Source organism: Macrosteles quadrilineatus, unplaced genomic scaffold (assembly GCF_028750875.1).
Source record: "Macrosteles quadrilineatus isolate MER2022 unplaced genomic scaffold, UCM_ALF_1.0 Scaffold_1__1_contigs__length_201487025, whole genome shotgun sequence".
Taxonomy (NCBI): domain Eukaryota; kingdom Metazoa; phylum Arthropoda; class Insecta; order Hemiptera; family Cicadellidae; genus Macrosteles; species Macrosteles quadrilineatus.
In genome coordinates, this window is record NW_026542594.1 from 184,439,526 (window position 1) to 184,495,779 (window position 56,254).

Below are 56,254 nucleotides of genomic sequence, written 5' to 3' on the forward strand. Positions count from 1 at the left end.
AAACACAGCCAATGTCCGAGCTCAAACAAACCCAATAACTCCGAGTGAACAGCTTCCACCAAGCGACATGGAAATGGAAGACGATATGGAAGGAAGTGCATCGGAGATCCAACCGCAAAGAGTTCGAGCTCCGGGAGCATTTGCTCCACCACAGAGAGTTGAACGAGGCTTCAGACCAATGGCTGGTCCAGGGGTATTAAACGTCGTCGGACCCGTTCCTGCCGGCTTTCGAGACAGAGCAAGAGGGTTTTCCAACCAAGAATTAGGATTTGAACTGCCGAGAAGTAATGTCCAACCACAATTCAGCGAAGATGAACAATTTCAGTTTGAATCTGAAGAACCTACAGAGGGCCCACTAAGACTTCTTCCGCCTGTTTTTCCAGTTTCTCAGCCACCAATTGACGTCAGTTCTACTCCTCCGCCCGCCTTGATAGAGAGCTACTCAGACGAGGACTTGTTACCACCCTTAGAAACACCAAAGCCACTTTCAGTAACTGTCATCAAGCCAAAAGCTACAGAAAATTTAATACTTGATCAGCATAAAGATATATCCAAACTCAATCTGGAATTTAACACTCTAAAAACTAGATACGACATGCTTCTCAACAGGTATGCGGAAACTCTTAAAATATATAACGAAAAGTATAGAGATTTGATAGGTACCCCTGTCGAAAAGAAAAAGTGATTTTATTATTTGTTAGTGTTGTAGATATGTACATATAGATGATTTTAGTTGTTTTTTAATGTTTCATAAGACACTTTAAAAATGAGTTTCTTAGTTCCATTATGTATTTCAAAAACTGATTCTAATATTGAGTTATTGGAGTTAACATTTTGTGATTCCATTTTTCTGCATCAAGTTTATCATTAAAGTTCCTTCAATAAGTGGATTGATTGTACGGAGACTTCGACAATCTTCTTGAATGCAAATTAAGGCAACTTATGACTTATGTACCTTGTAAAAAAGTTAATAGCATGTCTTGAGTTTATAAAATCATGTATCATTAAGGTCTGCTTCTCCTACTCTGCACAAATCACAATTTTTGGTCTGCATAAATGAGATGATTTTAAAAATTGTATTGAGTTGCAGAGTTGTTTCACCATTATCGTTAATATATTTAACATGCTTAGTCTTAAAATTAAAGACCATTATTTTATACACTTTTCTTTGTACTTGTCCTTTCTACTTTCATATTATACACTAAGAGTACTTTTTAAGAATTTACTCATTGCATTTTGGCTCATATATCTCTTCTTTACTACAGATACAATGGTGCAAAATCCTTAATTGAGTACATAATTGAAACAAAAAAAGCTAGTTTTACATAGCTCAGAGAGATTTTATAAACCGCTAAAATAAAACTGAGAGTAAAATTGGATAAAAATTCATTTGGTAGTATAATGAGCGGTTTTACCATAAACATCAGAAAAGGAAGAAAACATTTTTTACTATATGTTTTGTCATACCACAAAAAAGGTTAGGCCAAATAATTTTCCAAAATTATTTTAACTTTACTGAAGTTTTTTAAATAATGATATTTTCATTGTCTATTTTCTATGAAAAATTAAGGATGAAATAAAGGAAACGGAATATTAGTCCATAAACATATTTATATTTCTTATATAAATAAATACTAAATAAGACCTTTGAGAATAAAATCACTCTTGGGGCAAATATTGTTCAACATTTAGATGTGAATTACAAGTTAGGGTTTATAAATGCCAATATACAAAACGTCTTATAACTGGTTAGTGGTTACAGTAGAGTCTCGTAGATCCAGATCTAAACACTCGAAAATCTTGGTTTCAAAATCTGAATGAATTTGTAAAATTCATTGTATAACAAGCGTATGAAAAAAATCTAGATCAGTCAAGTGTTAGTCCGGATTTAGGAGAGTCTAATGATCTCGAAAAAGCAGTATTATTCTGAAAACATTCAGAAAAATTCTTCAAACACATATATGAATAGTTGCTTTGAAACCATTGAGTAGAGGTTTGTAGATTTTTTTTCATTATCTGACATTTTAAGTACGCAGGAGACGAAGTCATTTCGACGATTGCGCCGTGATCGCGAGTCATACCGACGATCACGCCGTGACCGAGAGTCATACAAACGATCGCGCCGTGACCGCGGAGTCCTACCGACGATCGCGCCGTGACCACGAGTCATACCTACGATCGCGCCATGACCGCGGAGTCATGCTGGCGATCGTGTCGTGATCGCGAGTCATACCGACGATCAAGCCGTGACCGCGGAGTCATACCAACGATCGCGCCGTGACCGCGGAGTCCTACCGTTGATCGCGCCGTGACAACGAGTCATACCGACGATCGCGCCATGACCGCGGAGTCATACCGACGATCACGCCGTGACCACGGAGTTATTCCGATAATCACGCCGTGACCGCGGAGTCATACCGACGATCGCGCCGTGACCGTGAGTCATACCGACGATCATACCGTGACCACGAGTCATACCGACGATCACCCCGTGACTGCGAGTCATTTCGACCACGAGTCACAAGTTTCTATAGGTACCTGTAAATTGTTACCCATTTTTTGGTTTTTATAGATCAGTGCCACAAACGGTAACAATAGATTTCGTATGTATTTTTTGGTAACTGCAATACTTAAGACTTTCTTTTTATGCATAGAAAAAAATCCCGTCCCGTCCCGTCCCGAAAATCGGGAAGGAAATAAATATCCCGTCCCGTCCCGTCCCGAACCAAAAATTCAATCCCGTCCATCCCTAATTTTAAGACTATTAAACACTGATATTTTGATTAAAATTATTAGATATTTTGCTTTATTGGAAGAAATACTAATACTAACATGATCCTGTTGTAAAACTGCACGATTTGCATAAACGTTAAGATTTAGACACTTATATCAGGAAAACATGTACGAAAAAGGTTAGACCTTATCCACAGATTTAGAATGATAAGTTGAATTTGAATGATTTAGAATTACAGTCGAATTTTTAAATTTGTAAATCAAAAGTCTTCGCAGAAACTTGAACCCATAAAATTTCAGGTAACAGGGTTTTTAGTAACAGGTGAAAATTAAGTTGAGGATTGAAAATGTTTCCACTTTTGAACTAAACCAATATTTGATCTACTGTATCTAAAATGGTCCCAGTACTACTGTCATCTTTTTTTTATTATAATGTCATTGGGAAACAACGTGGATCTCCTGACTATAGTGTAATAAAATAAGAGCACAAAGGACGCTAGACAACTGTAGATGGCCGCACATATTTCCAGAGCGGCAATAACTGTGCTCGTAATATACACGTAAAATCCTACCACCATAATTAACTTATCATAACGCACAAATAAACTTTTTAGTGGTATATAAAATGGCATTAAGGTTATATTTGTTTGTTTTAGGTTATGTTATTTGCTTACCGAACGTTAAGAGTTTTATAGAAATGCCAACAATGAAATCAGCTGATTTAGTGATTTAGCGAGCGGGAATAACATAGAGCAGAAATGAGCTGATTTGCGTACTGCTTACAAGTGTAGCAATGTGATCATTTCCATGCATTGGTAGGAAATAGTTAATTGTGTAGGATATCTATTGTGCACTTTGCTGCACATGAGAAAACTGTTTACGCAAGAGCCGCAGGTAAGTGTGGAAAGTTTCTCGAGTGCAGCAAAGCACTTTGCATTTGCGTTACACATTATATTTTTCATACAGTTACTAAATCATAAATCATATCAATAATTAGTCTTTGATTGGTTAGGCCAAGCGTTGAACAAAATAGGAAACGCTGCACCAGCTGATCATAGTTGTAGTATCTCTAAGTGTTTCCAACATATCTTCAAGTGTACACATTACATGCCTAGTAAAAGAAAGCACACATTTTTTGTGCGGAGTGCAGAAAAAAATGAGTGCGACAAAAGTAAGTAAATGCAGCAATTAGCAACTTTCTTTACTATAATCAGTGCAAGGAAGCCCACTTTGTCAGGTGACTGTAGGAGAAAAAAATATTTGTTTTGTCTATAGAACAATTTTTAATTTCAAGTGTAATGATTAGTAAGGGATACAAAAGAACAGTTAAATGTTTTCCTTGGAAATAGTCCCAAATTATAGGCTATAGAAATTTTGAAGATTCTATACAGCAAACAAATTTTAAGAAAACACAGCTAAATTTACCGTTTCAAAAAGAATCACATCATCAATCATATTTAACTATGTTTGCAAGGCTTTTTCAAAAGAAAACACAATGAACATTTCAAAGAAGAGAATTTTGATGTTAACTTTTAAGGAAGCCTTGGAAATGAGCAGGCGATTCTTTCACGTTATATTAACTTTGGTCTTGTTACAGGTGATTTAGATGTGTACCCTTTTCTTCTTTCTAAATGAATGACAGACAGATCAAAAGTTTCCAGCATAGTGGAGAAGAATCACATGTAGCCTACATAATTAAGAATCCATTTCAGTACAACCTCTACTTAAACCGTTATGACAGAAAGAATACGACTCTAAAATTCTTGTTGTTTCAAAACAAAAATACACAATAATAATTTTTGTTAGCAAATTTCCCATATAAGTAATAAGCTATTTTATATTGGTCACAACCTTCTAGTATAGCAAAATAATTAGAATCAAAAAAATCCGACCCTAAAGATTTGTAGTTAAAAAGACGTGTAATTGGTTATCCTGATTCAATGAGAAAATAATTGTTTTTGGAATAGTATTCACATTGTTGTAGTATAAAGATTAAAACAAAGGGCAATCTCAGTTTAAAAACTTAATTTAATGCTGTTTAACTGGTAATTGTATAATGATATAATTGATCAGTAACAGTAACTAATTATACGTTCTTATTTTAAAACAGTTTGACTAATTAAGAAGATAATATTTTCTACATACTTTAAAATCTACACAATAGCCTTGTTTTTCAACAAAAAAATTGAATGCTTCCAACTTGGTTAAGATATAAAAATATTACCTTAAAATATTCCAAAAATTGCAACCTATATGAGATAATGTAATAGGCCTACATTCAGTTAAGAAAGATTTTTTGAATCAATATAATGAGAAGACAATTAATTAATCGTACAATGTTACATTAAATTTAAGTAACAATAGTTTTAACTTGGACCAAAATCGACTAGCTTCGATTAGACAAACCCAAATAATCATGTTTCACTATAAAGTAACTGACACCTTAAAACCCAAAATAATAAAACACAAAATACTCTTTAAAATAAACAGTTAAAATCTTTAAAAACAGTTCCAAAAATAAAGTTTTTTATCTATGTGCTGGTGGATTGAAGTTAAGAATGTTCACCTTTTTTTAAGTCCGAGATTCACTGAACTTCAATGTTTTTGTTTGTAAATAATCTAACATAAAGGCTATCTATAGAAATATAAAATTTGTCTCTAAGAAATTTTAATTTTGGCGACAATGGTGCATTCACTGAACATTAACAATAATCGTTGGTTTGTTTATACATTTAAAATATTTAATATATAAGTGTTTGGTAGCTAGGATAAAGTTCTACATAAATTAAAATGAAGTAGAAATAAAAGTGTATCTGTACAAGTTAACTCAGAAAAAATGTCTTAATTAACTAAATAACATCGTTAATGCAACTTGTTTCTTCTTCTTTAACTCAAAACCACCAGTCCACGGTTATTTAAAATTAATTTGGTCATAACTTACTGACAATCTCAGACATTTGTTATGACACCCAAACTAAAAAAAAAACAAGCAACAAAAATCCTAATTTAACTAAGAGTTGATTTAGCACTAACGCAAATAGTTAAAAATTACCTACAAACATAACTTTCAGTAACCAAATCTGGCAATACAGGAACTTTAGAAAAGAAGGATTTGCGATTATGTTTAACATATGAAATTCTTTTTGACACATTTCTTACAACAGAAACATCGAGAGGATTAACAATCAGACCCGGGTACGGACAGACTAGCTCACTTAGCAAAATGCATAGCATTGTAGCAAGCTTGATAACGATACTTGGATAGAACCTTTTGAGGTTTACGACCCTAGATATAACCTGTGATAGTCGTTTGCTCCAAAAGCGGCATTACACTTCGGACATTTCCTCTGTCTAGTTTCATACCTCGTACGTAAACAATCGTAACAAAACACGTGGAAACACTTGCTCAGCACTGCGTCCTTTCGCTTCACTTTGCACGATGGACACGTTAGAGTCTCTTTGTATTCTCTTATTTCTTCCATCATCACTTCGTCCAAAGTCCCTGCCAGTTCTATCTTCTTCATCCGCTCCGTTTTCCTTCGTAACTGTACAATCTCCTCCTGAAGTCTCTTCGTCTTGTAAGCTTCCGCTTCCAAAGCACTCGTTTTCTCTGCCACTACCTGCTGTGCTTCTTTCATCTGGGCATGGTATTTTTCTGTAAAATATGACATATTGATGTAACCTTCGAAATGTTGAGTCAATCTGTCTTATCTCTTCTCTATCTTATCTAATTCTAAGCACTCTGCTATGCTACAACTTTAAATATAGAAAACTTAATTTTTTATAAACAACACACAAAAATAAATTAAACTCTTATTAAATTTATGATACCAGTTGCAGTTCAGAATGTAAATTAGCTTGAGTGTAAATGGTATCAGGTAATAATAATGACATCAAAAACCAAAACTTGCAAAATCTCCCATTCCGAAACTTTTGAATAACAAAACTAAAAATTTTTAAAAGTTCTTTTTGTTTTGAGATTTGAGATTCGGCTTTGGCACATAGCTTATGTGAACTACTTAATCAATCTACTTTCTGAAGATGTCCTACAATAAAGAAACGAAAAACCTTGTTAATCAGCCACACAGATTTTTCTTAACGACACTGGAAACTTGTTGATAGACCTATCACAAATAGAAAAGCTTCACAGAATTTCCCATCTCAACAACTGATGTACTACTCACCCAGATGCAGTTTGAGATCAGCCGCAGACTGCGCAGACTCTATAGCCTTGCGTTTATGCATCTCCATGGCCTGCTGTCTCAATGCCAGCTCCTTCTCCACGGTCGCCAGGGAGTTCTGCAATATCCTCTCCTTCTCCTCTAGCTTGCGTACAACTATGTTGGTCGCCTCCACTTGCATCGTCAATGTCGAAACCTGGCAATTCCAACCAAATTAATATTTATAGTGAACAAATTCAAGCCAGTGTTAGTAATCGATTAGTTTTTAAGATGTTGAACAGTTAAGTTAAGTTAAACAAGTGATAAGGTTGTAGACATTTAAGCGGTCTATTTTGAAAATAGAATAACTGTTACCTTAAGATTTGAGAACAAACAAATTAATTCAGTTAAAGCTGTTGAAATGAATGTATTGTATTGCAATAGACATTCTAATTTAGAATACTGAGGATAATTTTTTTTACAAATTTTTTTCCTTCAGGCTACATACTTCAACTATATATTTCAATTATTTCAGTGTCTTTTGTTGGGTAGAATCATTTTAATTTATTTAATATCCAACAATAAGCATAATAATTTTATCAACACTAATAGGGATGGACGGGATTGAATTTTTAGTTCGGGACGGGACGGGACGGGACGGGATTTTTATTTCCTTCCCGATTTTCGGGACGGGACAGGACGGGATTTTTTCTGTGCATAAAAAGAAAGTCTTGAGTATTGCAGTTACCAAAAAAGACATAAAAAATCAATTTTTACCGTTTGTGGTACTGATCTATAAAAACCAAAAAAATGGGTAACAATATACAGGTACCTATAGAAACTTGTGACTCACGGTGCGATCTTCAAAATGAACCGCGGTTACGGGGTGATCGTCGGTATGACTCGCGGTCATGGCATGATCGACGGTATGACTCGTCACGGTCAGGGCGCGATCGTCGGCATGACTCCGCGGTCACGGCGAGATTGTCGGTAGGACTCCACGGTCACGTCATGATCGTCGGTATGACTCCGCGGTCACGGGTTGATCGCCGGTATGCCTCACGGTCACGGAATGATCGTCGGCATGACTCCGCGGTCACGGCGCGATCGTCGGCATGACTCCGCGGTCACGGCGCGATCGTCGGCATGACTCCGCGGTCACGGCGCGATCGTCGGTAGGACTCCGCGGTTACGGGTGATCGCCGGTATGACTCGCGGTCACGTAGCGATCGTCGGTAGGACTCCGTGGTCACGGCGCGATGACTCCGCGGTCACGGCGCGATCGTCGGTAGGACTCCGTGGTCACGGCGCGATCGTCAGTAGGACTCCGCGGTCACGGCGCGATCGTTGGTAGGACTCCGCGGTCACGGCACGATCGTTGGTATGACTCGCGGTCACGGCGCGATCGTCGGTAGGACTCCGTGGTCACGGCGCGATCGTCAGTAGGACTCCGCGGTCACGGCGCGATCGTCGGCATGACTCCGCGGTCACGGCGAGATTGTCGGTAGGACTCCACGGTCACGTCATGATCGTCGGTATGACTCCGCGGTCACGGGTTGATCGCCGGTATGCCTCACGGTCACGGAATGATCGTCGGCATGACTCCGCGGTCACGGCGCGATCGTCGGCATGACTCCGCGGTCACGGCGCGATCGTCGGCATGACTCCGCGGTCACGGCGCGATCGTCGGTAGGACTCCGCGGTTACGGGTGATCGCCGGTATGACTCGCGGTCACGTAGCGATCGTCGGTAGGACTCCGTGGTCACGGCGCGATGACTCCGCGGTCACGGCGCGATCGTCGGTAGGACTCCGTGGTCACGGCGCGATCGTCAGTAGGACTCCGCGGTCACGGCGCGATCGTTGGTAGGACTCCGCGGTCACGGCACGATCGTTGGTATGACTCGCGGTCACGGCGCGATCGTCGGTAGGACTCCGTGGTCACGGCGCGATGACTCCGCGGTCACGGCGCGATCGTCGGTAGGACTCCGTGGTCACGGCGCGATCGTCAGTAGGACTCCGCGGTCACGGCGCGATCGTTGGTAGGACTCCGCGGTCACGGCACGATCGTTGGTATGACTCGCGGTCACGGCGCGATCGTCGGTAGGACTCCGCGGTTACGGCGCGATCGTTGGTAGGACTCCGCGGTCACGGCGCGATCGTCGGTATGACTCGTGGTCACGGCGCGATCGTCGGTATGACTCGTGGTCACGGCGCGATCGTCGGTAGGACTCCGCGGTCACGGCGCGATCGTCGAAATGACTTTGTCTCCTGCGTTCGCGGACCTATCGCTCGCAATAGCGGCGTCATCAGCACTCGCGAAGCGGCAAAGTCGCCGAAGATCGGACCAAATCCCGTCCCGAAAAATTCCCGAATCAAATGTGATCCCGTCCCGATAATCGGGAATATTTTTTTCTCGAAAAATTCCCGAAATTTTGGGACCCGTCCATCCCTAAACACTAACCATATAAGGTTATTCAAGAAGACTATCAATTGGGTATTAGGTATTATGTAGTACAATCAAAACATTAACAATACCAACTTGAGTATGTAGACTTAAACATAAGGATATTCCTACCTGCTCCTTGAGGACGTCCTTCTCCTCTCTCGCCAGTTTGTGCAGCTGGTTACTTTTGATCCTCTCAGTCATGAGTTTGAAGTTGGCATCGTCTTTCTCCCTCAACTGTTGTATTAGTCGACTGTTCTGCTCCTGCATGTCCTCGAATGCTTGTCCCGTCACTTCCATCTCATTCAGCAGCGCCTGTTCCTCCTGCCAGCACACTCCCTGTAGAGATTAACATTGGTAACATTCCCATCCTACCGCTAACTACTTCCCTCCCCTTAGAGATATTCTTGGCAACATTCCCGTCTTGCGACTAACTACTTCCATCCCCTTAGATATATTCTAGGCAACATTCCCGTCCTGTGACTAAATACTTTCCTCCCCTTGTATATATTCTTGGAAACATTCCTGTCCTGCAAATAACTACTTTCCTCCCCTTAGATATATTCTAGGCAACATTCCCGTCCTGCGGCTAACTACTTCTCTCCCCTTAGATATATTGTTGGCAAGTTTCTAATCCTATTGTTCGCTACTTCTCTTGGTACGAGATATTGCTGGCAATAGTGGCAATGTTTCCAACCTACCGCTAATCAACCTCTCCTTTAGAGATTATAATAGGTCATGTTCTCGTCCAACCGCCGACCAATCCCTCCCCTAGAGATTATCATTGGTCATATTTCCTTCCTTCTGCTAACTACCACCCTCCCTGTAACATTCCCTCCCACAACTCATTGTAATGATCAATTCCCAGGGATACCCAAGCAGGAAGGGGAAAGATACTATATGAAATATAATGTTACAAAAAAAGCAATTGAATTTCTTTCATCATCAAGGAATTACTAACATTCACCATTGAAACCTAATTAAGAACATTCTTTAGTATCTTTCCCATCCTCCCGGTAAACAGACAGTTGCTTCTCAGATGACATACAGGTCAAAAAGTATTATTAAAAAAAGTATGAGGTACGATCAAGTAGTTTTAGAATATATTGAAGACGTGTGTTTAGGACACCTAAAACATGTTTGAGAAAAAATAAGCAGCCTAGATACCTAATACACCAAACACAATTTATAACAAAAAAGACGAATAGCTCTTTTACAAAGTATGCAATCCATAAGGACACTCACATTTTTTATGTAACAACAAATCGACATGACGTGATTAACACCATTGGATAATTTACTTTAGGTCTAAAAAGTATTTGCACCAAATATATACATTTTTCACTGGATCAAATAGACAATAATGCCACATCTTTCACAAAATCTTATGTTTCAACAACATTGTACATAATTTTAATTTTTTTACAAACAATAAATCATTAACTTAGATTTAAGTACTCATTCTCACCTGTTTGTGAGTAGCAACTTGCTTTTGAAGCTGGTACGCTTGCTCCTCTAAATGCTTTATTTTTCTCAAGGCGTCCTCATCAGCGAGTTTCTTCCTTTCTTCTCTCTTACTTTCCTAATAATTAATAAATTAAATTATTCTCAAGTCATAATTAGACGTAGGATAACCAGAAGAAAAAAAACTAACATAATAAATAATCAGTTTTTTTATGATTAGATCTTAAAACATTACCGAATTAGCTACAAAAAAATAAACTTAACTAGCAAAGGCTTTTTTTGCATCAGCCCAGGATTGTTTAGCACATTACTTCAGGCTAGACCTTGGGGGTCAGCAAGTACTATCAATTAGATAAAATCCATTGGTGATTTGGCAGGATTTGAACCCAGGACCTCAGGGAACGCACTGTAACCACTACATCAGCTCGCTCCCGCCTTTATGGACATTGAACATAGCCAGACAGAGTGAATAAATGAATAACAAGATTAAATGCAGATATGTTGATAGTCATTTGACCACTTTGGTGATGGGAGGGCAGAGCACCAGGATCAAGTTTAACAGGAAGAGGCAGGGGGTGGGCAATGGGCCTCCCTCCTCTCCCAAGACCCAAAAGGGTCGTGTGAACAAACTTTTGAAAAGACAAGTGCATATTATTTATGGTCTTGCAGAAGGCGTTTACAAAGATATGCTATAGAAAATTTACAATTTTGATATGTGAAGTTAAAGGTTTCACGGTGACTAATGAAGAAGTAAAAAGATTATTCAGCATACAATGTGGTTAGTTTTGCCATGACAGCAGACAATGTTTACAATTTTGCTGTGACCACTAACGATGATTTAACAATTGGATTTTTCGTGCGCTAACAGAGTTTCATGAGTGTTTAGGCAAGCAAATACAGTACATCACTGGGTGTCTACCCCGTATACAATTTAATTAAATTCTGGTTTTCCCGGCAACATTTTAAAACTCACACATAATTTCAATTTTTTTCCCAGTACAAAGAATGTAATCACAATTCCCATGATCTCCGGTCTGTGGCCATCCTGAATTTTACACGATTGTGAGTTTAAAATGACTAAAACTGCTAAGTTTACCAGACTAATTCCATGCGTAAAAGTCCATCTAAACAGAGTAGTGGCAAAAAATATTATTGATGGGATATTAGCCTTTGCAGGGTTGGTACTGATTTTGGAAAATGAAATTCCCTGACTTTTCCAGGTTTTCCAGACTGATATTATACTTTTTCCAGGTATACCGTAAGGCAATATCGAATAGTCAGAATTAAGAATTATTAGAAAAAATGTAGACCTAAATAGTTTACTCATAAAACCAATAAGAAAAGAATTAAACATCTGGAATCTGGAAAAGTAAGAGTACCAACTAACTTAACCTCACACTTTATGTTCTACTTGGCCTTGACTTGAGACTGGCAGATAGACGATACGGTGCTTCTGATACTGATATATATCGATATTTTGCTTGCGATATCATCGGTTTATATCGGAAGAAACATGTGATATTGGAAAAATAACTACCATGCTTGTACCGGAGACAAAAAGTAGTATCAAACTAAACTATTAAATGTTTCAACTAACAGGATAAATTTTTTTTTATAAACTCCTACAAGTGCAGTTTTTTTTAGTTTATTAAAGGTTGAATCAGTATTGAACCATCGGTGGTCGGTGTTTATGTATGTATGTAAATAAATGGAGCAATTGAGTCGGAGATTCAAATTTAATACGATTATGATATTAAAATATATATCATAGATTATGTTAGATTATAGATTGTAGAATATGGATGACTGATTAACTCGTTTCCCCACGCAGGCTTTGCCTATGTGGGGAGGATCCATTTTTGTTAGAATTACTGTTGTATATTTTGATTCATGGAATAAATGATGTTTGATTTGATTTGATTTGATAAATTCAATGAGGAATTGTATTTCAGTATCGTATTGAAATTGAAACGATGAATGTAGGCCTATCCTTCCGCGCATCACGGTACTAACTAGCTGAGCTCGTTGCGTTAAATTAAAGCCGGTAATCAGAGGGTGATGATAGAATGTCTGTCTATGTTCAATGGTTTTTATATCGATGGTAGGTTCACCATGTTTTTGTCAAACTTTGATGTTTTTGACCCAAGTATTGAGATATAGATGCAAAATGTAGCGTATCTGTAAAAAAATGTAGTCTTTCAAGAGAAATTCCAGATTTTTTCCAAAATTCCCTGACTTTTCCAGACCAACAAAATTCCCTGACTTTTCCAGGTTTTCCCTGACCGTACCAACCCCGCAACCCTGCTTTGCCTTTGCTCGAATAACCAAGTCCCCTACTCTAACCTAACTATTAGAACGTCCTTGACCACTCACCTGAAGTTTCTTGAGCTGCTGACGAGTTTCCTCGAGTTCCGCTCTCATCTTCTTCTCCGACGCCATGAGCTGCACTTTGTCCCTCTGCTCCTTGCTGGCTCCTTTGTACATGTCCAACAACAGTTTCATCTCCTTCTGGTCATTCAGAGCTTTCCTAGAAAACACAAACGCTTGATTATCACTTGCACTAACTTCAATTATATCCTGAAGTACAATTTAAATCCCGCTCTAAAACTGAAAAAGGAAAAGAAACCTTCAGTACTGGTAGTGTAGTTTGGCAGCAAAGCAGGACACTGAACATACCTATTGATACTTCAAAAAGTTGACACCCTTAGACAGATGCAGGAGTTAGTAATACCACTTGTAAATGGTGGAAGTAAATATCAGATTTAATTCTGGAATACATTGATATGTTCAGTTTGAATTTATAATTGATAGGAATTAAATTTCAGGTACATTTTTTTATTCCACATACCTCAGATCCTTTTTTTATCATGCAATTACCCAACTGCAAAATTTTTAAGCAGTACATTGGTAATTTTCAGATTTGCGCAGTGTTTGTCATCATAGGTATTGGAACTTGTTTCCTCTCATTTAGTTCATTCAGAGCTTTCCGACCCAGCAAAACCCCAATCGTTGCTGACATCAAAATTAGTAATAGCCTACATACTGAAGATACATTGCACTGAGTTTAAAAACCCAAAATACCTTTTTTAAATTCCACATACCTCAGAACCTTTTTTTATCATACAACTACTCCACTGCAAAAGTTAAAAGCAGTACATTGGTAATTTTCAGATTTGCGCAGTGTTTGTCATCATAGGTATTGGAACTTGTTTCCTCTCCTTAAGTTCATTCAGAGCTTTCCGACCCAGCAAAAACCCGCTATTGTTACAGACATCAAAATTAGTAATAGCCTACATACTGAAGATACATTTCATTGAGCTTAAAAATCTAAGATACCTACAGCAGCTAGTTTTTTTTTAATTCCACATACCTCAGAACCTTTTTTTATCATGCAATTACCCAACTGCAAAAGTTAAAAGCAGTACATTGGTAATTTTCAGATTTGCGCAGTGTTTGTCATCATAGGTATTGGAACTTGTTTCCTCTCATTTAGTTAATTTGGTTTCTTGTTCATTCAGGATGTCCAACCTGACAAAAACCCGTAATCGTTGCTGACATAAAAATTTCAGCTTTTGCTGAGTTTAAAAACCCAGGATACAACCTTTGGACTCATTCCTGTTTAGGTAAGCCTACTATCCTTATAAAACTAAAGTTGTCTTTCAGTTTGAGTTGGTTAAAAAGTTGGCATATTCAACAAAAATCTGTAATTTTACTATACTCAGCGCTTTTTTAAGGTTATTTAGTCCATTTTAAAGTTAAATAAACAATGTTCATTTCCATTTTAAATGTTTAAAGGCACTTAACATTAAAAAAATTATATGTTTGAAAGTAAAGTATACAAAATTCTCACTTCAACTGAGCCTTAAGGTCCCGCACCATCTCAGAATCGGGCATTTTTCCACGATGTTGTTCCCTGTGTTGTTCCTTCTTCACCTCACGCTTGGTCCCCGGAGTAGCTGCACCCCCCGGCGCACCTGGTGTAGCCCCGGCAGCCCCGTCCTTCTCCTTCTTGATGGTAGGAGACGTCAGTTGGCTGTCCTTGTCTACCTCCGAGGTAGAAGTACCATCGACCTAAAAAACAGGATTTTGATAAGCAACTACTATTCCCAGAATATATCTGAACAAGGATTTAAACACAAGAATCGTTTGAATGTTTTTCTACTCCTACAAGACCTCATTATTTTTCTTATATTGTATTTACAATTTAGTATTTTAAAAAACATTCCATACAGGGGTTTTTTTGTGCTAAGCAAGGGTCAGGGTACCTAAACAAAAAATAAAAATATTGTTTTATAGTACGTCACAACCACTGAAGTGTGTATGGAATGGCCCAAGAGAAATATGAATCAACATAGATTTGGAACATGACTTTTTAAGTTACAATCTTAAAATAGCCTACAGAAGTCCCTTCAATACCTAATCTTACTCTGTTAAAAACCAAGATACCTCAGAATCTTTTTTTATCACAGTATTACCAGCTCTGCTCAACTGTCTTAAGGTGAACAATGGTAATTTTCAGCTTCACAATAATAGGCATCATAGGTATTGGCTTAGTATTAATCCGGTTGCTTATAGAGTTTACTTGAAAACGGCTAAATCCCATTTATGTTAGATTAGAAAGGCATGTTGACTGAGAATTAATGAGACAAAGGACAGGATAAGCAGATAGTTGAGAGTCACATTCCTCTCAAATCTCAATGTTAAGAATGGGGCCAGTGGTCTCAAAATATTCAGCGTTTCCTTTCTGTTACTACTTTATTAAGTTAAGTGTGATGCCTTCAATTTTTAAGGTAAGTCTGCTTATCCTGTCCTTTGTCAGCACTGAACAATCAATCTCACCATTTATAATCATTTTAAACTTTAGTTGGTTAAACCAAAACATTTTTAGAAGGTGTGTCTTTTTATTAATGCATTGAGAGACCAAATTGTGTGTCTTTTTATTAATGCATTGAGAGACCAAATTAGTGAATTTGAGACAGCAAAAAGTTTCAGGATTTGGCACCAATCGTTCATAGTGACAATAATATACTTGATTAGTAGCTAGAGAAGGTAATTTAAAGTCTGTAATTTAATTATTAGGTAGCCTAAAATTAAGATTTTTATAAATTTTTATTCTAAAGGGAATTGAGATGAATTAGACTACTGAAGTGTCTGAAATGTTGAGGGGTAAATGATGATAGAAAAGAGAGTCAAATTTTTGAATAACCACTGAATATTAATTGTGGAAACTTTATAACTAACAAGATTGACTGGCAAGGGTTCGAAACACCAGGTCTCTTTGGGACGGGTGGCATCGTCCTGTAATCCAGCTACTAGGAGGTTGCGAATTGTGGATATTTATAGGAATGCACTGTGGATGCGATACTCCCCGCTGTGGATTAACGTCCGCACGGGTGAGTAGTACGACTATCTGCAGTACTATCCTGATAATTAGACCAATTCGTATATATCAAAGGCAAAAATGTGGTTCGATTTCCACTATAAACTGTAGGTCCCTTAGTTGCCATTAGCTGTTTGGGCTATTAATTAACAGCTGTGTCTAAGGAATATGTCGGCCTTAGTCACTAACAAGACTACAAGATCGTGCCACTCATCCTACACTCATCTCCATTCATACTTGGCTGAAAATACCTACTTTGTATGGTCGCCATTTCATTGCAAAGTATCAAAAGTAACTGTTGCAAGATTGATTCAAACAATTTGGAGCACTAATGTCAGGAAAATCTACGATATTAACTATCTTCAGGCTAACTGTGTGTCAATTATTGACACAAGTTTGCTTGCCAGATAAAATGTTCTTCTGTTTGCTAGATGGAAATAAGGACTTAAAGCTGAAGTTTCTAGCCTATCAGAAGGGGGATCAAGGCATCATATAGCAAATTTAGTGTTCAACAGGATTTGAACTCAAGACTTTAAGAAACAAGTCCACTTAAAGAGTCCTTGGAGGCTAGCGGCCATCTTGGATGATTTCAAACCGCTTCTGAAGAGTTATTTACCATCCCAAAATATTTTTTCAAATACAAAGTCATTGTAATTTAAATATCTAGGGCACTGTGAGATCAGACATTTTCTTTGTAATTTTTTAATTATTTTTCAAAGGAGTCCAAGTAAGCTAATGACCATCTTGAATTTACCCGTCATTGTAATTTATATAATATCTAGGGTAATGTGAGATTAGAAATTTTCCTTGTAGTTTTATCTTATTGTTTTTCAAATGAGTCCATGGAGGCTGACGGCCATCTTGGATTTGCCCACCATAAGGGCAATGCTAATTAAAAAAAAACGCTCAAAAGTTATTTACCATCTCAAAATATTTCTTTCAAATGAAACCAAAGGGATTGTAATTAAAATCCAGGGCACTGTGAGAGCAGAAATTTTCTTTGTAGTTTAGTAATTTTTGTATGAGTTAAAACGTCTCCAAAGGCCCAAACACTTTGTGAGGCTCCAAGGACTCTTGACCAGCCAAGCCTCTTACAAAAGTATCATCCGTTGTAGTCTGGGCGTCGACCCATTGTAATTAACGATGACCTGGAAATTTGGGTGGACAAAGGTTTTTTGACTGATTCTGACTCAGTTTTTTGCGCTGATTACGAATATGCCGGGTGCCACCTTGGCACCCTTGGGCAAACGCCGCCATATTGGAAAAATGGCGGCCAAAACTGGTTTTTCGTTAAATACTCGAAAACGGTTAGTTTTAGAGATATTTATGTGGAGACATAAAATGTAGAGCGTAAAAAACTACACAGAAATGATATCAACACTTTTTTTGGTAAACCTCACGGTTTTATTACAATTTTGTGAAATTGAAGTTATTATTAACATAAAGTTGTAATTTAGTGCCAATACCTATGACATATTACATTCATTCTTCAAACAACATAATTATATTATGCATTACACATTTGTACAAGAAACCTTTGATTAAAATAATTGTTAGTTTCATCTAACATCCCTCAGTTACCCACCCCGTGGCCATTATGCTATTTCTGTATGCGAGTCTTTGGCGGGCTCGGTGGCGCGCTCAGCCTTCAATAAAGTTTCAAATACAGTTGTGATAGTTGCTTGTAAGTGGTGTACAAGTGATATGTAGTTGGATACTTTGGTTGGAAATTACTAAGGTAAATTATCTTAAAATTCGATTTTTATGTTATTGCATTATGTCATTGATTTAACCTGCTTATAAATACCTGCCAACTACATATGCTATTCTAGCTATAGGACTAGATAAATACGATGATACTACTACATAATTTTTACTCTGTTGGGTATTTAATTGACAAGCTGTAATACTAGTTAGTACAAGGTTCTATTATAATATATTATGTATCAATATCGGCCTATACATTAAATTGGCAAATAAAAATTTATCGAATATTAGAACGAATGATTTTCTATTTAAAAGTTTACATAAAAAAAAATATATATATATATACATGGTGTGGCAAAACTTTACCTTGCTCTTCCCCCCAAATACCACCACCCTGACGAAAAAAACCCAGATCCGGCACAGTATATGTTTGTGGAACGTCTTTATAAAGTTAATGAAGATTCCAATTGATGTGTTTTGTTCTAGATTGGAACAATGAATTGAATACGATAATGACGGAAAATAGAAGTGTATTAGGGGATTAAAACTTACCTCAAAGGGAAAGGAATATTCTTGCTTTTTAACTGCGGAAAAAATGGACAGTTAATAAGTGGAGGCCCTGTAAGAGTCGGATCAGTTAAATCAGCAAGTATTGAACTACAAGATGAGTTGTTCATATACCTGGATGAAAATTTACTCAATTATTTTCATAAATCTTGTGTGTCCTCTTCCTCATAGAAATCAAAGACCCACATTCAGCGTGCATTTAAAACATTAGCCCGTCCGTAGTTCCTCCCCACCCAAGCGTTTGAAAAGATCAGATATTCATAGCTTTGAGTTTAGACTAAATTGCCTGTACTGTGGTGAAAAATGTTAGAAAATTGATCTAAAACATCCCGACCGATGGCAACCATATTCCCAAATCCGAACTGTTGATAGACCGAACAAGCCCACTCTACAACAATTAATTTTAGAAAAATTTGAGTTAAGGCAAGATGAGTTTTCTAATAAATTCAAGTTAGAATCAATGGCGTAATTGGAGATCTACATGCAGCCGATGCACGTTATCATAGGGATAGTCATAATGTTCTTTTGCACCAAAAACAAAGACCTATAAATTACACAAACACAAATCTTGGTAGTGAAGATACTATTTTGAAATCAATTATTAGTATAATGAATGAAAGAAGACCCATCACGCGTTTCGAACTCAATAGAGCTGTTTGAGTTTTATAAATCCCAGGGTGGGTCAAACATAATACGTAAAACTCTGGTAAAAAAAATAACAGACATAGTAGGACCTAGCTTGATTGTGTTATCTTCTTCTGGAAATACTAAAATAGTTGCGTTTAGAAATCAAATGCCATTTGCGATGAAACTGGCATTATCTGATGAAGATGAAGAATGTAGTTTTGGAAAAGTAAAAAAGAAAATTGAATCAGAAACTACATCACGCACAGTTAACAGAGACAACTATGAAACCAAATTGAATCATGAAAGCCTTGAATCTAATATCAGCAAGATATTGTTGCTATTTTTAAAAGAGCTTGTACTGGTCTACCTTCCTTGATATAGGTAACATTGTTACTTCGATAATGACTAAACAAAACACCACAATTAAAATAGCATTATCATTACTGCTAAATAAGAAGAAACCGATCAATGAACTACCTACACAAATTTGGTGTAACCTGTATATACAGTAATGCTCGGCGGTTTAAAGCATCAGCAGCTGTTGCAGCTACTAAAAATCCAATGTTAAGCGGTATAAGAGACAGCAAAGATGGATTTATACAAGCTGTAAGTGACAAATTCGATACATTCTTATCTACATAGAATTGCTTAATGCTTACGTCAAACCCACAGCATGCCTTTACTTATGACTCAAGCTAAAACCTCGAGCGACTTCTCAGTTATATGCAATAACTCCATTATTTACATTACTTAAATATAAATCTGTAACTTTACCAGTATTTTTATTTTTTCATCACACCAACAAGTGCTATTGTTGCTTAAAATAAACCGGGAGATTCTCACTGCACCTACAGATTGGGGAATACGAGAATGTTCAGTGTAAAGGGGCGAGTGTGATGTGTGGGGAGGGGGGGGGGGTTGAAGGCACTAATAACAATTATTTTTTACAAAGGTTACTTGTACAAATGTGGAATGCATAATATAATTATGTTTTTTGAACAATGAATGTAATATGTCCATAGGTATTGGCACTAAATTACAACTTTATGTTAATAATAACTTCAATTTCACAAAATTGTGCTAAAACCGTGAGGTTTACAAAAAAAAGTGTTGATATCATTTCTGTGTAGTTTTTTACGCTCTACATTTTATGTCTCCACATAAATATCTCTAAAACTAACCGTTTTCGAGTATTAATCGAAAAACCAGTTTTGGCCGCCATTTTTCCAATATGGCGGCGTTTGCCCAAGGGTGCCAAGGTGGCACCCGGCATATTCGTAATCAGCGCAAAAAACTGAGTCAGAATCAGTCAAAAAACCTTTGTCCACCCAAATTTCCAGGTCCCCCTAGCTGACGCCCAGACTATTGCTCATCCCCACTCGACAGTGGCCGTTGGTTACTAACCTCCAGTTCTTCGTCCTGAGGTTCCTTCTTGATGCTTGTTCCGGGTTCCTCCTTCACCTTGTCCAGTGGCATGGTCCCGGATTGGTTGGACTCCTCCTCCTTGCATTCCAGGTTAGAACACTCCTTCACTTCCTGCACTCCTTGCTGACTCAGCCTTCCCTGCAGCTCTTCAATCTCCTTCTTCATCTGTAAGACACACATCAGTTAGGTATCTAGTATATTGTACTTAAAAACACCTCAAGTATTTACAGAGTAATAAGTGGAATTAACGGGTGAGATTAATCAAACCATTTAAAAAAGTTAGAATACTTTGGTATTATACCGATCACACCTAAATTTGTCACCCTTAGGTTAGGTTTGGTTAGCATCTTCCGGTTATCTTATCTTATCCTAACCTAACCTAGGTGTGGTAACCTAACCCAATTTAGGTGAGGTCAGTATAATACCACAGTTCCAAAGTTAACATGATACAATGTGAATAAAATACTCCCGCCACATTAAACCGTATCATGTGTGACCTACATAGTAGTAGCTTATTCCCTATACGTGGAATATTTTGCTTAAAGAGCAAAATTATAACACCTCAGAACCATTTTTTATCACAAGATTACTTCACTGCTTGATTGTATTAAGCAATATACGAGTAATTTTCAGATTTGCGCAGTGTTTGTCATCACAGGTGTTAAGTTTGGATTAAAAACCATGAAAGATAAAAGTAGTTGAGAGTGATTATTTCAATTTTGCAGAAGAGTAGAAGAATTGTATGACAGAAATTTTCTTTTACCTTTTGCTGTAAAATAATTCCATGTTTTCACAGTAGGTCTACAAAAAACTAAATAAGATTTTATTTTACAATTCACCAAAGAATATGTTTTGATCACAGAGTATTTTAAGACTTAGGATTAGAAAATCGTTGTAGAGAAATATTCTACAAATTTTAACTAATTCCAGTCAAACTCTCAGACTTTGCGCAGTGTTGGTCATCATTGGTAAATTTTACTTAGAAAGGATAGGATAAGCAGGCTTACCTTAAGAAATATAGGCATCCCACTTCATTCACTACAGAACACAGGAGAAAACACAAAACCAAATAAACACTGGATATTTCGAGGCCACTGGCCCCTTTCTCAACATGGAGTGTGCTATGTCACATTGTATCATGTTAATATAATGTTAATGTTAATGTTAATTGTATCATGTCAATGTGACTCTCCATGTTGAGAAAGGGGCCAGTGGCCTCGAAATATCCAGTGTTTATTTTGTTTTGTGTTTTCTCCTGTGTTCTGTAGTGAATGAATTCGGATGCCTACATTTCTTAACCCTTTGAGGTCGAATTTTTTCCACATTTTCCGGCGAATTTAGCTTGCCATTCAAGCAGGAAAATGGCGCCCAGTGACCTATACTCGCCATTCGACCAAAAAAATTAACTTTTTTGATTTTTGAATTTTTTTTTTGTCCTTGTAGGTCGCCATTTTTGAGCAGTCGGCAAAATGGCGGGCGGCGACCTATACTCACCATTCGACCGCAAAGGGTTTTAAGGTAAGCCTGCTTATCCTATCCTTTCTCACACCTATTCTCAGGCAACAAGCCCTTTCTCTCCAAACCTAACTATAATATTAATGAGTCTTGGATGTTTGAAAATTATATTTTTAAATGTTTAGTCCATCAAACTTGTTTAAAAACAGTATGAAAACATTTTATTCCGATCTATTTATGTAATTACTAATTAGTATAGCCTTCTACTCATGTATAAAAAATAGTTAAACTGATATATTTTTTTATTTTCAGCAGAATTTGGTTTTTTTATGTCACATTCCTTTTGTTTAAAGTGTTCAAATACCTTAGAAAAATATAAATAAACCATAAATACTATCAAGTACAAAAGAACTACAGTAGAGTCAAATCCCTACTAATTTTACAGAAAAAAATTATTAGAATCTTAACCAAATCAAGAAGGAGAAAATCATGTAAAAACCTGTTTAAAAATCTTAGAATTCACACCATTATTGGATTATACATAAATGAAATTCTAAATTGGATACATAACACTAAGGAAAATTTGTCAGATGTAGTCAAATTTACACATAATTATAATACAAGGAATAAATATAATTTCAGATTACCACATCACAAATTGACGACTTTTAGGAACAGCCCTCAATATATGGGACTTAGATTGTACAATGAATTACCCCTGTATCTTAAAAATTTAAATGCTACTCAATTCAAAGATAAAATAAAAGATAAAATAATTGAGAAAGCCTACTATTCACTTGACAAATTTTTGGAGAACCCTATAATGTAGATAAAAATTCTCTGATATCCTACATGAGTTTATTTTAATTATTTTAACTATTAATTTTACTATAAAATACATCACTATGACGAAACACCTGTTCTTATGTATGAAATGTACTTTATAAAGAACGTATTGTGTAAATAAAATATGTCTTATGTCTATGTCTTAGTCCCGCAAACTCGGCACTCGATAACCCGGCAGTCTGGATAACTCGGCTATCACCTGTCTCAGAAATTTAGTGATATTTTGAGTCCGAGTTAAACATGGACTCAAGCCAGCTCAAGTAAAATCATTCACAACTCATACCAAGGATTTTTTGTACTATATCTGATGACTTAATACTGACTTGTAATATAAAAAAAGGAGGTTAAAACGCTTAAAAATTTTACTGTCCTTATTTTTAACCCTAGTTCCTGATAACCTGGCATTTCACAAACTCGGCACCCTTCCAGTCCACATTACGCCGAGTTTGCGGGACTCTACTGTACCTCAGAATCATACTTCAAAACCTTCATTAAATTTCAGATCTTTGTTTCATCATTGGCAGTTTTCAATAATTACTGTGAATAGTGTACTTATATTTTTCTTCTGCCAGGACGTTCTTTTCCCCATTTATAGAAGCCTGCTATCCCATCCCAACAACATCTGTAAAACTCAGGCCCTAGTGCCCTATGTTGCATCATTGACAAATTCTTAGTAACTGTAAAGTTTTTAAGATCTGATGTTTTATTGGGTTGTTTAATTTCTACATTTCTAGCATATTGGAATATGGCTTAGTGCCAATTAAAATTAGGCCTATCCTAAATGTTAAAGAAATACTTAAACCCTACCTTGGGTATCTCCGAGTTGGCATCCTTGTATTTCCTCTTATACCGATGCACCTCCCCCTTGAGTTGTTGGTTGTGGTTCTGCAGCGAAGTGATCAGATGCCTCATCTCTCTGTTGATAGGTCCAGTCTGCTCGTTGGCCGCGAGATTCTGCTCAAACTCTATCCGCAGCATCTCGTACTCCTTGCGCAGTTGGGCCAACAGATCTTCCAGTTGGATCACCTCCGTACGCAGCTTCTTCTGCGCCATCAGCTCCTCGCTCTGAACAGATGTTACACTTATGTTACTCTTATGTTACACTGTTACGCTGTTATTCTTATGTTACACTGACTTCATGAAGACCGGTACCCAGAATGCATTGGAACAAAATAAATGCCTGCAAAAGCTTGGTGTGGTTATGGAAATAGGAGAAGACTGATAAATGTGAGGGCAATGTTTTGTTTTAATCAAGTACAATATAGGATCTTCACTTCAGAGTCGGCAGGAGCGCCGGCCATCTTGGATTTTCTGCCCAAAATGGCAATGTTAATGGTTGAAACATATTACAACATTGTTTATTAAAATAAAAAGATGCAAAGCATATCATTTTAAAGCTATTGAAACCGCAGATGTGATTAGTTATCTACTTTTTAATTTTAATTGTTATTATTTTCACAAACTACATAAATATATTTGACTTAAACTGTGATTTTTTCAACCTCTAAAACAACAGGTTTAAAAATCCAAAAAGCAATTCACAGAGAAAATGAATTGGATTGGCGGGGCTACCGCGACCATCTTGGTGTTAGTTCGTTAAGCAGCTCAGTCGGCATCTAGCCGTGCTAGTAAGAGGTTTCTGCTGTACTCCGTCGAGTTACTGTGACAGTTTAAAATGTCTGTGTTAATTGAAAATGCCGCGAACTGTGAAGTGCGTGCAGTTATAAGGTTTTTGACTGCAAAATCTGTAAACTGATAGAAATCTATCAGCAACTTTGTGAAGTTTATGAGGAAAACATTCTTACTGAAGGTGGAGTTCATCAGTGGGTCATCAAATTTAAAAATGGCCGAACTAACGTTCATGACGAAGAGCAAAGTGGAAGAACCAACATTGAGACTGCCGAACTTGTCGAAAAAGTCGATGCCGATGCCCGTGAGACACAAAAGTTCACAATAACGGAACTCTCTATGGGTTTTTCAGAAATTTCGCGAAGTTAGTTGCACGAGATCATGACCGAAAAGCTTGGTTACCAAACTGTAACCAAAGAGTACATTCATTTATTTTTTGCATGCACTTCACAGTTCGCGGCATTTTTAATCAACACAGACATTTAAAACTGTCACAGTAACACAACGGAAGTCAGAAACCTCTTACTAGCACGGCTAGATGCCGACTGAGCTGCATAACGAACCAACACAAAGATGGTCGCGGTAGCCCCGCCCCTACGGATACAGACAAAAACGTAATCTACTTTCTGGATAGCCCTCGTATATAGATAGTAAGGAAAAGAACACACATGTGTTGTGAACACAGAGTAGTACAGAGGAAACATTGAAAGGTACACAAAAGTGGGATCCAGCGCTAGTGCTGATGTCTAGGGCAAAGTTCAACACCGCCACTCTTGCCCTCATGTACTACTAGGCTATGCTTAAGGTGATGGAAGAACATGTGCCCTGTGCGACAGAAATTTCCGCACAGTGGTCATCGTTTGGGCTCTTCCTTACTTGTTACAAGTATATTTCCGGCACAACATACCAGAGAAGAAAGCGCATGGTCATCCCATAAGTGTGTTTCCTCTGTGCCTTACTTCTCTGTGGTTCTTGATGCGATTGGAGGTTATGTTTGAATTGTAGTGTTATTGTAAGTTAAATTAAATATAGTTTTAACAAGACAAATACTTTTTATGAGGTAGCTTTTACAATAAATACATATTATGGGTAGTTACTAAATTTGCCAAAAAGAAGTATTTGCAATGCAATTTTCTGGTTTTAAAATTTATTTTGTTCTGCATCATCTCATGTTTTGCAATATAATATTCAGTTACTAAATCATTGGAAAATTGTAATATTACATTAACTCTTAAAATGATTTCTTATCGAATTATCTTATATCAATTGTACGGGTGGTGTCTGCCTTTTTGACCACTTTTGTTGATATTTTGTCATATTTTTCAATCAGGTCATCATAGGTTCATGAGATTATTTTCATATATGTTTTCAATTATTGGAAAAGATTTTGATTATGTAATACAATAAAAAACAATACAAGTGCAGAAGGGCACGTTGCCCATATGAGCCGTGTCCATATTTTGTTAAATTAATAGTGGTTTACAGCAACTGGTATTTTTTAATATGTTTTATGAAGAAGAAATATGTGCACAGTTTGTTGATGCAGAGGGTGAGCGATCAACATGCGTGGAAGTGAAAACAGATGTACCTCAGGGCTCGATTTTGGGTCCATTATTGTTTCTTTTATCAATAAACGACTTACCAGCTAATGCATCACTTTTCTCAACAACTATGTTTGCTTAAGATACATATTTTCCTAGCATATGTGTAAATACAAATTATCTTTCTCTCATTTCTGAAAGAACGTTAACTGAGGCTAAGAATGGTTTTGTGCAAATCGTCTTGTTGTAAATGAAAATAAAACACAGCATTTAATCTGTCAAACAAAAAATAGACCTGACATTAATAATGAAACTAGTAATACAAAAATTCTTGGGATTGTCATAGATTGTAATTTGACATGGTTACCGCATATTGAATCTGTTTGTTCAAAACTATCTAGAGTTCTAAAGTTGTGTATCTACTTAAGAGTTTGAGTAAAAATATACCTTCTTGTTATTTGCGTCTTGCATATTTTGCATTTTTTCATTCAGTCTTGAGCTGGCAATATGCTGTGGGGAGGAAGTTCTCGAGTACAGGAAATTTTACTCATTCAACAAGAGGCTGTGAGGATTATTACCAAATCGGATAGGCTATCTCATTGCAAACCGCTATTTATATGCACAAATATTTTATTGTCTTGTTAATATAAAGAAAAATGAAAATAGTTGTAAGCTAAGTGAAGATGTACATAGTTATAATACCAGAAACAAAAGACTGGTTGATTTGCTGCAGTGTAGACTGCAACCAACTGTCAAAAGTCATTTTGTGTCAGAAATTAGGTTTTTTAACAATCTGCATTGTGAATCAAGATCACTTCCTTTTAAGGTTTTCAAAAAGAAATTGTCTGTCTGGCTTTCTGCAAACCCCTTTTACTGTACCAAAGAATTTTTTAAACATGGAAATATAGTTTTATAAATCATCAATTTTGCAGATTGATTAAAGTTTTTTATTGTTGTTGATTATTATTAGAATTCCATTCAGTATTATTTTTCATTGTCATCTTTTAGTTGTTACAAATTCTATCCCAGTTATCAATAGTTTACACTGTGTCTAATGTTGGTCGTTTTCATGTTTACAATTAATTTAATGCAGCCAATCTCAATCTGTGATATTAGACTATAGCTAACCGTGATATATTATGTGTATTAGTTTAAGAAGTCTGGAAAGTTGAATTTAGATCCTCAGAACTAAATTAGAATATTATAGCATGCCATGTTGTCTATTGTCAACTACAATGTAGCCAAAATTAGAATGTAGTTATTTTTTGACGAAATCAATCACAATATTGTGTTGTTTAAATATGGAATAAATGACTATTCATTGACTATTCATGATTTAGAAAGTCATTAATCTGCAAAATTGAAATTTATTGCAGACTTTTTAGAGATTTTACTTTGATGTATTCATTCAGCTTAGTAAAAACACAATAGAGCCTTTGAATCTAGACTTATTTAATACGCAAGCAGGTTTTTTGTGACAATTACTCCTCCGAAACTACTGAACCGATTGACATGTTTTTGGTGTAATTGGAAAGAGCGTAACGTGAAGTTGTGCAGGAAACTTTTTTTTTTGGGAAATAATTAGAGAGTGAGGCCTGGGTGCCCTTTAAAGTATTGTATTTCTCCATAAGATTAACATGGGAAACAAACATTGTTATGAAACTCCAGCTGCTGTCAAGAAATGCTGTTCTGCTATTTAATTTAATTTCTTTACAAGGAGAATTGTTTGTTTCTTGGTGCCAAGTGGCCAATGAGCAATACTTTTGCATATATTTTAAATGCTATACAATATATAAAATGATAGTACTGTAATACATTAAGAGATCTTAATTTAAATAATCAATAAGCAGGATTGAGCCTTTACCTATGTTTCCTGGTAAGTGTGTTGTAACTGTTTCTCATAGTATATTATAGTATCTTAAAGTAAAACCAAATTTTCTTTTCTGCATTCTCACCCCGTAGCGAAGCACGGGCAGAGCAACTAGTGTTATTAAACCAACGAAAAGGGTTGTTTATGTTTACTAGCGCTACTCAACAACAAAACCATTTAATTTATCTCTATAAGAAATTTCTCAAAGTGCAAAGGTCCACATAGTAACACAAAAAAAATGCATAAACTCGATACTACAAAAAAGTTCAGGCCAGAACCATTTAATGCGCTTGGATTTTGACATTTATTAATTCGGCTTATATTTCTCTTAACCAACGGATTATTCATCTGCAGAAGAAGTTCATTGTGCTCTAATCGTGTCTAATAACATCCAAACACAGAAACCTTTCCTAAAATAGTACCTATATCTTGACAGATGTTTTGCATTTGCAGTGCCTATCCGTGCCCACTATCAGTGACCATGGCCCACTTGATTGGCCTTAAGTGAGATTTGTGAAAATAACACTACACTTCGACTTTAAAACAAATTTCAAAGAGTAATTACCATTTAAGCAGAACATTCATGACAGAAAGGTCATGTTCCTTTTGAACTAGATATCCTCATCCTTTCTAAGATACATTGATTAACAAATGCATGTAAACGTCACTATTTACATAACAATTTACAGTATTTGTTTTTTGGAAATGCAGCATTGCTTTGTCATTTGCATTATTTGTTGCCAATGAAGCAGCATGACCATTATGAACGAGGTCCCTCATTTCAAGAATAAAAGCCAGCTTCACTACAAGTATATTCCACTACACCTAACATTCCACACATTATGTAATTGATAAGGCTCAGACAAATGACATCTGCATTTCATGGAATCAATGTTATGCTAAAAAAAATATTGTTGCTAAATTTAGAGGGTTATTCACTGACACTGAAGTACAGTATAATGACCGTCGTGACGAAGGAAAAATAAAACTTACACAGCATTAGGGTGGGCCTCCCTTTGAAGTAAGAATGTGCCATCTCAACAAACAGATATTTTTCTAAAATAAAAAAACAGATTTAATCTGCATAACACTTTGATGAAATCGCAGAAGTTTGTACCACAAAAGATCCACCAATACGATTTTAATACTATTTTAAGATTCTTCCAAAAGCATTCTTTATATTATAATTATATTCATCAAAAAGAAGATAAACCAGTTAACATAGGTACAATAACTCCAATGACGGATGGTATATTATTTGGTATTATTATATGGTATTATATTCGTCCAATTTAAATTATTTTAGGATATTAATTATCATTTAAGTTTGGTCTAACATGTTATGATAAGAAATATTTAAAAAATGTCTCATATGAAAAAAAGTATTTGTAGTTTCGAAAGAGCCTTTCTCAGGAAGGGTACCTGGAGCCAACGCGGGCGCTCACCTTGGCTGTGCGACGTTGACGATACAAAATCTACACGGAACGCCAAAAATCCCAAGTGAAAGGTTACAGTGTGCGGAGTATAGCATCTAGTTTCGAGAACACCTTAGCACCAACTAATTGTCCCAGAGTGTAGTCTACAGAGGGCACAGGATATAGTTCTCGTTGAACACGCTCATTAAGTTTAGTTAAATCTACGCAAGTCTTATTGAATAGTCCTTTTTAGGACAAGAGGTGTACACCAGTCAGTCGTGTCTACTCTCACGATAAAACCTTTATCCAAAATTGCATCCAGTTCTTTTTTCACAGCATCTTAATAGGGTAGGGGAACACGCCTTGGAACTTTGAGAGAGTACGGTTCAACGTTTGGTTTTAATTTTATATTATAATAAGTTTATGTACCACCAAGACCGCTGAAAAGTTGACGGTATGATGTAACGGGATCAATCGAGCCAGTTGAGTCGACTCGAAACATCCTTTTAACTAGACCTAATTTTTCACTAACTTCATTGCTCAAAAGGGTTCTATCAGCACCAGATATTACATAAAACTGAGACTTATTGTCTTGTACTGGATTGTACCCTCGAATACGCCTACGATATTAAGGACAGACCCGTTAGGCCCAATTAAAACTTTGTTACTTGAATTTAGTGGGTACGGTACTGTACACAAACAATTTCAACTTATAAATTGATTGGGGCAAGACACAAACGTCAGCTCCTGTGTCTATCTTAGCTTGAATACATACTCCATTTAGTTTAACTTCAGCAGACCATTTTGCTTTAGTATTATTTTGAGGATTAATAGACCCCACAAATTTGTCACTCTTAATAACTTCATCTTGAATAGGATTCAAATTTATTTCCTACACATTTTTGAACTGGCAACATTTAGCAAAATGGCTCTTCCTGTTTCGACAGAAAATATTCCAGGCAGGACATTTTGGTCGTTCGTGTTGAGCGTTACCACACCACTGGTATTGATTACAGTAGTAATTGGTACTGTACGCATTGGAATCAACTGGAGGTTTCTGAGCAAATTTAGTGCTCAAAGTCCTTAAAGTGACTTTATCTACAGTTAGTGCATGTTCTGAAGACCGGACCTCATCAATGATTGTTGCATTTTAACCGATTCGGCTTGCTTAACATTTGAGACAGCAGAATTAAGTGTTAGATCTGCATTCATTTGTAGTTTTTCAGATAAACTTTTGTCTCTAATCGCTACAACAAGTTAATCCCTTATAGCCTCATCTTTACAAGAAACAGGAAAATCGCATCTAGAAGCCATGTCATGAAGATCATGATTATGAATCAAAATCTCAACACGCTCTTTCTCATGTTGAACCCTATTATGAAACGTGTACCTCTAATAGATTAAAATAAATTAGAAGGAGCAAAATATGTATCAAATTTTGTTTAAACAGTTTTGAAACTTTACTTCCCTCAGATGTCAAATTTAATAATTCAAATATGCTTTCGGTCTTTTCGCCCATCATAGTGTGTTTACCTGATATGGTTTGTCTTCATTGTTGAGCCCAGATACCGAATGAAAGCGCAAGAAACGTGAGGTTTTTCATTTAAATAATTTTTCTCCTTTAAAATCAAAATGTTCTGGGGAAGGAACACTAAAACCTTTCATCTTTATGTACTGTATTGCTAAAACAATAAAAAAACCCACTGCCACCATGTAGTGTTATCGTAAGTTAAATTAAATATACTTTTAACGAGACAAATACTTTATTGTAGGTAGCTTTTACAATAAACTAGCATTCAGAATGTTTACAAACAAAAACTAAACAAATAATATTTGTTAAACACATATGAATAACAACACATGAATATTTTTTGTAATATTTATTAAAGTGCTTATATTGTGCAGATTTGACGATTTCTAAGGGAGTAACGTTTTATATTTGTATTTGTTTGCTGCAATAATTCGACTATCAACCAAAGTGATTTTAGATGATCCTGAAATAAAAAAAAAACATATTTTACAATACTGTACTACCTATTTATTTGTAAAGGCATTTTGCAGTAAACTTATTAAATTTTTGAGATATCCGATCAAAATGTCTTTTTACATTGCTATTTTAATCAATTCCTCCTGACTGAGTTATTTGTCAAGTATCATGCAGTTAGAACTGAGTAAAAAAGGGCCAATAAAACTCATTAAAAATGTAATTTATAATTTACCAACATAACATTTCCTTTCATATGACACTAATTGTAAATCAAATAAATGTTATAGCAATTTTCAATAGGTACATATACATGCATTTTTTATATATGCAAAACTTTTATTTAAAAGCAAACCTTGAAAAATAAAAAATATTTTAAAAAAATCTTTTCTTGATCAAATTTATAAATAGTCTAGTATTCAATTTGTTACACAATAAACTTTATTTGGTTTGTTTGTATATAAAATCCTTCATTTTATAGCTATGATTGTAAAACTATGCAAAACGATAAAATAGGCCTGGATACAATTTTTGCACAAAAATTTCATGTGTACTAAGTTAAGTTATTAAAGTGTTGGGAGTAATGAAATAAATGGAAAATAATATTCCAAGCATAATTATATTACTTTTGCAACTAATTACAACATTGGGAAGAATGAGGTAAATCAATAATAATTAGTGATGGTCGGATCCGGATATCGGACTACCGGTATCCAATCTAGAACCGGCACCCAATCGGATCCAAAAACTTCCAGATCTTGGGCTGGATCCGGTTTTGATGGATCAGATTTTTTTACTAACACAAAGCAGTCTGTAACCATGTACAAGACTATCTGTGACTGTGTACAAAAAGACTATCTGTGTCTGTGTACAAGAAGACTATCTGTGGTAGTGATGGACAAAATGGAAACTTCAAAATTTTTTTATCCCGAAGCTTCGGGCGGGATTAAAAAACTAACGGGATATTTTCGAGACGAGATTATGGGCCGTTAGCTAATTGTCCAGGGACAAAACTAAAAACTAGAGGTTTGCTGATATCCAAAAATCGGGTCAGATTCGGTACGTCAAGATACATGCCCTTGTTATTTGCATCAAGAGACATTGAGACATGGCCTTGCCATATAAGTTATTTACATCAAGAAACAAACACTAAGACATGGTCTTGCCATATAAGTTATTTGTATCAAGAGACAAACACCGAGACATGGCCTTGCCATAATAAGTTATTTGCATCAAGATACAAACACCGAGACATGGTCTTGCCATATAAGTTATTTGCATCAAGAGACAAACACTGAGACATGGCCTTGACATCAATTCTTTTATATTATTTTTTTTAACCGTCCATTAAATATCGTCCCGAAAAAAATCCCATCCCGCGGGAATTTAAAAAATCTTATCTTGTCTCGACCATCACTAATCTGTGTAAAGAAGACTCCTCTAAAATGAGGCAACTTTAAATCAGCAGCAAGTTTTATTATATCCAAACTACTTAATGGTTTTTATGGAAGTCTTTCAATTATTTCCTATGAGTACATTCTTTTTACTTTTACTACCAGATCCCGTACAAGGTCTCAAATAGAGCCACTTACCACTTTTATTTTTCCTTTTGCAGGCACATTTAAGATTTTTTTTCTTTTTCCCAACAGGTTTTTAATTTCTTATTTGCTTTTTAATTTTTGAAGTCTTTCCTTTTCCCCCACCAAGTTTTGCTTTAGTTTTCATTATATTAGTAACTGCCCAGGCGGCAGCTCTCTCACCAATACTAGAGTCTGAAGCTTTTACCCTTTCCCAAGCTAATAAGCTGGCAGCCACTGAACTAATTCTACTATCCTTCGATCTTGAGTATGCTATATCGAGGTTTTTGCGTGCAGCATCCAATTTATTTATGCCTGGATCACCCCTTGCTTATCTCTTCCTTAAATTTGTTCCAGGTCCACAGTACTGATAGCCGGGTATGTGAAATTCTACAGGTAAAATACTCTGTGTCTGTGTACAAGAAGACTATACTGTGTTCTAACTTAGAAATATATTAGATGGGGGAGTCTTGACTTTTTATTCACCCCGTATGTACACAGATAATCTTCTTGTACACAGACACAGGGCATTTTACCTGTAGAATTTCACATACCTGGCTATCAGTACTGTGGACCTGGAACGAATTTAAGGAAGAGATAAGCAAGGGGTGATCCAGGCATAAATAAATTGGATGCTGCACGCAAAAACCACTATATAGCATACTCAAGATCGAACTATAGTAAAATATACAGATACCCTTTTGGTGGTCGTGCAAACTTAGCACAAAGTTTAATTTTATGATCATGAAAAGTTTTAGTGTCCAGAAAAATGAGGGATTATGGGTTCAACTGGAGATTACTCTATATATAAGATATATTGACCTTTAAACATTACCAATTTAATTATAAACAGTATGATTTAAATTGGCATTCTGTTAATTACGTTTTTTTTTTTACCCGCCCTTATGACAGTGTGTATCTGGATCCGGTTCCGAAGATCTGGATCCGTATCCGGTACCGACATTTTCTTGGATCCGCCCATCACTAAAACTAATGCATAATACCGCATAATAATGCATTATGCGTGCGCTGGCCGTCTTTAGTCTTTTGTAACCTGACGCGCCAGGACGGGCGCCACCCGTCTTTAGGTGGGAATGGGTTAACAGACTTGAAAAAAGAATTCATCATTTAAGCTGCAAGGTCTACCAATTTGATTTCAGTAATTTAAGTTTAAGAACATCACAAATAACCCACATATTTGAACTATTACTACTCTACATAACATTACCCGCCCCCCTCTGCTCCCCCACATATTTAATTGGTGAATCAAACCCTTCTTACTACTCCTATTTCTATTTATTTATAGTTCCAACATTACCTCCATCATTTCAATCTGGCGCAGATGAGCATTCTTGGAGCTCTGTAGTTGTAGTCGGGCCTCGTCAAGTTGGGTTTTCAGCTGCATGGACTCATTGTACAAGACAGAAAACTGCGACTGCAAACACTTGTATTCCGTCGTTTCCACAATCACACTCTCGGGCAGTTGTCGGATCTTTAAGGTAAAAAGACAATAAGGTTATAATTAATTTTGATACAAAACAAACAATTAAAAGTCTTACATTGATTGTGTTTCACTGATACATGACTCAAAAAAATTTAACGAAGCTTTAATTTAGAACGTTTAAATTTAAACTTATTTTGAGTATGATTAGGATTAGATAATTTGTTTGAGAGGTATTGAGGAAGGAGCGCTGCCCCATAACTAAAATAACTAGACACCCAACTTATATATTTATCAATACTTTCTTATAAATGTCTAAATAGTAGAAAGACAACACTAGAACGAACAATAATATGACAACAATAAACAGTGAGTCAGAAAATACCCTAATAGTAAAAACTTCACTTCTGAAGAAGCCTCTGAAAGAGGCGAAATATTAAGTATATTATGTGTGTGATTTTATGTGTTCTTTGACTCGTCTGCAACCTTTCATCAGGTGAGTTAGCTGTGTCCTCTCCATCCTATATTTAATTATTTAATCCAAACCTAATAGTAAAAAAAAATTGTTTCAAACGACTCAGGACACTGCTATAGTGATTTAGATCCCAAAACTAATTGTGAATTGACTTTTAACTAAGTTCCACTTACGTCCATTTTCAGTTTTTCCACTTCCTTCAGGGCTTCGCGATGTTGTGAGTGTAATTTGTCCAATTCCTGTAGTCGATTGTTGGCCAGTTCCCTTGTTTCTTCTATCTCCTTTTGCAGTTCTTCCATCTGAACAAAGTTCACTGAAGGTTAGTAAAAACCAACATTGGTGTTGGAAGGTTTATAAAATTCACTGTAAAATTATAGTTACTAAATAATAAGAGAAAGCCAGAAAGTAAGCTGAGTGCTAGTTTGAAAAAAACTGCAATTATATAAAAATCATTTTGAAAGGGAAAAAACTTTCCTACAGTCACCCGACAAAGTTAGCAGCTGCATATTTATACTTTGTCGTACGGGTTTTACTTTGGGGCACATCAGGATTTTAACCAAACAATACAAAACAGCGTGGTTTTATTATACACGTAATCAGTGTACGCTTGGAAATAGGTTGGCAACACTAAAAGATAATCATACTATGATCAGCTGGTTGACTATTATAACTACGATTTAACCTCTAATTTCAAGTTTATAGTTTATATCAGTGTTGGGGAAGCTACTTTTAAAATGTATCTAGCTACAACTACTGCTACATTTCCAAAAAAGTAGCTTAGCTACAGCTACAGCTACAGTTCCGAAAAAGTAGCTAGCTACAACTACAACTACAATGAAATGTAGCTACAGCTACAATTTTAGCTACTTTTCCAAAGACGTTAATTTTTATTCCACGCACATGAGGTAAATGTAAAATTAATTGCAACTACATTTTTATTAAACAAACATTTAAAAAAATGTCAGTATTGTATCTAACATTACTTGGAAAACAAATTATTCCTAGATTGTATTTAATTTGTTGGCATTATAAACCTAACATTACAACAACAGAACCAAATAGTTGGGTGTCCCATCATATTTAGTAATTATTTTTAAATATTGCATTATTTTTAAGCATCTTAAAATGTAATTTTCATTAAGTTCAAAGGACATACAACCAAACTATATTTTAAAAGCTAATTTTATTAATTTAATATAGATTCATTTATAGATGTTTTATATCAACAATTAAGACCAATAAAACTGCAAAAAGATTATTTAAAAATACTTTTTGTGTTACAGAGCCTAGGCTACTGAAATTGGAGTTTATTGCCTTTCTTTACTTTTAATGTTAAAAACAACATTGCTATAACTTTTAAAGTGATAAATTACTTATTCTACGAATAACACTTTTCAATGTCAAGAAATCGTCCTTTATTGTCATTATGCATAGGGCAAATTGTGCTTCATCCTAGTTGTTAGAGAAAACAGTATTCAGCAACTTATCCTGAAATCGGCTTTTAATTTAAACATGATGAAATTTTTAAAGTAAAAATAACATGTAGGCCTACTTGGCTATGTAACAAGTTGGCTATAGTAGGCTTGTTCTTGCAAGGACTAAACAGATATATTCATAATAATTGAACTTGGTATTCGTCTTAAACCATAGCTTCAGTCCTATACAAGAGCTGTTAGCAGGAGCAAACTATGCTATTTTTTCGTTGGTTTCCGTTAAACCCCAAGTTGAAGCATTATCGATATAATAAACAAACTAAATTGATTACTAATTCGTCTGTCCTGTCAACCACTTGCAAGCATTCAATTCAATAGCTTCTCTTGTCACCGGTACCGTTTAAACGTCGTCTGCATCTAGCGATTTTATTTTATCTGACAGTAATCATAGAGTAGTAAATTAAGGAAATGAGAGCCAAAAATGTGGATAAGGGTCATTCTCAAAAAAGTGTACATTTTCAGTAAAAAAAAAAAAACTAAATTATATTTTCTAATTTTAACAGAAAATGTATTTATAGTAGGGTTTGTAAAGTACAATAGAATGTGATATAACTCCAAGATCAAAACATTATAGTTTTTCTAAAATAAAATATATAAATATTTCACAGTCTACGGACGTGACACAAACCTCCACGGACGTGACACAATCTTCTAGGAATTTAAATAAAACAGTATTGTATAAGAAAGAAATCTTTTAATATTTTACTGTTACCATATGTGACCTTAATCAATAAGTATACAGCCTTAAATTGATAATATATATGGAGCCTAATGTGAAAGTGTGTCGAGTTTGAGTAGGCCTACCGTCTACCTCAAGTTTAAAACGGAACCAACATTAATAAGGAGCAAATAATATCACCCCAGCCCTCTGCCCACTATATACACAATAAATCATCCCCCAAAATGCAGTTAATTCCATCTGGATTACATTGTCTTTTCAATTTAAGTCAAAAGAAGCTTAACAAAAATTACAGCTCGACTAATTTCACGTGGAGCTATGTAACCAAACCTAATTAAGGAGGCCTAGTTTAATTTTCTTTGGTAGGCCTACATCTTCAAAAATGTATTGCTCCCTAGAATTTACTTTAGGCTGCTTCAAAATTGCTTCTACTTCACTTTCGTTAACTACTGCCTCACACTCCGTAGAAAAAACAAATTTATTTTTTGTGTCTGGGCATCTCCGCATGAAGCGAACTTGATAACCGTCCTCCAGACATTCAGTTACACAAGCAGCATAATAAAAGACTGTTCCCTTTCGGCCGAAGACTTTTACAACTAAATAATCATTAACTTTAACAATAGAAGACTTTTCATTTGTCACAACTTTATTGCCAAAAGAGGCTTCATTTAAGTTTTGTTCAACTTCATTTTCCGAGTCACTATAAACCTCTTCATATCTCAATTGCTTGTAACTGTTAGGTGTAGTATCCTCGTTTGGTGTAGTGTCCTCCATTTGTTTATCTGTATATTGTTAAGGAAAACATGAAGGATATAAGATATAGGTTCTATTTTACTTACCTTTATAAGATTGCCTGGTAAAAAAATTTAAATTATATCTCCCCCAAAACCAATTGCCTAATTTCATGGTATCTTTTTGAGGCGTATCTTGCTTTCCTGTCTTTAGTATATAATACCTTTGTTTGTATTTTGAGAGTTTAGTTTGCAAATTTTTATTTTCTGTCTCCCAACTAGTTTAAATTTGGTGAAGTGAAAGATATTTTCCTATCATTGTGGAAGATTAAAACCAACCTCAAATGAAAGAGTTTTAAAAAACATGTTAAATATTCACTTAAAACCATAATCTATTTAATTATTGTAAAATTCAATACCTCAACATAGTATGTACCTACATAAATTTAAATAGGCCTACTTAGTGAAAATAAAAGGATACATTGCTGAAAAGTAGTAGAGACATCAGGAATTGGTACAGTGCCAATACCATAATGGGAACAATTCCCAGTTTTGACACAATTGGCACAACTAAGTCTTCTCATAAACAACAAATTTTTTTGATTCGATGACCAAAATGCTTCATGGACCTTTAATGTTCCCTTAAAAGTTGGTAGATTTTCTGGTATTAAGTTTTCAAATTCATGGAAATCATGATCGTTTATTTTTGTTATTGTGATGCCTGGACATTTGTTTGACACATGTTGGACCAGAGTGTTCAAGTCAGGAATGTCTTTTCCTTGGCCAACTGAACTATCTGCTGATCGTTTTACAGCACCACCTATCCCATCTGGAGCCCCTTTACCGTGCCCCTTTTCAGTATAATGCCAGCGCACTACATTGGCCTCCAGTTCTTTTTGGAAAAATGTCCCTATTAAATAAAAAATTGACTTATTCCTGTACTGCTGTGACGGACTGTCACTCAGAAAATGAGCTGTATTTATGGCCGGTATTTTTTCCTTTATGCTACTTATGACAGGTTTCAAATGAGCACAGACCCCAACAAAATCATGTCTTCTATTGTCTGAAAATGTAGCGTAGGATTTAGATTTAGTTTCTTTCTTTTCCGCATCGTAATAATAAACTACAACAGTATGGATGGATACCTGGTTCCTAGAACCTCCAAAGTGGAGGGATTGAACTTCTTGTGAATACTTACAACTGTAATTTTCTGAAAAATCACAATGTATTAGAATATCATTAGGACCCAAGCTCTTTTTTAGATTTGATGTTACTCTGAACTGATGTTTAATATTACATACATGTTTCATGAAATCATCAAGCAAGTTGTTTGTGAAATGTAACAATAAATCCTTTTTGGAAGAGGTCACTTCTTCTTTCAATGTTTTGGTACAAACTTTATTTTCACCTCTTATTGCTACTTCAACCCTTTTTTTGCACCATTGGTGGTAGGTAATTTCTCCATCCACGAATTCTTTAACTTCTACATTTTTCTCTTTGCAATTTTCACAAAGCCTTTCTAAACATGCTTCTTTTAACTCTTCCCCACAAGTTAAACTTTTTAGAATGTCTGTAGGGTATTTAAAAGACAACATTTTTAATGAGTAAAGTTTGTCTAATGCCAATGCAAAATTTTCATGGTCAATGCAAAGGCATGTGTCCCGTTTTAAATAATCAGGTTGAACAACCCAGAATGGTCTTAGTTTACAGAATGTGCTGTAGGATATTTTTTGGTTCATTGATGATTTGATAAATTCATTGTACAAGTTTTTCATTGTATCATTAAGCAGCCTTTTCTGTTTTTTTTGCTTATTTTTTGTTTTTGTTTCCTTTTTGCCAGCAGTCAATCTGCTAACACTATCTTTTTCAAAAAAACTTTCAACTTCATTTTTTATTTTACAATTTTGTTTCAAGAGTTCAATGGTAACCTTGTTTCGGTTGGAACATATTTTTCTTGAAGTAATGGTACATATTCTTTGTTGTACTCTGTATTTTTTAACTATTTTCCCTGTTAAAACTCTTTCAAAAGCTCTTTTTTTGTTAGTACTTCTTTCAGAGACAAAATTCAGATTTATCTGTTTCTTTAGAACCTCTCCAAAAAGTAAGTTTCTTCTGACTTCTTCAGAACACTTTCTGCTGCCTTTGAGCATTTTGTTGACCAACTTCCGAGGAGTCTCGTCTTTGGTAGAATTTAATCTGTAGTACCTTTGTTTATAACGGTCCCCTCTTTTTTTTAACTTTTTATTTTCTTCTTCCAACTTTTTTATTTTAGATTTCAATTCATCTCTGTTCTTTCTTCGTCTTTTTCTACCGCTGTCTTTCCTTGAACTTGATCCAGCAACAGGTAGGGCTACAGGATCTGCCAAAATATTTTCTTCATTAGGCCTATTATCGAGATGCATGATAGGACTTTCAGGAGGAGTGGCTATGTTTTCAATAAGCTCTGCCATTTTCTTTTTATTTTCTCGACTCTTTCTAGTTCTTTCCTTCCAACCCTTTCTGATCTTTCTTTTTTCTCTTTCAGATAGTTCGGATATTTTTTTTCTCGATGCTCGTTTCCTTTCCCTATCTTTGCGTTTTTGTTCCTCATATTTTTCAGGATTTTCTTCTTTCATTTTAGTTCTCGCCCTTCTCATACTCAACTTTTTGGACTCCCGTGTCTTATCGACCTTCCCCATAATTGTTTTAATCTGGAAAAAATATCTGGCTATAGGTCACTAGTTTTAATTTTAAAAACTAACCAGCAGTATTGAAAACAAAAGATCTTTCATAAATAATAAAGTAATAATAAATAGAATAAGTATTAGGTATAAGTTATTCAAAATAATAAGTAGAATATAAAAAAGAAACTTCATTCTCTGAATAACTTAATATGCTGTCACGTCTGTGGTATATTCGTCACATCCGTGGAATACTTAAAGTAACAGACGTGACATCCACAGACGTGACAGATCAAAGGTTAATAGACCAATACTAGGTTGTATTTGAGGTTAGGATTCCAATAACTTGAAACTAAGGATTACTAAAATAGCCACTAAACATTAATTAATGATAGTTTAGTAAAAATTGTATTACTTACCTCTTAATCTTAGCTACAGACGTGACACACAGTCATGAACAAGATTAACTTTTCTTACTGGACCACTCAAAAAACACATTTAATCATCACTTAACTAAGTCCAAACCATGCTGTCAATTCAAAATGGCTGCTGAAGGAGTAGAACCACCACTAGTATGTGCCACAGCTGCCATCTGCTGAATTATATTTGAACTACAAACTTCTTCCACAGACGTGACAATTTTGTTAGTGACACGACTTATGTGCTTAATAATTACATTAAAAACAGTTAATTTTGCTAATTGTATTGGCTTACTTCTTAATCAGGGTTGATACTTCCATATAATACACTTTAACCCATATTAAATGTTATTATGTGGGGGAAAATAGCTTGTGAAGTACCTGAAAAACAGGTAGTGACATTCCACGGACGTGACTTGTCACAGTCTGTGGCTAATATATTTTTTTAAATAAGTTGAAATTGCAATTTTTTATTATTATTTAAGTTAGTTTAAGAGTACTAAATATTATAATGCATATTTTTGTTGGTTTCTTTCTTAAATTTAAGGAGTAAATCATCAATGACACAGAAGTGCTCCTTTCATGGAGAATGACCCATAACACTTATTTAATGGGCTCTATGTCCACACAACGTTGTAATAGGGAATGAAACGGCTGCAACCAGCTGTTTGAAGCCAAGAAAGTAGCCCTAATTTTTTTGAAAATCTCAGTTTGAAAGAGGTTGTTTCACGTAAGGTTGAGGTTATGATAAAAATCACTTTCTCAAACAAATGTTAATGTAGCGAGAAAAGTAGCTAAAATTCCGCTACAACTACTTTAAAAATTTAGCTAGCTACAGCTAAAGCTACAAAATCTTAAAAGTAGCGTAGCTACAGCTAACGCTACAAAAAAAGTAGCGCGCTACTGTAGCGTCGCTACTTGTAGCGCGCTACTTCCCAACACTGGTTTATATTACTATTTTCGTTCAACGCTTGGTTTGAACACAACTGAAGTATTTGAAAGATAAATTATTATAAGTGGGCATAGCATGTTTAAAAACAATGAGCTCAGTGAAAGTGCTTGTGAATATAATGGTAGACCAGAAAAGTAAGAAACTGAAAACATGTTTCATTAAACCTGTTACCTGAAAAATCAAGAAAGAAGTATGAAGGAGCATACAAACTGTTTTCCTCTTGGCGCGCAAGTAAGAAAGTTACAAAGATGTCAGAAAATGTTTTATTGGCATATTTTGAAGAACAATCTACTTGTTTATACCTGTATTCTAGAAAATAAGTAATAGGCTACTTAAAGATACTACGACTACAATCAGCTGGTGCAGTATTTCCCATTCTGTTCATGGCTTGGGTCTAACCTAATCCCAAAAACGTGTTGTATAGTGATTGAAAGACTAATTATTTATATACTTTATAGTGACTGTAGGAAAAATATATTGGGTAACACAAGTGCGAAAGGCCTTTGCTGCACTCGAAATCATTCCGCACAAGCCTGCAGCCCGTGCGTAAACATTGCTCTTGTGTGCAGCAATGCTCACTAATTACACAAATAACTATTTAATCCTACATTTTTATTTTGGTATTTTTTGTGAGCTCCATTTGATACACTTCAGTATCAAAATTGTGTAACACATTATATTAATTTAATAGTAGCTTATGTGTAATGATAAAAGGCTAACACACCTGACATAAGTAAACTTAAATAACTGACTTAAGGAACTTTAAAAGGGCTGAAAAATAAGTTTTTGAAAGAAGATGCACAAAACAGACAATATAAATCTCCCAATAATGGAACAAAATTTTTATAACTTTCTCATATCATCACTTAAGTAGACTGAATGAAAATGGTGCAGTAAAACTTAAAGACTCCAACATATAGCAGTACAGTAGTAAAATAATACTAACTATTAAATTTACTGATTTGGGCCAAATTATCCAAATGTCACATCTCTGTCTTGGAGCAATCTTTTATTTATTGTTGCTTAAATTTAATATTTTACATAATTATATTTATACCTAGACTTATCCTTCACAGTTGGAAACAACTTGTACTAATGTATGTTTAAGATGTCACATAAGGTCTGATACAGATAAATAGTTTACATAATTATATTTAGTTACCTTGTTGTTCACTTACTTTCATTAGAACTTTGGATGGACGGGATTGAACTTTTGGTTCGGGACAGGAAAGGACAAGATTTTTATTTTCATCCCGATTTTCAGGACGGGACTGGATTTTTTCCTGTGTATAAAAAGAAAGTCTTAAGTATTGCAGTTAGCAAACAAGACAAACAAAATCAATTTTTACCATTTGAGACACTGATCTATAAAAACCAAAAAATAAAAATGGGTAAAGATTTACAGGTATAGAAACTTGTGACTCGCGGTCACAGCATGATCGTTGGTATGAATCTGCAGTCAAGGCGTGGCCGTCATTACGACTCCGCGGTCAATGAGAGATCGTCGGTATGACTCCGCAGTCACAGCATGATCGTCGTTATGAATCCGCAGACAAGGCGTGGCCATCGGCATGACTCCACGGTCAAGGCGCAATCGTCGGTATGAATCCGCAGTCACGGCATGATCGCCGGCATGACTGAGCAAACAAAATTTCTTGGACTAATTATCGATAAACATCTATCTTGGGAGGGCCATGTAAATTGTGTGGTTAAAAAGGTATCTTCCGGTATCCATGCTCTGCGACAGATGTCCAGAATATGCAGTTTAGACACTCTTAAGAGTTGTTTATTTCTCATTAATACATTCACATATTTCATATGGAATTGTTCTATATGGGGTAACATCAAAAACTAATTTAGTTAAAGTACTAATTAAGTATAGTCTTTATATTTATGAAAGAATAATTTATGCAAAACAGATCCAACTATCATCCATCTCAACAGAACAATTACCGGTAGTATTTAAACACCAGATTAAAAATTAACCTACCTTGGCATAATCTCAAATTTTACACTAAAAAGACATCTTACTTAGGGCTAAAATTTCTCCAGTCGATACCAGCTAGCTCACATCCAAAAAGAAACAAAATTTAATAAATTCAAGCAGCTCTTAAAAGAATATTTTTTAAGATCTCCCTGCTACTCAGTAACAGAATTCTTCAATATTAGTAAAAAACAGTTAGGCCTAACATAATTTGAATTCCAAATAGGCCTACTGTAGCCTAATCCTTAAAGTCATGGTTTTGTTAAAAGTAAAAGTAAAGTAATTTTAGTACTCTTTTTATGTATTTAATTAGCAGTAAGCAATTTTGAATTTAGCTTATGACTATTCAAGTTCATGTAATGTGAAACTTTTTTTTTACAAAGAGGTAGGCGGCCTCTTTAACCATTTTAACCTTGCATATCCCCGGTCCACATAGACTACAGATCTGTGCATGGAAAGTATCCAGCAAAGCAAGGGGTGAGCCGGTACAGGACGAAGGTGAACTAGAACTGTACTGATAAATTTTTGTGGCAGTGACCAGGATCCGAACCCACAACATCGCTGCCTTGGGCCCGAAGTCCGTGACACTACCAACTGAGCCACCGACTCACCAAACGAATAAAGAATGAATGACTATAACGAATAAAGAATGTTTTGACTTTGACTCCACGGTCACATCTCGATTGTCGGCATGAATCTGCGGTCACGGCAAGATCGTCGGTATGACTTGATGTCACTGCGTGATCGTAGGTATGACTCTCGGCTTAGGCGTAATCGTCGGTATGACTCCGCGGTCACATCGCGATCGTCAGCATGACTCTGCGGTCACGGCAAGATCGTCGGTATGACTTGATGTCACTGCGTGATCGTAGGTATGACTCTCGGCTTAGGGCCGGACTACACGAGCGTATGAAACGCCGCCGATAGTACGCGCAAAAATGTCCAGGACTACACGAAGCCGACAATCAGCAGCGTATTGAACGCGAGAACATTGACTACACGAGCGTATAGAACGCCGCCGACTGTCCTCACCCAATGTGACTGTCATTTGGACCGTTCCAATATGGATTGGACACGATACAGGTCGGATGTGTAGCTGGTATGCTGTTGTTGCAGGCTGTTAAGAAGAAATGTCGTGCAAAGAGGCGTTTGGTAGTCACACCGAACATTATCAAGTCGTTTAGTTAAGCCGCGTTTACACCGGAGTTTCAAACAAAAAGTTGCAAACTTTTATTGCAAACACCAGTTGCAAACAGTAGTTTCAAATAAAAGTTTGCAATTTTTATTTCATGGTTCTGTTTCCATGTTTCATGAAAATGTTTGAAATAATTTCGACCTTGATTGAAATATCATTGATTGATAAAAAAAAACTCCCACTTGGTTTTCCCATCGTCGGCCCCCGATCCAGACTTATTGCCCTTTTTAGATTCTCTGTTAAATTGAATTATGAGGTTCCTCATCCTATTTTGGACCTCTGCCTTGCTTAAGTTAATTTCCCGTGAAATGTCATTCCACGCATAGTTTTTCTTGTTTTTGTTTTTATAGTCAGAAATAGTTTGATTCCAAAGCACTTCATGTTCTCTATAAAAGCTAATTAACTTAATAATATTGTAATCTCTTCACTCCATCTCACTCAGTAGATCATCACTCACAACACGCACGATACGAGATAAGTCACAATAATAACGAGGTAGCCGTCCAGACAGGGTACTGAGTCGAGATACAGGGTGGTGCGAGTGATCACGTGACTGAGACAGGAGGTGGTAGTGTAGGGGATGGCGGAGAAATGTTTCTGTTTCTTGTTTCAACGGCTCACAGTGACCGAAACTAGTGTTGCAAACAAAGAGTTTGCAACTCCCTTTGATCTTTACCGACTTCAAGTGGAAACAAAAATTTCTGTTGCAAACACCGGAAAACTGTTTGCAACATCGAAAAGTTTCGTCTGAAAATGGGCGTTTTTAGAGATGTTTGCAATTTCTGTTTGCAACTCGTGTTTCAAACTCCGGTGTAAACGCGGCTTAACAGGGCAGTTTCAATTAATGTTTAATGCTCATAGAATGTACCCAGACAAACTTTTTCAGTAAAACAAATACAAATATTAAGGCACAAAAAACAATCAGACGACTCCAAATACAACAAGTAGTGCAGATGTAGAATTTGACTCGCCCAAGTGAGGGGAAGGATGTATCAACGAGCAGGAGAAATGCTAGTTGCCGCTACGTGTAGTCCGGCGAGCCGACGATCTGCCCGCGTATTTTACGCATCCAGAGGCGTTAGATCTGCCGAACGCCTGAATTACGCGTCCTCGCCAGGCAGACAAAACGCTCATGTAGTCCACATCATATAAAGCTATTGGCTCTGCAAAAAAAGCAGACGGTCGGCGGCGTTTCATACGCTCGTGTAGTCCGGCCCTTAGGCGTAATCGTCGGTATGACTCCGTGCTCACGGCGTGCGTCAGTATGACTTCGCGGTCACAGAGACAACTTGTATTAATGTATGTTTGAGATGTCACATAAGGTCTAATATAGATACATTTTTTACATAATTATATTTATTTACTTTGTTATTCACTTACTTTCACTTTAGAACAGACTAAATGAGTTTTAACTTATATTTTTACAACAGCACCACCAACCTTCTTCTGAGACACGGTGGTGGTAACGACCGGCTTCACCAGACCCTTCTCGTCGCCATGTATCTGTTGGTAGGTCTTGATCTTCTCAATGGCCTCCGCCAGGTGGTTCTCCAGCTTGTCGTTGCGAGATTGCACCTTCTGCAGCTCGTACTGCAGGTCGTCCACACGGTTCAACACCTCTGCAGCCTCCGTCTCTTTACCTGTCACACGCTCTTGCAGCTCTGCCATCTACAGCAAACATACATTTTTTTATAAGGCTTTGAAAACGCAGACCTGTGTGTCAAAGAAGGAAGTTTATAGAGCTTAATTACAAAATTAAGATGAATAAGGTTCTCATAGCAAGTGTACATTTTTGGAGCACTTGGCTTAGGAGTATATTGAGGAGGAAGGAACAGATATACAAGTAACCTACACAAGATGTTTCAGGCAGTGATAGCTAACAACAAATTTACAATACAAATAACTTGTACCGTAGGGTATCTATAACATTCTAACTACTTCCTTCTGAAGATGCCCACTTTTAGGAGTAAAATATCAAATCTTGTAAACCATTTGTGAGCTACCAACAGCATGACACTCTTTTCTTGAGTAAGTTAGTTAAGTATCAATTTCTTCTTCCTCAATGTTCTAGATCATACAACAGTTTCATCTACTTGGAAATATCAAAGGGAACGTCAAGAGAAGTAAGAAAACTCCCTAGGATGTGGTATTTGCCAAAAAATTGGCAATCCTGGGAAGAACACTAATTTGTGCACACAAGCTGAATAAATGCATTGCAATTTTTACAGAAATTCAGACTAGCCATCTTTGTAAAAGAAATCTACCTTCAGTGAAATGCTGTGATATTTCTTGTGCAGAGAAGTATTCAGGGCTTGCAGATTACGATTTTCCGCCTGGATTTCTATGTTGGCTTGTCGGATCACCTCATCCACATTTGGTGCTTCATCTGCAACAAGAAACGGGCCTCTATGATACTGATAGTAGCCTACGTGTGTTGACAATGTAAAATACAATAAATCAACAATTTTATGTCCTTTTCTAAACACCAAATTTAAAAAAAAATGTTCTAGAAAGTGGGTTATTATTAATAAATTTCAATACTTAAAATAAGCCCATTATACCCACAATTTTTAGTATCACTTTATAGATACTATAACCTGTCATATCTACAATAGAACTCTCTTGTAAAGGTACAAATATTACGAGACCAAAAAATGAGCATTCATACGATTTCAAATTGCCAGCGAGGGGTCAGTTCTCCGAGCAGCCAAGGAATGCCCTAGCGTCGCGACCCCTATAAAAGCTGCGGGGGACAGGGGACAGTCAGTCAAACTCTGGGCGAATATCTAGCTACATCTTCTGGTAAGGGGAGTAGAGTAACCATTGTGAAACCCTAGGGCGAAGACGAAATAGCCCGGTAATTGAAACAGCGGTGAAATAACTCTGGCATCGTCGAATATTAGTTGTTAGGCCAGGGCCAAATAGCATGTGGACCCGCGATATAATTGATTTAGTATATTTCGATAACACCTTTTTACAATAGGATATATGTAGGTACACAATATACAAAAATTTACAAGATGTGTATGAAGCTTCTGAGTTACGAGATGGCAGACACAAACATCATTGACGGTAATTAACCGTATTTAGATTTCCTAGAATCTATTTTCAGTCACCAATAATGGTGTATCTTACCTCCATCCAATTCTCCCTTTAGCGCCAAAGTGATTTTCTCATTTCTCTGCATTAGTCTGTCGAACGCCTGGATAACTTTGGCGACAGCTCTTTTTGACACTTGCACTCGATTGGCCAACTTCTCATCAAGTTCTTCTTTATCCCAAGTGGAGAGCTGCATCAAGAATGATGTCGTGGCTTCGCTCTCGTCTGTAAAGGAAGAATTTAATAATGGGAAAAATTGAACCACTTTGAGGCACTTCACTTCAACCTTGAGAGTATTTTAAACATTTGTTAAATAAAAAAAAATTTAGAAATTGAAATATTTTGCAATGGCATAGAAGTAGATTACTAGGTCATTCATTAAATACTTTAAATCTAACTTAAATAATTTTAAGGATAGTTTTCTTTTTACATTACAATGATGAATAACGCTTTGCAAATATCAAACCGACATTTTGCAGCGCTCATCCACAAAAGCATACACAAGCAATTGAGAATTTTGGTGTCTATTGCAACTTCTTTATTAAACACTCATATAATTTAGTAGCCTATTAAGTTAGGCTGATTATGTTGACTATAGCACATCGTTGAATATTTAGACAAAAAGGTAATGAAACCTTAAGTTCCTCATCTGAGACAATAACTTAATTATGGTTTGTTTCATGCTATAATATTAGGCCTACTCTTGTTCTCAGACTCATCCGCCGTTTCTGCGTCAAATCTTTGCAGCAGCACTCGGATGTCTTCATTGAGCTGATTCCAGTAACGGTTGACAACATTGAGAACGGCATCATCTTGTGTTTGTCGCTTTTCTAACTGTTCAATCCTCTGACGCAACTCGGCCTCCACTCTGTTCCGTTGTTCGAGTCTCTGAAAAATTCAAAATATAATAGGCCTGGCAATATCGGTTAACAGCTGTGATTCACAAGTTGTCACATGTATAATTAGGCCTATGTAACAAAGATGTTTTAAAACGTGTCATTGTTGATACATGTATTACCATTCTTATCATTTATAAAATGTGGCCAAGAGACGTATAATTATTCTGTTTGTTTGTTTGGGGCTACTTATTTTAATTAGGCCAAGGCCTAACCATGCAGCGAGATAGGGAGCGAGCTGGTCTAGTGCTAGGGCTTTAGGCTTCGGAGCCAGAGGTCTCAGGTTCAAATCCCACCCTACTGTATTTAAACTAAAAACAAAGCTACGTTTTCTGAAATACTAACCAGAATGTGTTCAGCCAAAAGATAAACTGGAAAAAGGCTATGAGAGAATTTTCAAAACAGGAAAAAGTCTGTGAATAATTCAATAGGCTAATTAGAATTTTATTGGGACCTTGAAATAGAATATAATTTTATTGTTTATCTGGTGTTATTGCCAATAACCTATGGCTGAGCGTCCATTCATTACGTTATTGACATTATGTTGGTTCTCATTTAAAATTGTCGTGTAGCAAGACCCCATGTTATACGCGCAGCTTTGTTGTTGTAGATAAAATGCTCATGCTGATAACAAAAAACTGAGCTGTAAGGTAGGCCTACACAAGCAGAAACATGCTGTCTTAAGCGCATACGCTTGCTGGTGAAGCTATGAGCAGCATAAATACTGCGAAGGGTCCCAAATGCGCAAGGGTAGTGTATGGTAGGGGTGAAGTAATAGATCTGCTGCGTAAGAGCTGACTGTACACCAGCAAGTGACGTCACTTGCGTAGTTTCTACCACATAACTTATTTGCTCCCAGTTTGGGATTACCAGTCCGGACGCATTTTATGCTGACTTTACAGAGTCCGAAGCAGCCGAAAAAACGCTCGTGAAGTCCATTGCCTCATAGGCCTGATATGTAAGTTACACAAAAATCTACCATGACAAAGCTGCCTGTATAATATAAGCTTAAGATGAACACAATCGAGGGTGATTAGGGATGGTGTTGCCGCGATCCGGTTAGACAATCGTGGTATGTTGTCATCATCAGTAAATAATGGTGCTACCGTTATCATCGAAAATGATCATGAGAGACAATCACGGTTTTGTTGAGATCGCAGAAGAAATACTATATAACGGTTCACAATCATAAAAATACATTGTTTTATTTTCTATCACTGCATTTTTAGATAACTCACTTAATACACAATATTTTGAAATTTAATCCGAACAGGTCCAATCCCAATAACAGTAGGTTTTTAGCGGGACTTTCATGCTGGTGTGGGTAGGCTACGGTACCTAATTTAAAACTTTAAAAAAGACTATTTAAGCCTAGTAAGTATTATATTCTCTAATTGATGCAACATGAAGGCTTAAAACCTAGAAAACCTTTTGACTGATTTTTTTTATGGATAAGTTTACCCTTTTCTTAACATTAATGCTAGGCCTACAGTACCTAGAAGTAGGCTGCTTAAGAAGTCAAATCTACCTACCTGAGCAAGTTTCTTGTTTTGAAACTGGAGGACTTTGATATCCATCTCCTCCAAAGTGGAGATTGGGCCGATTCGTATAGGTTCAAACTGAACCTTCTTGAGAGGAGGCTCTCCACTTACTCCGCTGTCCATATCAGCCCCTCTCTTGGCAGACATAATGGTGGACAGTCCACTGCAAAATAAATTACTGTATTATAAATGATCAATTATTTGAGATGGGGACACCACTATGAGCATAGTTTACCCCAAAAATGAGTAAAGGATGAGTGTAGGAGTGGCGTGATCTTGTAGTCTTGTTAGTGACTAAGGCCGACATGTTCCTTGGACACAGCTGTTAATTAAAAGCTCATACATTCAATAACAACTAAGGACAGTTTTATAGTGGAATCCGAACCACATTTTTTCATTGTAATATTAACGAATTGGTCCAATTATCAGGATAGTACTGCCGATAGTCGTAGTTCTCACTAGTGCGGACGTTAATCCACACCAGGGAGCATTGCATCCATAGTGCATGCCTATAAATATCCACAATTCGTGACCTACTACTTAAGTAGCTGGATGGATTACAGTACGATGCCAACATCCCAGTCCATAAAATTTTATCTCCAGCTAATATCCGTTAAAAGTATTTCAATGAGGTTCCTCAGCTTTTAAGAACTAAAAAGAAACTTTTAAACACCAAACCTTTGTGTTGGAAAAGACAGTTCTCTACCATACTTATGTGTAACCTAGCTTGTCAGCGAGTAACTTTTAAGGATTAGCCTTTCTGTCCAGCAGGATCGGACAATTCTGTCCGTGTTTATTGGACTGGGAAAAGCCACATGATAATGTTTTAATTCAATGCAACTTAGATTTTAAAAATGATCTGTGGTTAACTAAACTTAGTCTCAAGTTGTTTTTAGAAATCAGGAAACAATATAGCCTACTAACAGGATCTTACCTAACAGGTCATATAATCATACAAGTGATGCTACAATTTAGGCCTAGTCAGGGCCTAAGTACACATTTGGAATCAGTATACAAATATTTGTCGTTCAGATGATACTACTAGACACACCAAACTTAGGGCTAACTAACTAGACCTATTAAGATTAAGGGTGCCTTGCATCAGGTTATACGGAGACCCAAGCATACAGACAAAATTTGCTATTCTTTCCAAGGCCTAGGTTAATCAGTTAGGTAAGTATTGGATAATTAGGCTATGTAAGTAACTTACAGGGGTAGACTTTCATAAGTGGGGCCAAAAACAAAGAATGAAAATATTGTATTGATTATACAATTCAGATAGTAAGGTTACGTTAACCTAACTAACCAAACTTGATATCGAATGAAATAATCGATATATTCATTCGGTTTTGGCCCCACTATGAAAGTCTACCCAATTACAGGTGCCTCCAAATCAATTTTTAACGTTGATGTCTTCAGTTAATTTACGGGTAACTTAGGCCTACTTAAGTTTGTTCAAATTCTGAAGGTACTTTCCTATTAAGGGGATCATTCATTAATGTATATAACCGATGATTACTTTTCGATATATTGATATTTTTCTTTTCCTTTACAATCCATATTCCATCTGTTTTAATATCTTCAAATGCATTAAATTACAGACAGACAGACAAACAGACATATCAAATATGTCTTAAGTTATACTTGGTTTAATAACATGTGAAAACCGATACCAGTACGTAATTGAAAATTTGTGACTTATTATAAAATTATTTAGCCTAGGTAAATATTTACGGTACGGTACCTGATGTTTTCCTGAAGTTCTAAACTACTATTTACAGGTTGCCAAAACAAAATACACATAAAACCATGTAGGGCCTAGGCCTTAAACACATTTTTGTATAATTTTACTGTCATATTAGGTTTTTTTTTTTAAATGGTTCTGGCCATAATTACAGCCCCTGGTCATAATTACTACTGACCCTAATGAATGTTCCCTCTAACAGGAGAGTTCTTACCCCTCCGAACCCAAATATATGCTTGGCCTTCTAAATTTTGTTCACGACAAATGCATTTTCAGGGTTGCCACCATAGTGGGATGATAAAATTCATGCAGAATTCATGGTTTTCATTGGTGGTTTAAAAAAAATCATGGTCGATGCGCTTTAATACAATTTCAAGACAATTGAGTTTTGCTGATTTCATAAACTGACGTTAAAGAGGCAGTTTCTTTGTGTGTTGCATTTTAATAACCCTTCATACCTAATATACAACTTTTTTAGAGTGATTTATAGACATTCAAAACAAAGTTGAAAACAAAACAGGTCCAGCTATTCTATATGAGATACTGGAGAAGAATTGTAAAATATATTAAATCTAGGTCCAATTCAGTCTTTCCACCGGAATAAAACAAAAACCCCACTCACCCAGCCAAAAAAGTCCTGTTTTATCCCCCTACATAATTGTCATGAAATGTAGCCTACATTCTGGTTTATCATAATCCACAACATTATTAAGATATGATGGTTTTATCCAAAAAGCTAAAAAAATCAGGCATCAGAGTCGGAAATTATGTTTTATTGTGCGCTCCCTGTTTCAATTCAGTGCATGGTCTAAAACTTCTGTTTTTTGTGATTTAAGTCCCCTTACCCCTTTTTCATATGCGGGGGTAGGCCTACTAATGATTTTTTCGAACCATATACAGTCCTCGGGAGGTCTCAGGTGACATCAGCATCTTTGGATAACTTGGAATGAACTAAGCAATTGTTTCTGATCTTGGAACATGTTAAATAATCATCTCCACACAGTATTTTTATGGTGTTCGTTTCTATAGACTGTTTTAAAAATATGAAATATTTTTTATTTGGAAAATTTAATGGTACTGGTTGAATAATTGTTCCCAATTTTGAAAATTCATGGTCCATTGGAGAAATCCATGCATAATCCAGCCTTTTTTCATGGTCACAAGAATTCATGCATAATTCAAGCTTTTCAAGGTTTTCATTGCTGGTGGCAACCCTGATTTTACTTAAGATATAACTTAGCTGTCAAAATGTACAATGTTTCAGTAAACAAGGCAGGCTTTAGTTACCTACCTATAAGTCATTTAAATTAACAACAACACGCATTTAACACTTATACATAAGTTAAGTGGAAACACAATATAGGCCCTATATAAGAAGTTAGTACCGTACTAACTTAATATGAAATTTGCTAAATTGGGATTAACTTATGTAGTAAAATGATAGGTTACCGTACTTAGGTTAATTTAGGTTAGCCTATTGTGATCTAACATAACAAAACCGAACCAAACTTCTAGAACGTCAGCAAACTCCTTAGATACCGTACTTTAAATAAGTTAATTTGATCATATATTTTTTCTTTTTCTGCATGGTTTGCTGTGTGAGTTCGGTTTGCATTTTGTAATTTATTATTTGGAATGATTTGATTTATTTATTTTAGCAGTTAAGTTTTTTACTGTATGAGACAAAGCCTATTGTACGTTTTGTAGTGAATGGTGAATAAAGCTTTTGAATCTTTTTTACTTTAAGTTAGGGCCCATGTCAGAACTGGCATTTCAGGGTGGTCGATTGGGCTTTGTGCAATGCAGGCCTAAGTTAACTTATCATCTAGGTATTAACTCAAGTCGTTTGAAGGTAGGTTGAATTGAGTTAAGTAAAATGAAGTTCAGGCCTAGGTTATTATGAATCGCGATGTTGGATTCACGTTACCTAACTTAGAGACTGTTTTTGTCAAATTAAGTTAAACCCAGGAAAAAACAATCCAAAACACCAAGGCCAAATTATTTAAAAAATGCAAGCAATAGTAAATAATTAGGCCAACCCTAAGTATTTATTCAGAACCTAGCTTAGGTCTTAATGGCAATTAAGTTAGGCCTAACCTGATTTAGAGTGACTTCCTAAGATTTGGGGGGTAGACTTCCGTATCTGTAGGCACAAACAACCGAATGAAAATATCAATCGATATATCATTTGGTTAGTTAGGTAAGATAAGGTTAACCTAATCTAACTAAGTAAGTTAACCCTTTGAGTGCCAACGTCCGGGGAACCGGACGTTTTTAAAACGAGCCAAAAGTGCCGACGTCCGGCTGACCGGACGTTTCGTAATGATCGAACAGTTGTCATAACAACCGAATGGATACTCGGATTCTTTTAACCCATATATTAACATTGAGTCGAAAGTTACTAGATGCGATACATCGATTTTCATTGGTCTAAATATCAAAAATTCAATTTTTACGAAATTTTAACCTAAAAATCGCCAGATCGCGCTCGGCATTTTTAGCGCGACCTTCGGGAAAAATCATCGGCATTTTTTGAGCGTTACTTTTATTTCTCGCCTGGCACTCTAAGGGTTAACCAAACGATATATCGAATGAAACAATAAAAAATAATCGATATTTTCATTCGGTTGTTTGTGCCAACAGATAAGTTACGGAAGTCTACCCGATTTGGGATGAAGGCCTAAATTACCTCATAACTTTTAAGTTAAGTTAAGCCTAAGTAGGCCTAACTTACTTAACTTAACGTAGGCCTACAACGTCCTTAAAAAGAACTCACTAAAATTCAGAATTAAAAAGTTAACATAAGTTAGGCCTATTCCCTGAAATTGTCCCCAAATCTTGGTAAAAGGCAAATAAAAATAATATATCTTGAACAAAGAATTGATTTGTAGCCATGGCCTAAATAAGAAAAAGGCTAGGGCCTATGGGCCTAGCCTAACCAATCTACTAGGCTAGGTTTGAAACTCAGATTGCCAATGAATGAGAAATTAACTTATGATGAATCAACTTGAAGAATATGTGTCCCTAGGCAGAGAAATTCATTCTGTCCCTGAAAAATGGGCTTCTCTACCAAACAATTTATTATTGCAGCTTTATCCAGGAGAGACCTCAGGTCCAATCAATCAGATGATAATTTATGAACATGTAGATTGCTTGTGCCGATATCTCCAACTCCTAATCTAAAACAAAGCATATAACAAAACACCAACACCATGTATGGATAGCAAAATCAGAAACAATTCGTTGGGATTCTTACCAAGGGCTTGTAGAGGTAGGCCTAGCCGACAAAAACTCCCCAAAAGACCTTATTTCGAAATTGAAGTTCAACAAACTCTTCACAGGAACCTCAGCCTTATGCTATATGTTCTTTAGAAATTTGCGTATTATTTAGATTACATATGAATAAAAATGAGATTCTCCACTGAAATACATTTCCTAATCCCTGATACCAGTAAATCTATCTAATTTACAATGATTTTTTGCATCCGATCCGCCCCTTGATTTTGACTTTTGACTTCCACAAAACCTGTATTCGTAATCGATTTATTTTTCTTCTTATCTCTCCTATTTCCATTGGTCGCTTTCTACCGTTCTATTTTAATTCTGCTTCTTCTTCAAAACCCGTTCTGCCTAACTAGACTCAAGGGTAAGCTACATGTCCTTCTCAAGCTACGTAATGAGAACGGAAAAAGGCGTCTATTAATTGAAACAATTTATGCTGATCTAATTTTGTCCAATATTGTAAGTATCTGACAAGACAACTCTTAACGACAAGGTTTGATTAATACCCCCGCCACAGCAAACCTGTCGACTAAGCGAATTTCCATTTGTCTGAATTGATTTATAGTTAAAAAATATTTTTTAATAACATTAGGTTTAACGAGTACCTAGGTTTGCTGCTACAAGGAAACTAATAAAGTGTGTTTTTTGAGTAAAATATTGATAGCTTAGTACAAAATAAATAAATTTGCCAAGTTTTATCAAAATATATCCATAAACAAGCAAACTACCTATAGGGAAATTCGCTAAAAACAAATAAAATAGATTGCTCTATCGTGCAAACCGTGGTTCTAAACACAGACAATATACCCCTTATGTTCTAACATAATGATATTTAATCT

The 56,254-nt window shown here is 36.0% G+C and overlaps 1 protein-coding gene across 4 annotated transcripts; it reads right to left on the minus strand.

Annotated features, from left to right (window-relative positions):
• Positions 1 to 4,741: 4,741 nt before the first annotated feature.
• Positions 4,742 to 55,637, minus strand: LOC128991524 (E3 ubiquitin-protein ligase Bre1). 4 transcript variants are annotated; one of them, XM_054414487.1, is made up of 17 exons: positions 55,390 to 55,637; positions 50,381 to 50,552; positions 48,654 to 48,840; positions 47,989 to 48,177; positions 47,118 to 47,239; positions 46,294 to 46,521; positions 42,853 to 42,957; positions 34,914 to 35,039; positions 34,143 to 34,316; positions 23,616 to 23,873; positions 20,487 to 20,672; positions 14,652 to 14,872; positions 13,175 to 13,328; positions 10,806 to 10,919; positions 9,470 to 9,661; positions 6,918 to 7,110; positions 4,742 to 6,388 (listed from the first exon to the last, which is right to left on the minus strand). In XM_054414487.1, the coding sequence occupies exons 2-17, from the start codon at positions 50,534 to 50,536 to the stop codon at positions 6,012 to 6,014; spliced, it is 2,982 nt and encodes a 993-aa protein (XP_054270462.1). In that variant the 5' UTR covers positions 50,537 to 50,552; positions 55,390 to 55,637; the 3' UTR covers positions 4,742 to 6,011. The 4 variants fall into 4 exon arrangements, with proteins under 4 accessions (XP_054270462.1, XP_054270452.1, XP_054270479.1 ...); XM_054414477.1 differs by having other exon boundaries at positions 9,470 to 9,676; XM_054414504.1 differs by lacking the exon at positions 42,853 to 42,957.
• Between the last annotated feature and the right edge of the window lie 617 nt (positions 55,638 to 56,254).

Coding starts and splice junctions, on each gene's coding strand:
- LOC128991524 (XM_054414477.1), bottom strand. CDS start 50,536: ATGTCTGCCAAGAGAGGGGCTGATATGGACAGCGGAGTAAGTGGAGAG. Junction 34,317..34,913: donor TGGAAAAACTGAAAATGGAC/GTAAGTGGAACT, acceptor TTTACCTTAAAG/ATCCGACAACTGCCCGAGAG. Junction 10,920..13,174: donor AGCAGCTCAAGAAACTTCAG/GTGAGTGGTCAA, acceptor ATTAATTATTAG/GAAAGTAAGAGAGAAGAAAG.